Below are 70051 nucleotides of genomic sequence, written 5' to 3'. Positions count from 1 at the left end.
ATCGGGAAACGATTGGCGGAATCTGGATTCACCCGCCCTACAGAGTTGTGCATGTGCCCCGTCACCCAGGAGGGCCACCCTGGACCCAGAGAGAGAGTGGCCACACGCAGGTCTCAGGAAGCAGGGCCTGGAGTTGGCCTGGGAAGGCCTCCTTCACCGCCCTGGCCCCTCCACAGGGTCCTGGTTCACCGGTCCTGGGATGAGGACCCGGAGCCCCCGGAGCCAGAGCCCGAGGGTGAGAAGGCTGGGGTGGGAGATGTGTGTTCACGGGGCCAGGGCGGTGCTGGGCCACCCAGGGAGGAGCCCCCGGGGGCTGGTGTGGGGCCAGGAGCAGAGATTGAGAGCCCTGGGCTGCGGCCTGCAGGGGGGCAGAGGTCCTGATGTGGGTTCCTGGCCATGGCTTCTCGGGGAGGCTCTGGGGTGAGTTGTGTGTCTGCAAAGGCCCCTGGAGAGGCTGGCGCTGGTGTGCGGTGGGACCATCCCTCTTCTCACCCTGACGCCTTGGAGCCACTGCAACCATCACTCTGTTTCCTTCTCAAGAGTCCGGGGCAGGAGCGGAAGCCGGTGTGGCTCCAGAGCCCGACCCAAGGGCATCGGGGTCCTCGGAGTCTCTGCACTCAGGGGTGGAGTCTGGGGCGACTCCTGCAGGGGCCTGGGAGCCAGCAAGTGACCTGGGACCTGTGCAGGGACAGCAGGCAACTGAGCAGAGTCAGCTGGGTCCTGCTTCTGCTCCCGCTTCTCCTGGTTCCACTGTTCCTGCTTCTGATCCCAACACTGCTCCTGCCATCGCCCTTCTCCCCGCCCCTGCCACTGCCCTTGATCCCACATGGATGTCGGCCAAAAATCAAGGGCTTGAAGACCTATACAGGGTGCTTTTTTTATCTTCTTTTATTTTTTGTTTATTATATTTTATTTCAAATTCATTCTCCAATCCCTGACCCCGACCCCCCACCAAAATGTCTCTTCCTCTTCTCCCTTATCCTTTTTCTCTTCGATTTTTTAGCTGTTATGGTATTCGTTCATTAGTTATAATCTATATTCATCTTCAATAAAATGTTTTATTTATTTTACGTTGTGCAATTCCTGAGCACGGGGTACGCTCACAACGCTGTGAACCTCGCCACAGAATTTTGTTGCAGAATATCTCGATCCCCAAGGGTCACCGTGTACCCAGAGCCCTCACTCCCCATTCGTGCCCCCTCCAGCCCCTGGGAACCCCCAGTTTGCTTTCTCTCCACGTTCTGTTACCTCCTCTGGAGGTTTCCTTCAAGTGGAATCTCACAAGAGATACCTTTGGGTCTGCACCGACTTTTCAGACGGGACAGATTCATTTTTGTACTTTGTGGCCGTTTGAAATAGACTTTTTCTCCATTGACATTGAAATCACAATGGATTAAGGATTAGGTGGGACTATGGAGGCCCCTTCGGTGACAATGGGCACGGTCTCGGGGTGGAGACCCCCGTGCGTGCTGTGACACCACAGCCTGAAGCCAGACAGGACACAGCTGGTCCTCCCGTGGCCCAAACAGAAACCGGGAGATGCAGAAGGTCAGACCTGTGCCCACTCGGGGATGCCCAGAGGAAAGGACCCCACACGGGATGGGTTCAGTGGTCCTCTAGGATCTTAGAGGCTCTCATTCCCTCGAAAACCCCCTGGGAAAGTGTAGCCCTGGCCTAGGAGCCCGAAACCTCCCCCAGCCCCTCTAGGCTCTGCTCACCTGGTGGGTTCCCGGCCAGTCCCTGCCTCTCCTGGCCTCAGTTTCCCGACTGTTCCATGAGCACTTGGAGGAGGAGCTTCACCAGTCCGGCTAGAGTGGCCCCTGGCTCCCACCTTCGGGCAGGATGTGGCGCGGGAGCCTTGTGGGCTGGGAGGTGCTCCCACCAAAGGTCGAGGCAGGTGGAGCCTGCGCAGGTGCACCGGGACCATGGGACTGCGCGCACGGGACCACCTCGCGGCAGGAGCCCACGACACCTGGGGTCGCACGTATCCGATCTCCACCGCCCGCTCAGTGACCCTCATATCCTCTTAGGCCTGGGGCCACAGCCACTCCACCCAGGCAGGGCGGCTGGACGCAGCGGGTATGGAGACCCGGGTTAAGAGGGAAACGAGACAGACCCCCACCCTGCTGACCTGGCCCCCACACTCCACTCCACTGTTCATCCGGGCGCCTGGCTGAGCAGGGGGAGGGGGAGGTGGACACCAGTCTGGGCAGGGAGAGGTCAGGCCGCCTTTCCCTCCTCCCCATCCCCTCCCCGTGCCTTCCTGAGAGCCCCCTCCCCCCACAAGCTCCCCCACTTCGGACACCTTCACCTCCCTGCTTTCATCCCCCACACACCCACCGGACGTGGGAGCCGCCGACCCCATCTTCAAAAAGAGCACCGAGGTCCCAGAAGCTGGCATAGAGCTTGCGTGTCACAGGACTTGACGTGGCCCCACTGTGAGTGTGAGCCCGGGTCGCTCTGACCCGAAGCGTGGGCTTGCTCAGGACCCCGAGGAGGTGACCTCTGAAGCCAGCCTTAGAGATGAGGGTGTTCTGGATGGGAGCCATGGAGCGGGACGGTGGTAGCAGGGGGCTCGAGGGGCAGGGATGGTGGGCTGCCTGGGAGGGGAAAACACTAGGGAGGAGGGAGGGGAACACCCTGGGGAGGGCATCTGGCCCAGTTCACTCGGGGCTCGGATGTCAGGTAAGGAGTCGGGGGTCACCGCGGCTTGCCAGGTGCAGGGGACGTGATCAGGCAGTGTCGTCAGAGCCACGGCATCCTAGATCTGGAGGGAGCTCACAGGCTTGTTATTTGCCCCCAGGCAAGAATGGATTCCCAAGCACCGGCCTGGGAGGATGATGTTGCCTCAGTCTCCTCCTCTGTAGAGCAGAGCAGGTCGTCGCCTCCTCCCGGGGCTGGATTCCACGGCAGGTCCAGAGATGGTCTCCTGTCAGAGGAGTTGTTCAAGTGAGGTCTGTACCTCGGTGGTCTCGGAGAGAGGACCAAGGGACGTTCCCCCTGCCAGCTCGGCGGATGCTCTCGTCCAGGCTGCTGATCCTCACGTCCAGGCCGGCACCGGTGATGCGGTGTCGCCCGCCGGCTGGGGGGACAGGGGCAGTGAGGAGCTGTGCTTTTGGACCCTGAGACACAGAGCTCGTGAGCGCCCAAGGCTGCCCCGGGGCGTGTGGAGGCTGAGGCTGAGCTGACGCCTGATGTCTCTGGGAAGGACCGGGAGGGCAACCTGGGCCCTGGGGACTCTGGGGGGGACTGGGAGGACAACCTGGGCCCTGGGGTCTCCGGGAGGGACTGGGAGGCCAGCGCAGGCCCTGGAGTCTCTGGGAAGGACCGGGAGGACAGCCCGGGCCCTGGGGCCCTGCCTTGTTCCTGCCATGGGAGGGGTCAGTCTGCATCACCCATTTCACAGAGCAGGAGAGTGAGGCCCAGAGAAGGGAGGCAGGTGATTCTGGGCACAGGGCTGGTCAGCAGAGAGCTGGAATACCACCTCCGGAGCCCCCGCCAGCCCAGGCAGGGACCCCCCGAGTTGAGGGTGATCCTTCCCCTTGTCCTTGGCCACTCATTCTTCCCAGACCTTGACGGTGGCCTGTTCCTTTTGGCCACAGATATTGCTGGCCACCAGGAGGGAGTCCAGCTGGTAGGACAGGTCTAACTACAGGACACAGGGACACCTGTGAGCTACCAGGAGCCACCTTGTGGTCTCTGTCCCGGAGCCTGCCCGGCAGCTGGGGTCCAGGTGCCATAGGGGTCAGCACACACCTGGGTCTGGGCTGAGCAGGAGGCCATGACCTCAAGGAGCCTCCACTCGGCCCTCTCCTGGCTCCTGCCCGGTCTCACCACCTGTCCTCCCTGAGGGGCTCCAGGGCCCGGATCCAGGCCCCTGATGGCTGCTCGGGCTCCAGCCGCGGAACATGTAGAGCCTGTGGAGCAGCTGGACCTCTTGGGGCTGGAGGGAGGACCGGCCACCGACGGGGCCTCGGCTGGGGAGGATACGTGCCTCTTGGGGTGAGGAATGGGCTGATACCCGGTCCTGGGGTCACGGCTCATGTATACAAAGGGCTGAAATCACTGAGTGCCCGGGGGATGCCCAGTTAAAGTAGCCCCCTGACACTTGGTTTTCCTGGAGGTGCCCCCTGGCCTCCAGGGGCCTCTTCCCACCCTCTGACTCCACCCAGGGCTGTAGCCAGGCACAGGCTGGACCTCTGTCCAAGGTCCTGCCAGGAAGACAAGCCGGAAGGAGGAAAGGAGAAGGGCAGGGGGAGGACCGACTTCTCCCTGCCCTGAGTCGGCCTCCACTGCTGCCTCCAGGACCCTGGCCCAGCCATGCCCCAGGGTCCATGCACCTGGACCCCGGGGTGGAGTCTGCGGTCCAGGCCAGCTGGGTGGGATGAGTGTAGTCACTGGCCGTCGTGTCCCCAGATGTCCAACCCACCTGGCCTCACACCCTGAGGCTTGCCTGGATGGGGAGGGCATGGTTCTGGGGCTCAGGAAGGTTGGGGTTCCAGAGTAGTTGGCAGAGGTAGGAACATGGGGGACCAGCCAGGTGGGGAGCGATTGGATTCATGCACGTCAGCGTCACCTCTGGATCATCCACAGGTGTTGAGTGCTGGTCCCTGGGCATACCTGGCCATGACACAGACCCGGCTGACCCTGGAGAGGGAGGCCTGTGTACCCGGGGCACCTCCCATCTACCTACCCCCGGGGGCGAGCCTGGGCCAGGGCCACGCTGATGCACTTCCCCGTCTGACCCTCAGGGACAGGGGGGACACTGAGGTCAGGAGAGACAAGGACTGGCCTAGGACAAGTGAGGTGTGCATTGTCCAAGGAGCAGGGCTGGTCTCCAATCCTAGGCCAGCCTCTACCCCCACATGGGGTTCTCCCTGGGAATGAGAGGCCCTGAGATGCTCGGGGGTCCCTATGCACCCCATCCGTGTGAGGCTGTGACCTCTGGGCATCTCCAGAAAGGCACGTGCACACACACACAAACACACACACACACACACACACACACACACACACATATTCTGACTGTCCCACTGGAGACAGTGGGAGGGGTGGGTAATAGGGGGAAAGAAGAGAAAGGCTGGAGGCAGTGGGGCCATGGGGCAGGGACATCAGGATTCCTGGCAATAGCCCGGGACCCAACACATAGGGAGGGAGACATACCGGCTGAGGGTCAGGGGGTCCCCAAGGTGTCCAGGGGGATTGCCAGGAACTAGGGGAGGACGGGGTCTGGGGTCCTGTGTCCACCACGCTGGGCCCCTGGAGCTAGGAAGTGTGGACGGGGCTACAGCACAGAAGGACTCAGCTTCCTCCTCTTAAACTGGGCTGCGTCGACAGTGTCCCAAGGGTCCCACAGGCTCATAGACCACTCTGTGTCCTGGGATCTTCATCCCTGGCCCTCTGTTCTCCCCTCCTGGGAAAATGCTTCCTACTCCCTCAAGGTCCTTCGGAGCGGAGGGCAGCCTGGGGGCCTGGAGGACCGAGGACCTGGGTTTGCAGCTCGTGGCCAAGCAGTGGACCCTGGTGTGGACACTGAGGTCAAGACCCTCCTGTTTGGAGCCTCGGGTCCTCATTAGGAAGTGGTTCCCCAGGGAGAGCCCTGGCTGGGGAGAGGAGGCCTCGTGAGGGACCTGAGCACTGGGCCAGGGGAGGGACACGAGCCACAAGGGAGGCTTCTGAGGGTTGTCACCTGGACCTTGGAGCTCACAGGACCTGCGCCTATGAGACACAAAGAGAGAGACAGAGTCCGAGGCAGAGACAGAGAATGGACCCACGAGAGAGGAATCCAGAAATTCTATGTATCGGCTCAGAAATGACACCCGGTCATCATATTCTAGCCCTTAGAACCTGGTCACATGGGCCGTCCACCCGGGAGGGGAGGGGGTGACAGAGGCACGTAGGACCAGGAATCAGGAAGGCTGGGAGCCACAGTGGGGACCGCCCAGCATGTAGGCCCAGACCATGCACTGGGACCAGAGCCCAAATGCAATGGGGCCCCTGGAGTGCGTGTCCGGTGGGCACAGGGTGTGAACGAGTTCACCTCCACCTTCCCTGGGCCTGGGACCCAGGCAGGAGGGGTGGCTGTGCCTGGACCCGGAGAGGACCGAGGCCCGCGTGAGTGTGTTCCGTGCCAGGCCCACCCCTTCCTCGTCCTTCCACGGCCACGTGTGCCCACGAGCCTCATGGGATAGCAGGCACGGGACGTGTCTACAGGTGTCTCCCTGATGGCGCCCCTACAAGTAGATGCCACAAGGACCCCACTGTGCAGACGGGTGACCGGGGGCCCCGGGAGGCACAATGCAGGGTCCCAGCACTGGTCAGGGGGAAAACCCAGGTCTGAACCCAGCTCTGTGGCCCCAAAGCCGCGGCACCGGCCGCACCAGGCCTCGTGGTGACGTGTCTGGGCTGTGTTGGTGTCACTGTAGGGACAGGGCATGGGGTGGAGGGGAGCCCTTTGCAGCCTGGGAGGGGCTCTTGTAGGAGCAGGAAGCCGGGTAAGGGGACCCCAGGAAGTGACCTCACCTCCCTGGTAACAGACCCCAACAGAACTCGGAACCCGGGTCACCAGGCACCCACGTTCTGGAGACAGCGCCAGACTGGGCTCATTCGTTGGGACACCTTCACCTGACGAACATGTTCTCCTGTTGTATGCCCATGTCCCGCGGCTGCCGGCTCGGGGGAGCCCGTGGCCGCGACGCTTCCCGACCCTGGAGACAGTGGGTCAGGTTGTGCACAGGACGCCTCAGGTCTCTAGCTCGCAGGGACCCAAAGGTAACACAGGAGACCCAGAGACATCCAGTCCAGACCGACACCACTCTGATCTGAACTGTGCGGCCCCACGTCCCCTCCCGTGTGTGTGTGTGTGTGTGTGTGTGTGTGTGTGTGCGCGCGTGGAAGGAGGGGTCGTGTGTGGAGGGCCCACCTGAGCAGGTGCAGGCTGATGAAGGGGTTAGATGCCTGGTGGGCGGGTCAGGCTCACACCCCTGTCAAGGCTGGAGGGCAGGGACAGGTTGTGCTGGGGTGGCCCTCTCGTCCCCAAGGTTCATCTCGAGCCCTGTAGGTGGATGTCACTGTGTCCCAGGCGCAGGGCTGTGCACACTCAGGTCTGTGTCCGATCTGGGAGCAGCGGGGAGGGAGGGCGGAAGGACACTGAGGATGGCTGGGCGGGGCTGTGATGTCTCCGGGCCGTCCGCGGGTCACTCTCTTTACAGAAATCAACCGATGAAATCGGGAAACGATTGGCGGAATCTGGATTCACCCGCCCTACAGAGTTGTGCATGTGCCCCGTCACCCAGGAGGGCCACCCTGGACCCAGAGAGAGAGTGGCCACACGCAGGTCTCAGGAAGCAGGGCCTGGAGTTGGCCTGGGAAGGCCTCCTTCACCGCCCTGGCCCCTCCACAGGGTCCTGGTTCACCGGTCCTGGGATGAGGACCCGGAGCCCCCGGAGCCAGAGCCCGAGGGTGAGAAGGCTGGGGTGGGAGATGTGTGTTCACGGGGCCAGGGCGGTGCTGGGCCACCAAGGGAGGAGCCCCCGGGGGCTGGTGTGGGGCCAGGAGCAGAGATTGAGAGCCCTGGGCTGCGGCCTGCAGGGGGGCAGAGGTCCTGATGTGGGTTCCTGGCCATGGCTTCTCGGGGAGGCTCTGGGGTGAGTTGTGTGTCTGCAAAGGCCCCTGGAGAGGCTGGCGCTGGTTTGCGGTGGGACCATCCCTCTTCTCACTCTGACGCCTTGGAGCCACTGCAACCATCACTCTGTTTCCTTCTCAAGAGTCCGGGGCAGGAGCGGAAGCCGGTGTGGCTCCAGAGCCCGACCCAAGGGCATCGGGGTCCTCGGAGTCTCTGCACTCAGGGGTGGAGTCTGGGGCGACTCCTGCAGGGGCCTGGGAGCCAGCAAGTGACCTGGGACCTGTGCAGGGACAGCAGGCAACTGAGCAGAGTCAGCTGGGTCCTGCTTCTGCTCCCGCTTCTCCTGGTTCCACTGTTCCTGCTTCTGATCCCAACACTGCTCCTGCCATCGCCCTTCTCCCCGCCCCTGCCACTGCCCTTGATCCCACATGGATGTCGGCCAAAAATCAAGGGCTTGAAGACCTATACAGGGTGCTTTTTTTATCTTCTTTTATTTTTTGTTTATTATATTTTATTTCAAATTCATTCTCCAATCCCTGACCCCGACCCCCCACCAAAATGTCTCTTCCTCTTCTCCCTTATCCTTTTTCTCTTCGATTTTTTAGCTGTTATGGTATTCGTTCATTAGTTACAATCTATATTAATCTTCAATAAAATGTTTTATTTAGTTTACGTTGTGCAATTCCTGAGCACGGGGTACGCTCACAACGCTGTGAACCTCGCCACAGAATTTTGTTGCAGAATATCTCGATCCCCAAGGGTCACCGTGTACCCAGAGCCCTCACTCCCCATTCGTCCTCCCGTGGCCCAAACAGAAACCGGGAGATGCAGAAGGTGGGACGGTCACACCACAGAAGGGAGAACATCCCTCACGACCCAGGGCCAGAAAGGTTCACAGGCCTCTGGGCCAAATAATGCGCCAAGGCAAGTGCGTTCCCCGGGATGGAGGCCAGACCTGTCCTAGTCCAAGGGGAGGCGACCCCCACGGGAGCAGGCGTCAGAGGTGCGGGTCGTCCCGGGTAGGGACTCGGGCAAGTGAGACCCCAGGGAGGCAGCGGCGGTCACCTTCAGACGGGCAGGTTTCTGGTCTAGGGAACGGCAGCCCAGATGACAACGTGAGGAAGCTGAGGCCCCAGCCGATCCCCAGCGAGAAGTCCTTGTCCTGCAGGGGACCGGCTGGCCCAGTACTGGGAGAGCCCCCAGAGCCCGGGGTCGGCCCTACCCCAGCCCCATGTGGGGCGCCAGGTAGGTTGGTCAGCTCTGCTCCCTTGAGTTCGGGGTGGGGGGCCCTCAGCAGGTGGTAGGGTTTCCCAGGAAGAGGGACCCCGAGCCCCAGGACGCCAAGATGCACGCCTGCGGGTAGGACAATCCAAAGTCAAGGAGATGGGCTTCCTGACCCAGGTCATCTTACTAGTGACCCAGGCTGTGCTATTAGCCTCGGTGTCCCCATCTGTGACACGGGGATGTAACGGGCCTTCAGATGGGTTGGCGCGTTCCCTGAGAGATGAGGTGGAATCGTGGCCTGGTGCCTGGAGGACATAAAGGGCCACCTGGAAGGCTGTCCCAGAGTCCCCCAGGGCACAGGATTCCGGAAGCCCCTCCTTGGCCCCTGTCCACTGTCCCCCTTCTGGGAACACTCAGCGTTGTTTGCGGAGGAGGTGGAGACGATCCAGGAGGTCAACAGGTCCCACGTGGAGGAAGGTCAGCGCTGGAGGGACAGAAGGACGTGTCCCGTGCCCCCTTCCAGGGCCCGAGCTGTGACGCCCTCTGACCGGACCTCTGACCTGACCCGGTGTGGACCCCGCTTCTATGGTTTCCCTCCCTCCCTCCTTCCGTTCCTCCTTCCCTAATTCAGCTGGGGAACTCAGGTCCCTGCTGTGTGCTGAGCACCATGACCTCTTCAGTGAGCACGACCCTACGGGGTCGCCCGGGTGGCATCTTCCTTTACAGGGTCTGAATCTTCCTGTGCTGTGTCCCGTCTGGCGAGTCTGGGAGGGAGGCCGCTGCACATGTGCCTGCAAGGAAGCACGAGTCCAGAAGGTCCAGACCACCTGCCCCAGGTCCCAGCCTGTGGAGCCTGAACGGCAAGGCGGCCCCAACCCCCACAGTGGATGAGGGAGGCTGGACCTTCGTCCCTCCCAGCCTTCTCCAGAGTGCAAGGCCTTCTCTCCAGCCCAGGGTGAGCCTGCTGGGCACACAGGCCCCTCTGAACATGCCCTCCTTCACATCTGGGTCTGGGCCCCTTGCCCCACCCTCAGCTCCTCTGCCGGATGCAGGGGGAGCCCTGTCCTCTCCCTGGGTCTGCTCCTGGGGTCCCGGCCTGCTGGTCTCAGAAGAGCTTGCAGATTTGCTCCCCGGACCAGCGTGGGAACAGGGACAGAATGGGGGCTGTGGGTCGAGGCCTGGCCTTAGCGAGTGCGGGACGATGGGATTTGGTAAAAGAAGGACCTGCAGGTTCAGCTGGACTCCTGTAGACTGAGCAACCAGACTGCATACCCACTGGTGCCCCCAGAGCGCACAGGACAACACGGAACAGAGGAGCAGAGACCCGGAGGGACAGGCTTGGCCCAGCGCTCACCTGCCCTTACAGTTTCAAACATCACCTATATGGGGGCAGGATTTTGCTGTCCCGAAGGTACCTAAGGCAGAAGCCCTGTGTGGCAAACATGTCATGTCACAGATGGGGACACCTGGGCTAATAGCACAGCTGGGTCACTAGTAAGACGAGCTGGGTCAGGAAGCCCATCTCCTTGACTTTGGATTGTCCTACCCACAGGCGTGCATCTTGGCGTCCTGGGGCTCGGGGTCCCTCCTCCTGGGGGACCCCACCACCCGCCGAGGGCCCCTACCCACTGAATCAGGGGAGCAGAGCTGACCAACCTGCCTGGGGCCCCACATGGGGCTGGGGAAGGGCCGACTCCGGGCTCTGGGGGCTCTCCCAGTACTGGGCCAGCCGGTCCCCTGCAGGACAAGGACTTCTCGCTGGGGATCGGCTGGGGCCTCTGCTTCCTCACGTTGTCACCTGGGCTGGCGGTCCCAAGACCAGAAACCTGCCCGTCTGAAGTAGACCACCGCTGCCTCCCTCGGGTTTCACTTGCCCGAGTCCCTCCCCGGGACGACCCACATCTCTGACGCCTGCTCCCGTGGGGGTCGCCTCCCCTTGGACTGGGACAGGTCTGGCCTCCATCCCCTCCTTCCACGCGCACACACACACACACACACACACACACACAAACACGGGAGGGGACGTGGGGCCGCACAGTTCAGATCAGAGTGGTGTCGGTCTGGACTGGATGTCTCTGGGTCTCCTGTGTTACCTTTGGGTCCCTGCGAGCTAGAGACCTGAGGCGTCCTGTGCACAACCTGACCCACTGTCTCCAGGGTCGGGAAGCGTCGCGGCCACGGGCTCCCCCGAGCCGGCAGCCGCGGGACACGGGCATACAACAGGAGAACATGTTCGTCAGGTGAAGGTGTCCCAACGAATGAGCCCAGTCTGGCGCTGTCTCCAGAACGTGGGTGCCTGGTGACCCGGGTTCCGAGTTCTGTTGGGGTCTGTTACCAGGGAGGTGAGCTCACTTCCTGGGGTCCCCTTACCCGGCTTCCTGCTCCTACAAGAGCCCCTCCCACGCTGCAAAGGGCTCCCCTCCACCCCATGCCCTGCCCCTACAGTGACACCAACACAGCCCAGACACGTCCCCGAGAAGCCTGGTGCAGCCGGGGCCGTGGCTTTGGGGCCACAGAGCTGGGTTCAGACCTGGGTTTTCCCCCTGACCATTGCTGGGACCCTGCACTGTGCCTCCCGGGGCCCCCGGTCACCCGTCTGCACAGTGGGGTCCTTGTGGCATCTACTTGTAGGGGCGCCATCAGGGAGACACCTGTAGACACGTCCCGTGCCCGCTATCCCGTGAGGCTCGTGGGCACACGTGAGTGTGGAAGGATGAGGAAGGGGTGGGCCTGGCACGGAACACACTCACGCGGGCCTGGGTCTGCTCCGGGTCCAGGTACAGCCACCCCTCCTGCCTGGGTCCCAGGCCCGGGGTGAGGTGGAGGTGAAGTCGTTCACAGCCTGTGCCCTCCGGACATGCACTCCAGGGGCCCCATTACATTTAGGCTCAGGTCCCAGAGCCTGGTCTGGGCCTACGTGATGGGTGGTCCCCACTGTGGCTCCCCGCCCTCCCGAATCCTGGTCCCACGTGCTTCTGTCACCCCCTCCCCTCCCGGGTGGACGGCCCGTGTGACCGGGTTCTAAGGGCTAGAATATGATGACCGGGTGTCATTTCTGGGCCGATTCAGGGAATTTCTGGTTTCCTCTCGCGGGTCCATTCTCTGTCTCTGCCTCGGACTCTGTCTCTGTGTGTCTCACGGGAGCAGGGCCTGTGGGCTCCAGGGTCTAGGTGACAACCCTCAGAAGCCTCCCTTGTGGCCCGTGTCCCTCCCCAGGCCCGGTGCTCAGCTCCCTCAGGAGGCCTCCTCGGCCCAGCCAGGGCACTGCCTGGGGAACTACTTCCTAATGAGGGCCCGAGGCTCCATCAAGGAGGGTCTTGACCTCGGTCCCCACACCAGGGGCTGCTGCTCGGCCACGTGCTGCAAACCCAGGTCCTCGGTCCTCCAAGCCCCCAGGCTGCCCTCTGCTCAGAAGGACCTTGAGGGAGTAGGAAGCATTTTCCCAGGAGGGGAGAACAGAGGGCCAGGGATGAAGATCCCAGGACACAGACTCATCTATGAGCCTGTGGGACCCTTGGGACACTGTCGACGCAGCCCAGTTTAGGAGGAGGAAGCTGAGTCCTTCTGTGCTGTAGCCCCGTCCACACTTCCTAGCTCCAGGGGCCCAGCGTGGTGGACACAGGACCCCAGACCCCGTCCTCCCCTACTTCCTGGCAATCCCCCCGGACACCTTGGGGACCCCCTGACCCTCAACCGGCACATCTGCCCTCCCTATGCTGTGGGTCCCGGGCTATTGCCAGCAATCCTGACGTCCCTGCCCCATGGCCCCACTGCCTCCAGCCTTTCTCTTCTTTCCCCCGTATTACCCACCCCCTCCCAGTGTGGACTCCCCTCTGATCTCCAGTGGGACAGTCAGAATATGTGTGTGTGTGTGTGTGTGTGTGCACGCCTTTGTGGAGATGCCCAGAGGTCACAGCCTCACAGGGACAGGGTGGATAGGACCCCCGAGCATCTCAGGGTCTCTCATTCCCAGGGGGAACCCCATGGGGGGTAGAGGCTGGCCTAGGACTGGAGACCAGCCCTGCTCCTTGGACCCTGCACACGTCACTTGTCCTGGGCCAGTCCTTGCCATTCCTCAAGGTCCCTGTGTCCCTGGGGGTCAGACGGGGAAGTGCATCAGTGTGGCCACGGCCCAGGCTCGCCCCCAGGGGTAGGTCGAGGGGAGGTGCCCCAGGTACACAGGCCTCCCTCCACAGGGCCGGATGGGTCGTGCGGAGGCCAGGTGTGGCCAGGGACCCGCACTCAGCACCTGTAGATGATCCAGACGGACCGGTGATGTGCATGAATCCAACCGCTCCCCACCTGGCTGGTCACCCATGTTCCCACCTCTGCCAACTGCTCTGGGAACCAAACCTCTCCTGAGCCTCAGAACCACGCCCACCCCTGCCAGGCAGGCCTCAGGGTGCGAGGCAAGGTGGGTTGGACATCTGGGGACACGACAGCCAGTGACTATACCCACCCCACCCAGCTGGCCTGACCGCAGACTCCACCCCGGGGTCCAGGTGCATGGACCCTGGGGCATGCATGGGCCAGGGCTCCTGGAGGCAGCAGTGGAGGCTGACTCAGGGCAGGGAGAAGTCGGTCCACCCCCTGCCCTTCTCCTTTCCTCCTTCTGCCTTGTCTTCCTGGCAGGACGTTGGACACGGTTCCAGCCTGTGCCTGGCTGCAGCCCTGGGCGGAGTCAGAGGGTGGCAAGCTGCCCGGGGAGGCCGGGGGCCACCTCCAGGATGACCAAGTGTCAGGGAGCTACTGTAACTGGGCATCCCCCAGGCACTCAGTGATTTCAGCCCTTTGTCTACATGAGCCGTGACCCCGGCACCGGGTATCAGCCCATTCCTCACCCCAAGAGGCACGTATCCTCCCCAGCCGAGGCCCCGTCGGTGGCCGGCCCTCCCTCCAGCCCCAAGAGGTCCAGCTGCTCCACAGGCTCTACATCTTTCGCGGCTGGAGCCCGAGCAGCCATCAGGGGCCTGGATCCGGGCCCTGGAGCCCCTCAGGGAGGACAGGTGAGACCGGGCAGGAGCCAGGAGAGGGCAGAGTGGAGTCTCCTTGAGGTCATGGCCTCCTGCTCAGCCCAGACCCTGGTGTGTGCTGACCCCTAGGGCAACTGGGCCCCAGCTGCCGGGCAGGTTCGGGGACAGAGACCACAATGTGGCTCCTGGTAGCTCACAGGTGTCCCTGTGCCCTGTAGCTACACCTGTCCTACCAGCTGGACTAACTCCTGGTCGGCCAGCAATATCTGTGGCCAAAAGGAACAGGCCACCGTCAAGGTCTGGGAAGAATGAGTGGCCAGGCAGAAGGGGAATGCTCGTCCTCGGCTTGGGGGTCCCTGCCGGGCTGGCGGGGGCTCCAGAGGTGGTATTCCAGCTCTCTGCTGACCAGCCCTGTGCCCAGAAACACCTGCCTCCCTTCTCTGGGCCTCACTCTCCTGCTCTGTGAAATGGGTGATGCAGAGCGATCATTCCCATGGCAGGAACAAGGCGGGTACCGGTGACGGATGGAGCACCCGTACAGGACCCGGATCGCAGACCGCAGTGGGGAAGCGGGGAGGGGATGCCAGTGAGGCCCTGCCCCCAAAGCCATCCAGCCTTTCCATGCAGCCACCAGGGCCTGGCATGGCCCCGGGAGCAGTGGCCGACCAGACTCCTGACACAGGTCCCTGTGGCCTTTTTCTCAGCAGTGGGGACCCAGGGGCGGGGACACCCAGGGTGCAGGGGTGCTCGGGGCAGCTCCTCCCTTGGAGGGAAAGAGAACAATGGAGACAGAGAACAATGGAGACGTTCTCTGGGGTCCCCCCAGGCCAGGAGAAATGGGAGGAGCGCTCCCCCAGCCCAGAGAGCTCTTCCCCGTGACTATTTCCCTGGTGGGGGTAGGGGGTCAGCGGGTTATACTGACTGGAGACAGTGACTCTGCACTTGAATATGTGAGCCTCCAAATTCACCATATACACCGAAAGGCGGTTTTATTGAAAACTCAGCATGAATTTGCTTCGGCAACTTATGAGTCTCAATTTGGAGCCCAGTCCCTGCCAGAGTCCCCAGGGCCCGCGCTGTCCTCCCATTCACCCCCAGAGACCCCAGGGCCCAGGCTGTCCTCCCGGTCCCTCCCGGAGACCCCAGGGCCCGGGCTCTCCTCCTGGTCCTTCCCAGGGACATCAGGCGTCAGCTTAGCCTCAGCCTCCACACGCCCCGGGGCAGCATTGGGCGCTCACGAGCTCTGTCTCTCAGGGTCCGCAAGCACAGCTCCTCACTGCCCCTGTTCCCCCAGCCGGCGGACGACACCGCATCACCGGTGCCGGCCTGGACGTGAGGATCACCAGCTTGGACGAGAGCATCCGCCGAGCTGGCAGGGGGAACGTCCCTTGGTCCCCTCTCCGAGACCTCTCCGGGTACAGACCTCACTTGAACAACTCCTCTGACAGGAGACCATCTCTGGACCTGCCGGGGAATCCAGCCCCGGGAGGAGGCGATGGCATGCTCTGCTCTACAGAGGAGGAGACTGAGGCAACATCATCCTCCCAAGCCGGTGCCTGGGAATCCATGCTTGCCTGGGGGCAAATACGAAACCTGCGAGCTCCCTCCACATCTAGGATGCCGTGGCTCTGACCACACTGCCTGATCACGATCCCTGCACCTGGCAAGCTGCGGTGACCCCCGACTCCTTACCTGACATCCGAGCCCCGAGTGAACTGGGCCAGATGCCCTCCCCAGGGTGTTCCCCTCCCTCCTCCCTAGTGTTTTCCCCTCCCAGGCAGCCCACCATCCCTGCCCCTCGAGCCCCCTGCTACCACCGTCCCGCTCTATGGCTCCCATCCAGAACACCCTCATCTCTAAGGCTGGCTTCAGAGATCACCTCCTCGGGGTCCTGAGAAAGCTTGAGGTGGGCAGAGAGAATGGGGGCAAGGCCTTGAAGAGGGTGGTTCCTGGCCCAGACTTTGTGTTTGGGGGTAAACGCCATGCAGACGGGCCTTTGCTGGGCCCGAGGAGTGGACAGGTATGGGGACCCCAGCCGCAGGCACTGCTGTCCCGGTGATGCCACCTCAGGGCGCCCGAGTCCACCTGCCCCTTGGGGAGCACTTGCGACCCTCCGCTCTGCCTGAGGGCTGTGTCCTGCCCCAGAGGCACCTCCTCTCCTGCCAGCCAGGGCCACGTGCCCCAGGGAGCGCGGGTACCCCGACGGCGCTGGGGACACAGCCAGTCTGCTTAGGACACCGTCTCCCAGAAGCCCTGAGCTCCAGGCCGCCACGGTGCTCCCCCTCCTCCTCCGGGCTGCGTGGGCCCAAGTCCTCCTCTGCTCAGGGACCACCCTCTGTCCAGGCTCCACATGCTGGCACTTGGGGCAGGTCGTCTGGACCTTCTGGACTCGTGTTTCCTTGCCGGGAACATGTGCAGAGGCCTCCCTCCCAGACTCGCCAGACGGAACACGGCCAGGAACATGCAGACCGTGCCAAGGTAGATGCCACGTGGGGGACCCCGTTGGGTCGTGCAAACCGATGAGGTCACGGTGGTCGGCACACGGCCGGCACCTGAGATCCCCGGCTGAATTACGGAAGGAGGGAGGGAAGAAGGGAGGGAGTGAAACCACAGAAGCGGGGTCCACACCAGGTCAGGTCAGAGGGCGTCACAGCTCGGGCCCTGGAAGGGGGCACGGGACACGTCCTTCTGTCCCTCCAGCGCTGACCTTCCTCCACGTGGGACCTGTTGACCTCCTGGATCGTCTCCACCTCCTCCGCAAACAGCGCTGCGTGTTCCCAGAAGGGGGACAGCGGGCAGGGGCCAAGGAGGGGCTTCCGGAATCCTGTGCCCTGGGGGACTCTGGGACAGCCTTCCAGGTGGCCCTTTGTGTCCTGCAGGCACCAGGCCACGATTCCACCTCATGTCTCAGAGAATGCGCCAACCCATCTGAAGGCCCGTTACGTCCCCATGTCAAAGATGGGGACACCTGGGCTAATAGCACAGCTGGGTCACTAGTAAGACGAGCTGGGTCAGGAAGCCCATCTCCTTGACTTTGGATTGTCCTACCCGCAGGCGTGCATCTTGGCGTCCTGGGGCTCGGGGTCCCTCCTCCTGGGGGACCCCACCACCCGCCGAGGGCCCCTACCCACTGAATCAGGGGAGCAGAGCTGACCAACCTGCCTGGGGCCCCACATGGGGCTGGGGAAGGGCCGACTCCGGGCTCTGGGGGCTCTCCCAGTACTGGGACAGCCGGTCCCCTGCAGGACAAGGACTTCTCGCTGGGGATCGGCTGGGGCCTCTGCTTCCTCACGTTGTCACCTGGGCTGGTGGTCCCAAGACCAGAAACCTGCCCGTCTGAAGTAGACCACCGCTGCCTCCCTCGGGTTTCACTTGCCCGAGTCCCTCCCCGGGACGACCCACATCTCTGACGCCTGCTCCCGTGGGGGTCGCCTCCCCTTGGACTGGGACAGGTCTGGCCTCCATCCCGGGGAACGCACTGGCTTTGGCGCATTATTTGGCCCAGAGGCCTGTGAACCTTTCTGGCCCTGGGTCGTGAGGGATGCTCTCCCCTCTGTGGTGTGACCGTCCGGCCTTCTGCATCTCCCGGTTTCTGTTTGGGCCATGGGAGGACTAGCCGTGTCCTGTCTGGCTTCAGGCTGTGGTGTCCCAGCACGCACAGGGGTCTCCACCCCGAGACCGTGCCCATTGTCACCGAAGGGGCCTCCTATTCCCACCTAATCCTTAATCCATTGTGATTTCAATATCAAACGAGAAAAAGTCTATTTCAAACGGCCACAAAGTACAAAAATGAATCTGTCCCGTCTGAAAAGTCAGTGCGGACCCAAAGGTATCTCTTACAAGATTCCACTTGAAGGAAACCTCCAGACTAGGTAACGGAACACGGAGAGAAAGCAGACTGGAGGTTCCCAGGGGCTGGAGGGGGCACAAATGGGGAGTGAGGGCTCCGGGTACACGGTGACCCTTGGGGATCGAGATATTCTGCAACAACATTCTGTGGCGAGGTTCACAGCGTTGTGAGCGTACCCCGTGCTCAGGAATTGCACAACGTAAAATAAGTAAAACATTTTATTGAAGATGAATATAGATTATAACTAATGAACAAATACCATAACAGCTAAAAAATCGAAGAGAAAAAGGATAAGGGAGAAGAGGAAGAGACATTTTGGTGGGGGGTCGCAGTCAGGGATTGGAGAATGAATTTAAAATAAAATATAATAAACAAAAAATAAAATAAGATAAAAAAAAGCACCCTGTATAGGTCTTCAACCCCTTGATTTTTGGCCGTCATCCATGTGGGATCAAGGGCAGTGGCAGGGGCGGGGAGAAGGGCGATGGCAGGAGCAGTGTTGGGAGCAAAAGCGGGAACAGTGGAACCGGCAGAAGCGGGACCCAGCTGACTCTGCTCAGGTGCCCGCTGTCCCCGCACAGGTCCCAGGTCACCTGCTGGCTCCCGGGCCCCTGCAGGAGTCGCTCCAGATACCTCGCCTGCCTGCAGAGACGCCGAGGCCCCTGATGCCTTTGGGCGGGGCTCTGGAGCCGACCCAGCTTTTGCTCCTGCACCGGACTCTTGAGAAGAAAACAGAGTGATGGTTGCAGCGGCTCCAAGGCCTCAGGGTGAGAGGAGGGAAGGTCCCTCGCCCCACCCAGGGCCGGCCTCTCCAGGGGCCTTTACAGAGACACAACTCACCCCGGAGCCTCCCCGAGAAGCCGCGGCCAGGAACCCACACGAGGACCTCTGCACCCTGCAGTCCGCAGCCCGGGGCTCTCAGTCCGCTCCTGGCCACACACCAACCCCGGGGGCTCCTCCCAGGGTGGCCCAGCACCCCCCGGGCCCCGTGCACCCCCATCGCCCACCCCCAGCCTTCTCACCCTCGGGCTCTGATTCCGAGGACTCCAAGTACTGGTCCCAGGATCGGTGAACGAAGACCTTACGGCGGGGCCGGGGCGCTGGAGGAGGCCTTCCCAGGCCAACTCCAGGCCCTGCTTCCGGTGACCTGCGTGCGGCCACTCTCTCCACGGGTCCAGGGTGGCCCTCCTGGGCGACGGGGCACACGCACAACTCTGTAGGGCGGGTGAATCCAGATTCCGCCAATCGTTTCCCGATTTCATCGGTTGATTTCTGTAAAGACAGTGACCCGCGGACGGCCCGGAGACATCACAGCCCCGCCCGGGCACCTCGGTGTCCTTCCGCCCTCTCCCCCTGCAGCTCTCAGATCGGACACAGACCTGAGTGTGCACAGACCTGCACCCGGAGCACAGTGACATCCACCTACAGGGCTCGGGATGAACGTTGGGGACAAGAGGGCCACCCCAGCACACCCTGTCCCTCCTAGCCAGCCTTGACCTGGGGTGTGAGCATGACCCACCCACCAGGCATCTGACCCCTTCATCAGCCTGCTTCTGCTCAGGTGGGCCCTCCACACACGACCCCTCCTTCCACACACACACACACACACACACACACACACACACGGGAGGGGACGCGGGGCCGCACAGGTCAGATCAGAGCGGTGTCGGGCTGGACTGGATGTCTCTGGGTCTCCTGTGTTACCTTTGGGTCCCTGCGAGCTAGAGACCTGAGGCGTCCTGTGCACGACCTGACCCACTGTCTCCCAGGTCGGGAAGGGTCGCGGCCACGGGTTCCCCCGAGCCGGCAGCCGCGGGACACGGGCACACAACAGGAGAACATGTTCGTCAGGCAAAGGTGTCCCAACGAATGAGCCCAGTCGGGCGCTGTCTCCAGAACGTGGGTGCCTGGTGACCCGGGTTCCGAGTTCTGTTGGGGTCTGTTACCAGGGAGGTGAGCTCACTTCCTGGGGTCCCCTTACCCGGCTTCCTGCTCCTACAAGAGCCCCTCCCACGCTGCAAAGGGCTCCCCTCCACCCCATGCCCTGCCCCTACAGTGACACCAACACAGCCCAGACACGTCCCCGAGAAGCCTGGTGCAGCCGGGGCCGTGGCTTTGGGGCCACAGAGCTGGGTTCAGACCTGGGTTTTCCCCCTGACCATTGCTGGGACCCTGCACTGTGCCTCCCGGGGCCCCCGGTCACCCGTCTGCACAGTGGGGTCCTTGTGGCATCTACTTGTAGGGGCGCCATCAGGGAGACACCTGTAGACACGTCCCGTGCCCGCTATCCCGTGAGGCTCGTGGGCACACGTGAGTGTGGAAGGATGAGGAAGGGGTGGGCCTGGCACGGAACACACTCACGCGGGCCTGGGTCTGCTCCGGGTCCAGGTACAGCCACCCCTCCTGCCTGGGTCCCAGGCCCGGGGTGAGGTGGAGGTGAAGTCGTTCACAGCCTGTGCCCTCCGGACATGCACTCCAGGGGCCCCATTACATTTGGGCTCAGGTCCCAGAGCCTGGTCTGGGCCTACGTGATGGGTGGTCCCCACTGTGGCTCCCCGCCCTCCCGAATCCTGGTCCCACGTGCTTCTGTCACCCCCTCCCCTCCCGGGTGGACGGCCCGTGTGACCGGGTTCTAAGGGCTAGAATATGATGACCGGGTGTCATTTCTGGGCCGATTCAGGGAATTTCTGGTTTCCTCTCGCGGGTCCATTCTCTGTCTCTGCCTCGGACTCTGTCTCTGTGTGTCTCACGGGAGCAGGGCCTGTGGGCTCCAGGGTCTAGGTGACAACCCTCAGAAGCCTCCCTTGTGGCCCGTGTCCCTCCCCAGGCCCGGTGCTCAGCTCCCTCAGGAGGCCTCCTCGGCCCAGCCAGGGCACTGCCTGGGGAACTACTTCCTAATGAGGGCCCGAGGCTCCATCAAGGAGGGTCTTGACCTCGGTCCCCACACCAGGGGCTGCTGCTCGGCCACGTGCTGCAAACCCAGGTCCTCGGTCCTCCAAGCCCCCAGGCTGCCCTCTGCTCAGAAGGACCTTGAGGGAGTAGGAAGCATTTTCCCAGGAGGGGAGAACAGAGGGCCAGGGATGAAGATCCCAGGACACAGACTCATCTATGAGCCTGTGGGACCCTTGGGACACTGTCGACGCAGCCCAGTTTAGGAGGAGGAAGCTGAGTCCTTCTGTGCTGTAGCCCCGTCCACACTTCCTAGCTCCAGGGGCCCAGCGTGGTGGACACAGGACCCCAGACCCCGTCCTCCCCTAGTTCCTGGCAATCCCCCCCGGACACCTTGGGGACCCCCTGACCCTCAACTGGCACATCTGCCCTCCATATGCTGTGGGTCCCGGTCTATTGCCTGTAATCCTGATGTCCCTGCCCCATGGCCCCACTGCCTCCAGCCTTTCTCTTCTTTCCCCCGTATTACCTACGCCCTCCCAGTGTGGACTCCCCTCTGATCTCCAGTGGGACAGTCAGAATGTGTGTGCGTGTGTGTGTGTGTGTGTGTGTATGTGTGTGTGTGCACGCCTTTCTGGAGATGCCCAGAGGTCACAGCCTCACACGGATGGGGTGCATAGGGACCCCCGAGCATCTCAGGGGCTCTCATTCCCAGGGGGAACTCCATGGGGGGTAGAGGCTGGCCTAGGACTGGAGACCAGCCCTGCTCCTTGGACCCTGAACACCTCACTTGTCCTGGGCCAGTCCTTGCCATTCCTCAGGGTCCCTGTGTCCCTGGGGGTCAGACGGGGAAGTGCATCAGTGTGGCCACGGCCCAGGCTCACCCCCAGGGGTAGGTGGAGTGAAGGTGCCCCAGGTACACAGGCCTCCCTCCACAGTGCCGGATGGGTCGTGCGGAGGCCAGGTGTGGCCAGGGACCCGCACTCAGCACCTGTAGATGATCCAGACGGACCGGTGATGTGCATGAATCCAACCGCTCCCCACCTGGCTGGTCACCCATGTTCCCACCTCTGCCAAATGCTCTGGGAACCAAACCTCTCCTGAGCCTCAGAACCACGCCCGCTCCTGCCAGGCAGGCCTCAGGGTGCGAGGCAAGGTGGGTTGGACATCTGGGGACACGACAGCCAGTGACTCCACCCATCCCACCCTGCTGGCCTGGACCGCATTTTCCACCCCAGGGTCCAGGTGCTTGGACCCTGTGGCATGACTTGGCCAGGGCTCCTGGAGGCAGCAGTAGAGGCCGACTCAGGGCAGGGAGAAGTCGGTCCACCCCCTGCCCTTCTCCTTTCCTCCTTCTGCCTTTTCTTCCTTGCAGGACGTTGGACACGGTTCCAGCCTGTGCCTGGCTGCAGCCCTGGGCGGAGTCAGAGGGTGGCAAGCTGCCCGGGGAGGCCGGGGGCCACCTCCAGGATGACCAAGTGTCAGGGAGCTACTGTAACTGGGCATCCCCCAGGCACTCAGTGATTTCAGCCCTTTGTCTACATGAGGCGTGACCCCGGCACCGGGTATCAGCCCATTCCTCACCCCAAGAGGCACGTATCCTCCCCAGCCGAGGCCCCGTCGGTGGCCGGCCCTCCCTCCAGCCCCAAGAGGTCCAGCTGCTCCACAGGCTCTACATCTTTCGCGGCTGGAGCCCGAGCAGCCATCAGGGGCCTGGATCCGGGCCCTGGAGCCCCTCAGGGAGGACAGGTGAGACCGGGCAGGAGCCAGGAGAGGGCAGAGTGGAGTCTCCTTGAGGTCATGGCCTCCCGCTCAGCCAAGACCCAGGTGTGTGCTGACCCCTATGGCACCTGGACCCCAGCTGCCGGGCAGGCTCCGGGACAGAGACCACAATGTGGCTCCTGGTAGCTCACAGGTGTCCCTGTGTCCTGTAGTTAGACCTGTCCTACCAGCTGGACTCCCTCCTGGTGGCCAGCAATATCTGTGGCCAAAAGGAACAGGCCACCGTCAAGGTCTGGGAAGAATGAGTGGCCAGGCAGAAGGGGAATGCTCGTCCTCGGCTTGGGGGTCCCTGCCGGGCTGGCGGGGGCTCCAGAGGTGGTATTCCAGCTCTCTGCTGACCAGCCCTGTGCCCAGAAACACCTGCCTCCCTTCTCTGGGCCTCACTCTCCTGCTCTGTGAAATGGGTGATGCAGAGCGATCATTCCCATGGCAGGAACAAGGCGGGTACCGGTGACGGATGGAGCACCTGTACAGGACCCGGATCGCAGACCGCAGTGGGGAAGCGGGGAGGGGATGCCAGTGAGGCCCTGCCCCCAAAGCCATCCAGCCTTTCCATGCAGCCTCCAGGGCCTGGCATGGCCCCGGGAGCAGTGGCCGACCAGACTCCTGACACAGGTCCCTGTGGCCTCTTTCTCAGCAGTGGGGACCCAGGGGCGGGGACACCCAGGGTGCAGGGGTGCTCGGGGCAGCTCCTCCCTTGGAGGGAAAGAGAACAATGGAGACAGAGAACAATGGAGACGTTCTCTGGGGTCCCCCCAGGCCAGGAGAAATGGGAGGAGCGCTCCCCCAGCCCAGAGAGCTCTTCCCCGTGACTATTTCCCTGGTGGGGGTAGGGGGTCAGCGGGTTATACTGGCTGTAGACAGTGACTCTGCACTTGAATATGTGAGCCTCCACATTCACCATATACACCGAAAGGCGGTTTTATTGAAAACTCAGCATGAATTTGCTTCAGCAACTTGTGAGTCTCAATTTGGAGCCCAGTCCCTGCCAGAGTCCCCAGGGCCCGTGCTGTCCTCCCAGTCCTTCCCAGAGACCCCAGGGCCCGCGCTGTCCTCCCATTCACCCCCAGAGACCCCAGGGCCCAGGCTGTCCTCCTGGTCCCTCCCGGAGACCCCAGGGCCCAGGCTGTCCTCCCAGTCCCTCCCGGAGACCCCAGGGCCCGGGCTCTCCTCCTGGTCCTTCCCAGGGACATCAGGCATCAGCTTAGCCTCAGCCTCCACATGCCCCGGGGCAGCATTGGGCGCTCACGAGCTCTGTCTCTCAGGGTCCGCAAGCACAGCTCCTCACTGCCCCTGTCCCCCCAGCCGGCGGAGGACACCGCATCACCGGTGCCGGCCTGGACGTGAGGATCAGCAGCTTGGACGAGAGCATCCGCCGAGCTGGCAGGGGGAACGTCCCTTGGTCCCCTCTCCGAGACCTCTCCGGGTACAGACCTCATTTGAACAACTCCTCTGACAGGATACCATCTCTGGACCTGCCGGGGAATCCAGCCCCGGGAGGAGGCGACGACCTGCTCTGCTCTACAGAGGAGGAGACTGAGGCAACATCATCCTCCCAAGCCTGTGCCTGGGAATCCATGCTTGCCTGGGGGCAAATATGTAACCTGCGAGCTCCCTCCAGATCTAGGATGCCATGGCTCTGATGACACTGCCTGGTCACGTCCCCTGCGCCTGGCAAGCTGCGGTGACCCCCGACTCCTTACCTGACATCTGAGCCCCGAGTGAACTGGGCCAGATGCCCTCCCCAGGGTGTTCCCCTCCCCCCTCCCTAGTGTTTTTCTCCCCCAGGGAGCCCGCCATCCCTTTCCCTCGAGCCCCCTGCTACCACCGTCCCGCTCCATGGCTCCCATCCAGAACACCCTCATCTCTAAGTCTGGCTTCAGAGGTCACCTCCTCGGCGTCCTGATAAAGCCCACGCTTCGGTTCAGAGCGACCCGGGCTCACACCCACAGCCGGGCCACGTCAGAGTCCTGTGACACGCAAGCTCTATGCCAGCTTCTGGGACCTCAGTGCTCTTTTTGAAGATGGTGTCGGTGGCTCCAACCTCCTGTGGGTGTGTGGGGGATGAAAGTAGGGAGGTGAAGGTGTCCGAAGTTGGGGAGCTTGTGGGGGGAGGGGCTCTCAGGAAAGCACAGGGAGGGGATGGGGAGGAGGGAAAGGCGGCCTGACCTCTCCCTGCCCACACTGGTGTCCACCTCCCCCTCTCCCTGCTCAGCCAGACGCCCGAATGAATAGTGGAGTGGAGTGTGGGGGCCAGGTCAGCAGGGTGGGGGTCTGTCTCGTTTCCCTCTTGCCCCCGTGTCTCCATACCCGCTGCGTCCAGCCGCCCTGCCTGGGTGGAGTGGCCGTGGCCCCAGGCCTAAGAGGATATGAGGGTCACTGAGCTGGCGGCGGAGATCAGATATGTGCGAGCCCAGGTGTCTGTGGGCTCCTGCCGCGAGGTGGTCCCGTGCGCGCAGTCCCATGGTCCCGGTGCACCTGCGCAGGCTCCACCTGCCTCGACCTTTGCTGGGAGCACCTCCCCGCCCACAAGGCTCCCACGCCACATCCTGCCCGAAGGTGGGAGCCAGGGGCCACTCTAGCCGGACTGGTGAAGCTCCTCCTCCATGGTCTCATGGAACAGTCGGGAAATTGAGGCCAGGAGAGGCAGGGACTGGCCGGGGACCCACCAGGTGAGCAGAGCCTAGAGGGCCTGGGGGAGGTTTCGGGCTCCTAGGCCAGGGCTACACTTTCCCAGGGGGTTTTCGAAGGAATGAGAGCCTCTAAGATCCTGGAGGACCACTGAACCCATCCCATGTGGGGTCCTTTCCTCTGGGCATCCCCGAGTGGGCACAGGTCCACGCAATTGCATGGAAACACAGTCCCCCGCCCCCCAGTAACTAACCACCCGCGTGGGGGTCAAACGATGAGTGGACCCTGGAGGTGACAGGCGGTGGGGGAGAAAAGTGGTGTGGGGCGGGGACATTGTCTCCAGGGAACATGCCCATGAGGGCAGCCACGCCAGGCCGATGGCCAAGGGATCCCCAAATGCCCCCGTGTGTATCACAGGCACCCCCATTCTAGAGAAGCACCCCACTCAGCTCCCGTGGTTGGAGACCTTCGAATGCGCAAAGTGTTCTCATGCTGTGTCCTGATATCTCGAGGCTGTGGTCTCAGGAGAGCCCACAGGGAGAGCCTTTTCCCACTTGCAGACAGTGGGTCCGGTCTCACCCCCGAAGCCTCTGGTCACGTGACGGAGGGACGCAAAGGTGACACCGGGAGGCCCAGGCCTGGCCGGTCTAGCCTGACACGGCCCTGATCCGACTGGTGAGTTGCACGAGCCTCCCTGTGTCTGTGAGTGTGTGTGAGGCTGTGTGTGCTTGTAAGGATGGGACGTGGGGGGAAGTCACCAGAGCAGGAGCAGACTGATGGGAGGGTCATGTCCACACCCCAGGTGAAGGGTGACTGGGAGGGACAGGGTGAATTGTGTAGAGCTACAGGACACAGGGACACATTCTGGTGTCCGTCCCCGAGCCTGGCCGGAAGCTGGGGTCCAGGTGCCCTAGGGGTCGGCACACACCTGGGTCTGGGCTGAGAAGGAGGCCATGACCTCAAGGAGACTCCACTCTGCCCTCTCCAGTGTTCTGTGCCAGGCCCACCCCTTCCTCATCCTTCCACGGCCACGTGTGCCCACGAGCCTCACGGGATAGCAGGCACGGGACGTGTCTACACGTGTCTCCCTGATGGCGCCCCCACAAGTAGATGCCACAAGGACCCCACTGTGCAGATGGGGAGACCGGGGGGCCCCAGGAGGCACGGGGTCTGTGCAGGGTCCCAGCACTGGTCAGGAGGAAAACCCAGGTCTGAACCCCGCTCTGTGGCCCCAAAGCTGTGGCACCGGCCGCCCCAGGCCTATCGGGGACGTGTCTGGGCTGTGTTGGTGTCTCTGTAGGGACAGGGCATGGCGTGGAGTGGAACCCTTTGCAGCCTGGGAGGGGCTCTTGTAGGATTAGGAAGCCTGGTGAGGGGACCCCAGGAAGTGACTTCACCTCCCTGGTCACAGAGCCCAATTGAACTCAGAACCCGGGTCACCAGGCACCCACGTTCTGGAGACAGCGCCCGACTGGGCTCATTCGTTGGGACACCTTTGCCTGACGAACATGTCCTCCTGTTGTGTGCCAGTGTCCCGCGGCTGCAGGCTCAGGGGAGCCCGTGGCTGGGACCCTTCCCGACCCTGGAGACTGTGGGTCAGGTCGTGCACAGGATGCCTCAGGTCTCTAACTCCCAGGGACCCAAAAGTAACAGAGGGAGACCCAGAGACATCCAGTCCAGCCTGACACCGCTCTGATATGACCTGTGCGGCCCCATGTCCCCCCGTGTTTGTGTGTGTGTGTGTGTGTGTGTGTGTGTCTGTGTGGAAGGAGGGGTCGTGTGTGGAGGGCCCACCCGAGCAGGTGCAGGCTGATGAAGGGGTCAGATGCCTGGTGGGCGGGTCAGGCTCACCCTCGGTCAAGTCTGGTTGGGAGGGACAGGGTGTGCTGGGGTGGCCCTCTTGTCCCCGATGTTCATCCCGAGCCTGTAGGTGGATGTCACTGTGTCCCAGGCGCACGTCTATGCACACTCAGGTCTGTGTCCAATCTGGGAGCCACAGGTGGAGAGGGTGGAAGGACACTGAGGATGGCCGGACACGGCTGTGATGTCTCCGGGACGGCCGCGGGTCCCTGTCTTTACAGAAATCAACTGATGAAATCGGGAAACGTCTGGCCGAATCCCATTACACCTGCCCTACAGAGTTATGCGTGTGCCCCGTCGCCCAGGAGGGCCAGCCTGGACCGAGGGAGAGAGTGGCTGCAGGGAGGTCTTGGGAAGCAGAGCCTGGAGATGACCTGGGAAGGCCTCCTTCACCACCCTGGCCCCTCCACAGGGTCCTGGTTTACTGGTCCTGGGATGAGGACCCGGAGCCCCCGGAGCCAGAGCCCGAGGGTGAGAAGGCTGGGGTGGGAGATTTGTGTTCACGGGGCCCGGGCGGTGCTGAGCCATCCAGGGAGGAGCCCCCGGGGGCTGGTGTGGGGCCAGGAGCAGAGACTGAGAGCCCCGGGCTGTGGCCTGCAGGGGGCAATGGTCCTGGTGTGGGTTCCTGGCCGTGGCTTCTCGGGGAGGCTCTGGGGTGAGTTGTGTCTCTGCAAAGGCCCCTGGAGAGGCGGGCGCTGGGTGGATGGGGGACCGTCCCTCCTCTCACCCTGAGGCCTTGGAGCGCTGTAACCATCACTCTGTTTCCTTCTCAAGAGTCCGGGGCAGGAGCAGAAGCCGGTGCGGCTCCAGAGCCCGACCCAAGGGCATCGGGGTCCTCGGCGTCTCTGCAGGCAGGGGTGGAGTCTGGAGCGACTCCTGCAGGGGCCGGAGAGCCAGCAGGTGACCTGGGACCTGTGCGGGGACAGCTGGCACCTGAGCAGAGTCAGCTGGTTCCTGCTTCTGCTCCCGACACTGTTCCTGCCACCGCCCTTGTTCCCGTATGGATTCCGACTACAAATCAAGGGCTCAAAGGCCTTCGAGGGGTGTTTATTGTATTTCGAATTGTTGCTCCAGTCCCAGTCCCTGACCCCTCCACCAGAATGACTCTTCCTCTTCTCCCTTATCCTTTCTCTCCTCTACTTTTTAGGTGGTACATTATTTGTTCATGGTTTGTTTAAAATCCACATTAATCTTCAATAAAAATTTATTTATTTTATGTTGTGCAATTCCTGAGCACGGGGTACGCTCACGATGCTGTGAACCACGCCATAGAATTTTGCTGCAGAATATCTCCGTCCCCAAGGGTCACCGTGTACCCGGAGCCCTCACTCCCCATTTGTGCCCCCTCCAGCCCCTGGGAACCCCCAGTCTGTTTTCTCTACGTGTTTTGTTATCTACTCTGGAGGTTTCCTTCAAGTGGAATCTCGACAGAGATACCTTTGGGTCTGCACCGACTTTTCAGACGGGTCAGATTCATTTTTGTACTTTGTGGCCATTTGAAATAGACTTTTTCTCGTTTGATATTGAAGTCACAATGGATTAAGGATTAGGTGGGAATATGGAGGCCCCTTCGGTGACAATGGGCACGGTCTCGGGGTGGAGACCCCTGTGCGTGCTGTGACACCACAGCCTGAAGCCAGACAGGACATGGCGGGTCCTCCCGTGGCCCAAACAGAAACCGGGAGATGCAGAAGGCTGGACGGTCACACCACAGAGGAGAGAGCATCCCTCACGACCCAGGGCCAGAACGGTTCATAGGCCTGTGGGCCAAATAATGCTCCAAATCAGTGCGTTCCCCGGGATGGAGGTCAGACCCGTCCCAGTCCAAGGGGAGGCAGCCCCCATGGGAGCAGGCGTCAGAGATGCGGGGCGTCCTGGGGAGGGACTCGGGCAAGTGAAACCCAAGGGAGGCAGCGGTGGTCACCTTCAGACGGGCAGGATTCTGGTCTACGGACCGGCAGCCCAGGTGACAACGTGAGGAAGCAGAGGCCCCAGCAGATCCCCAGCGAGAACTGTGACCGGCACCCCTCTCTGAGACAACAGAGCGCAGCCCCCAAACACGGCCGCAGACGCGGACCCTCTCCCAGCAGGGCTCATACCAGGACCAGCGAGAAACTCTGGTGCAGCGTGTGGGGTGAGGCGGGAGTGGGGTGTGTGCTCTTCCCGAACCAGCTTTCCACGGGGCTGGGTGCTGGCCACTCAAGTCTCTTCCTCTGCATCCTGTGTCCCCACATCAGAATTTCCAAATCGCCCAGGCCCTGGAACGTGGGCCGTTTCTGAGTTTTCACTCCCAGCTTCCTCAAGGGATCAACCTTGTCAATAAATCTCCCCTTTTTCAGGACACAAGCCGTCAAGTGGAGTTTCTGGGTCAAATTTTATATCATTTGTCAGGTACAAGCCTCGGCTTTCAGCCTCCACGGTCTCCTGGGCCACTGAGAGCCTTGCTTGGGAAAACGGGGTGCAGAGCCCCAGAGACTATGATCTCCAGGAGGGATCGGGCAGTCGAGCTCTGAGTGGAGTGACCAGGGTACCTGGGGTGACCGGCCTAGCAGGGACCGTCCTGTCCCCGGCCCCATACCGGCCCCCACGACGGTGGCGGTTGAGGAAGGCGCGGACACTCGTATGGGTACTTCCCGCTCTGGCTCGAACGGGGGCTCTAATCCCGGAACTGGCCCCAGGGCTGAAGCTGTAGCTGGCCCCATGTCTGCAGCTGGGGCAAGAGACGGTGCTGGACCTGGCTCCAGCTCTACGGAAGGTGCTAGAACCGCAAGCACCTCCAGAGAGGACCCAGACCTGCTTCTGCAGCCGGATATAGCTCTGGAGCTGAAGCTAGAGCTTCTGCTGTAGACTCTGGCTCTGGCTCCCGAGTGGGTGCTGAAGCGGCTTCAGCTTTGGCCCTGGAACTGCAGCTGGCCTTGCAGCCAGTGCGAGCCACACAGCTGGTGTCAGAGTCCCCGGGGGGATCCAATTCTGGAACCACTGCGGGAGCTGTCCATGGTGCTGGAGCTGCTTTGGTTCGGAGCTGGCTCTCTTCGTGGCTGCTATGCTGGACCTGGTGCTGTGGGCCCTGCTTGCATCGCCGGTCCTGGATCTGGCCCTCCGGCTGGTGGCGAAACCGGCAGGGGAGCTGGTTGGAGCCCCGGCGTTGGCTCCACCTGCGGAACCGGTGTCCAGGCGGATGCCGACTCCAGAGCCGGCGCTGGAGCGGACACGGGCTCCGGACAGGAGGGGGTGATGGAGCCGGTGCCAGAGCAGGACGTGGCTGGGATGTCAGCGCCGGAGCTGGTTCTTTGTCCGGAGATGGCATCGGCTCTGCTTTTACCACTGGTGCCCCAGGCAGCTTTTGCTCTGGAGTTGGCGCAGCAGCCGGCACTTGCGGGGGCTTCTGCTCCAGACCCGGTATGAGAACTGTTGCTGTCGCAGGCTCTGGCTCTGAACTCGGTCCTGACTCTAGTTCTGGAGCCGATGCTGGAGCCGATGCTGGAGCCGATGCTGGAGCTGGCTCTTCCTTGCAACCTGGCACTGGCTCTACATGGGGCTCGAGCAGCTTCTCACTCTAAAGTGGGCACCGGAGCGACCACCGGGTCTGACACAGCAGTTGGCAAGAGAGTGGCCACCGTCTCTGGAGGCAGTGCTACAGCAGGCATCGAGTCAGGGCTGGCTGGTGGGAGAACACCGACCCTGACCTTGGACCTGGCACCGGAGCTAAAGCTGGAGTGGCCTCGATCTCGGCAGTTGAGTCAGTGCCGGACCTGGAGTTGACTCGAGCTGGCAAGTGGCTTGACCTCGGGCTCTGGAGCCGGTTCTGGCTCTTGTTCTGAGCTGGTGACAGAACCAGCTGTGCCAGTGGCTCAGACGCAGAGGCCGGGGCTCAGACTGACTCTGGGTCTGGAGCTTCAACGGGAGCTGGCTGGCTCTGCAGGTCTCTCAAGCTCTTGAGCCAGTGCCGGAGCTGGCTCTAGGGCGGGATCTGGCGCTGAGGCCACTTCCGGTGCTGATGCTGGCTCTGGAGATGGTTCCAGCCCTAGAGATGCCTGTAGCTCTAGTCGTGCTGCCGGAAGCGATGAGGACTAGGTCTAGTTCACTCCTGCCTTGTCCGTTGCTCTGGAATGTACGTCGGTCCGACCCAGACTCCAGAGCTGGCTGGTGCCGGACCTGGCAAGTCGGTTGACGACAGAGCTGCCTCTGTCTCTGCAGCCGGTGATACCGCGGGTGCCTGTGCTGGTTCCAGCCCTTCCGCTGGTCCTGGAGCCGGTGCTGGACCTGGCTGTGGTTCCTGGGCTCTCACGTGAGCTGATGTTAGAACAACAGCTCTGGACTTGACACTGGATCAGGTGAGAGAGCCGGCCCGTGCTCCGTAGCTGCCGCTCTGTCTACTGCTGGGTTTGTGCCGGAGAGGGCTCTAACTCCGGATTCGGTACCAAAGAGCTGGCCCTGAAGGCGGTGCGAGCTTTGCAGCCGGGGGTTGAGCCGGCACTGGTGCCGCAAGAGGACGAAAATTGGCCACGTGAGCGCCTTCCCACCTGCCTTTGCAAAACCAGAAAACGTTCCAGCGCCGCGCAGAGAAGCCCCAGCCCGAGGATCCACCCCAGGGCGTCTTCCTCACCTGTAGACCGTATGCGTGAACATCAAATACCTTTCTTTTCTTCCCTTCCTTGTCCTCTTATCGTGTAACATAAGATGCATTAATAACGGCTCACTTCACATCATACGATGTAAGTCATGGGATATCAAAGACAAGCGTGGACGTCCCCTGAGAGCTCAGCATCCTCCTCGGAGAGAGGATTCGTATGGTTTGAACTGTACGTGGGACAGCTGTGCTACGTTAGGAGGGAGGATGTCTTTCTCACTGTCTTTATTTGGAGCTTAACCTGGAGAACCTCAACTACCACAGCGCTAAACTGCCTTCCCGTTCCCACTTTAAGAGTCTCTGTCACTTGCGGGCCTTAGAGACCGAGCGCCACGTAGCGTGCAAAGTGCCTCCCCGGTCCAGGCCTCGTGCTGCGTACTGGGCTCGGCGGGCACCTCCTGGGAATGTTGAGAAGTGCGTGGCTGATGCTTTCCTGCTTTCCTGGCTGAGGACACAGGTGACCCCCCAAGCCCTCTTACCCGGAAGAGGCCACAGTGTGGGCTCAACCTGCCGCTCGTGAGACCGGCCAGACACACCGTCAGCACCCAGACTCCCGGAAGAGAAAAGCGGGCCTCCCGACGCGAGGCCTCAGAAAACAAGCCAGAAATGGTCTTTTCGGAACGTGGACTTCCAGAAAGGAAGTCAGTACAGAAGATGCTGTATTCCCTCTGACATGCGTCTCGGGCAAGCAGGGGATTTTGCCTCCTGGTCATTACCCGTTAGGACACATGCTTGACATGCTCTGTTTCCTGTATAGTCGTCTCCTTTAATACTGAATATTCTCACTCTACAGTCAGGACAGAGAAGAGGAAATTATGGCATACGCATGCCAGAGGCAGCCACCACCTGGAAGATTATCATTCCTATTTTGATTTCTAGTTGTCCCTTGTGGGGCGTGCCCTCTGAACGGGCCCACCCCCAGGCACACAGTGGCCCGAACGAGGCTAACCAGGACCAAAGCGCTCCCATCCGGATCCTGATGAGCTTCCAGAGAAGTTCTGTGTGTTTGTATGAGGGAGAAAGACAGAAGAAGAGGGAAAGCAACACGACTTCGTGGTTTTCAAGCTGCTGTCAAATCCGATCGCCACTGAGTACAGAAAACGCTTGACAGAATCCAACACCATTTCGTGATACGAACGCTCAAAGCAGAAACAGAACGGAACTTCCTGAGCGCTCCTACAGGCCACCTGCGAACAAGCCACAGCTCCTGTCACCCTGAACGGAGAAAAGACTGGAAGCCTTGTCCCTGAGTTCAGGAGCCAGACGGACGAGGCCCAAGCCCCGGCAGCAGCCCACGCTGTCCTAGAGGTCTCGGCCGTGTCGACGAGGCAAGAAAGGGGGATAACAGACATCTAGATTGGGGGGAATGAAGGAAAGCCGTCTCTAGTTGCAAATAACATGACTGTGTACATGGGAAATCGTACAGAATACACAGAAAAGCTTCTAGAGGTAATAAAATAGTTCAGCAAGGCTGCAGGATACAAACACAGTACCAAGAAAGAAATTGTACGAGACAGTAAACTGGTGCAGCCGATGCATGGAAGCTCCTCAAGACATCGAAAAAAGAAACACCACGTAACATGACAATTCCACTTTCGGGTATTTACAGGAAGAAAACGAAACACTCACGCCAAAAGATATCTTACCCCCGCACCCAGCATTACTTACAGAGTCAAGACGTGGAAGGAACCCAAGCGTCCACGTGGATGGACGGAAAAAGAAGATGTGGGAGTGTGCGCACACAGACACGTACATATCACAGAATACTAGTCAGTCATAAACAAGGAGGAAATCCATTTGTGACAACACAGACGAGGATATTATGCTAAGTGAAATAAGTCCGACAGAGAAAAACAAATATCATATCTCCTTTGAAAGTGGGATCTTAAAAACAGAGCTCAAAGAACTCACAGATAGAGCGATCACACCGCCGGTTGCCAGAGGCAGGGGCTAAGGGATGAGCGAACCGGGGAAGGTGGTCGAAAGGTACAATCTGCCGGTGATAAAAGAAATAAGTCTAGGGACGTGATGTGCAGCGTGGTCACTATAGTTAATACCGCATTGCACGTGTGGAAACTGCCAAGGGGTAAATGTGAAAAGTCTCTGTAACAAGAAAACATGTGCAACCACGTGTGCAGATGGACGTTAACAGGACCTGCTGTGTGACCACTCGGCCATACACACAGCTACCCAATCATCGAGGTATATACGGAACTGACTGAATGCCACACATCAGTGAAACAAAATCAGGGGCGCCCGGGGGGCCCAGTCGGTTAAGCGGCCGACTTGAGCTCAGCTCATGATCTCACAGTTCGTGGGTTCAAGCCCCGCATCGGGCTCTGTGCTGATGACTCAGAGCTGGAGCTGCTTCGGATTCCCTGTCTCCCTCTCTCTCTGCCCCTCCCCCACTTGCACTCTTTCTCTCTCTCTCTGAAAAAGAAACACTACAAGTAGGTGAACTGAAAGACAGCATCACGAAAGCTAGAAGGCACCCTACTGAATGGGACAATGAATGGGCTAAGGACATATATCCTAAGAGACTTGCATGTGGAATGCATATTAAATCTTACAACTCAATAGGAAGAAACTGCGCATCCAATTTAAAAATGGGAAATGCAGGGGCGCCTGGGTGGCTCAGTCGGTTGAGCGTCTGACTTCGGCCCAGTTCGTGATCTCACAGCTCGTGAGTTCGAGCCCCGCGTCGGGCTCTGTGCTGACCGCTCAGAGCCTGGAGCCTGCTTCTGCTTCTGTGTCTCCCTCTCTCTCTGCCCTTAACCCACTCACATTCTGTCTCTCTCAATAATAAATAAACTTTAAAAAAAAATTTAAAAAAATGGGAAATGTAGCTGAGGAGACATTTCTCGAGAAACGATAAACAAGTGACCAACAATGTTCCACATCGTTTTTAGGATGGAAATCCAATCAAGGCCACAATGAGATACAAGTTCACATCCACCAGGACGGCTGTCATTAAAAAGATAGATATTAAGAAGTGTTGGCAAGGATGCGTAGACGTTGGGGTCCTCCTCCTTTGCTGGCAGAAATATAAAGTGATGTAGCCCTTTGGGAGACAGTCTGGCCATTTTTCAAAACGTAAACACGGAGTATCCGTATGATCCAGGGATGAAAACCTGTGAAAAGCCTGACCGTGAACATTCACAGCATTGCCACTCACAGTTGCCCAAAGGTAGAAACACCCCCAGTGTCCATCGACTGCTGAGTGGATACAGAACACGGCCTATCTACACCATAAAAATGATTTGAAGAACATTATTAGGCTTGAGCCCGACTGAACTCCCGGTCCATGCCGCACTCATGGTGAACCTTGACAACATCAGCTGCATTAAAGGAGCCTCCGGAAACCAGCACATCTGCGTTATTCTGTGTATAGAAAAGGCCCCACACAGCCTCCCTAGCTACAGCTGGGCACCTGCTACCAGGTCATTACAGGAAAAATGACCTCAGGTGTGCCCCTGCCTCCAGGCGCCCCGAGGGGGTTGAGGGCAGTGGTGGTGGACGGTGCTCCCCTTGGTGCCGAGGATCCGCCCTCTCACCTGCTGGATGATGGGGGTCCCCGATCCTCCATGGAGGGACGGAGGTCTCCAGCCGGTCCCTTCATACACAAACAAGGACAGTGCAAGACAAAGGCCCGGGGACAGGCAAAGGATCCCCGGTCCCCCGGGGCGGCTGGGCAGTCAAAGGGCACCCAACCTGCCCCAGCACCGGAAAGTCCTAAGTGGACTCTGGGCACCGGCTGAGCCCCGTGCAAGGGCTGCAAACTGTGGGCGGGCACGGGTCGCCCTGCAACAGGTTGCGCACACCGAGTGCGCACGACGAGGCCCCACAGCAACAGGAGGAACCCTTCCAACACCACCACGGATGTGCACCATGCTGGACGAGGAGGGGCGGAGTCTCCGGGGCGGGGTGCGCGCTCTCCTGGCTGGGTCCCGGGACACGGCTAAGTGAGGACAGAGGCCCACGAGCTGAGCCCGAGCCTCCCTTCCCCTGCGCCAGGTTGCGTCTCCTCCCCTGCCCTGGTTGGAAGGCCCCAGTCCTGCCCCAGTGTCCCCACCCCTGCCTCTGGCGTCCCCACCCCTTGCCTCCTGCTACCCTCCAGCCCTGCTGAGAGCCCACACTGTCCCCAGACTGGGTGAGCGATGTGGTTCCACCTCAGGCCCTCAGGGACAGTTGGGAAACAAGCCAGGAAAGGCGGGCACTGGCCCAGGGCAGCTGGAGGAAACACCTGTGCGCTCACTCCTCTGTCCCGGCTGTTACTGGCCATGTGAAATTCTGGAACGAAAGGTTGGGCCAGTTTGAGGCGGAATACAAAATGTAGACACTGTGGGGAGGGCTGAGACCCAAGAAACACAGCAGGTTTCCGGGGGAGATGTGCGTCCCCCAACATCCCCGCCCCTGCCAGGCAGCCCTGCCGCCCCAGACCCTGCACGCCAGGCACGGTGTCGCCCGCCGGGGTGCTGGCCGGGGTCCAGCGTCTGCCATGACCCTAATTGTAGAAGATCTTGTTTCAGAAAATCTAGAACAGGGTGTTATGCAGACATCGTGTGTGATACCTTGTTCCAGTTACTGGCATATTTCCTACAGGATGTTAGAAATGAGAAAGAGAACAGTGATGGGCCCGGAGACACCCCATATTCCCACCGCTGACCTCCACCTCCCCTGGCTCCCAGGTGGGTCCTGGGCGTTTGAGTCGGCATCAAACTGGGAACAGGGTGCTTGGCTTTCCGCGGCATCGCCCTCGGACGCCCCGGTGTCGTGGCTCCAGGGACTGACCGGCTAGAGGTCACCTGCTTAGCCCACACGCGTGTCCAGACGGGCAGGCTGCAGGCCCCGGGCGCTTCTCCCTGCCCCTCCGCGTCAGCTCTGTGCTGCCCCTGCCCCTTGCCTGGGGGCTGTTGGACTCCGCTCCAGGCCGGCGGCCACCACGTCCCCAGTCGGAGAGGGAGGGCTGGCGAGAACACCCGCAAGCGACGTATTTCTGGCGTCCGTGCCCGGCTCGAGCGGCACCCGCTCCGGTCAGCTCCATGCGCACACACCCCTCCCGTGCCCTGCTGGATTCTCAGCCCTCAAACTGTGCCGGGTGAGGAATGACACTTCACATCTCGCTGACTCACTGGGACCGTCCCAGAGCCGCACGACGCGGGCCCCGCTGTTTACAGTGACAGATGGGAGCCGCAGCCTCGTGTCCATTCACTCATCCCCGCACGCGTCAGCACCCGTGTCTGTCTGCTGCTGTGTGCAGGCACCCGCACACGATGGTGAAGCCCAGACACCACCCCGCCCTCGAGCTCACAGCCGAAGCGGTGGGACGGCGACCCCCCCCACGGTCAGCAGCTGGGGGCCACAGAGGCAGAGCATCCCCACCCTCCCCAACCTGCAGTGACCCCCGACTCCTGGCCCGACATCCGGCGCCCTGCGTGAGCTGGTCCATACGCCCTCCCCCGTGGGCACCCCTCACCCCACTCCGGCCTCCCTAGGGCCTTCCTCCCCCAGGGAGCCCACGGAGCCCCAGCCCCTCATAGGCCACTGCCGCCACCACCCCTCCCATGGCCCCCACCCAGGACGTCCTCATCTCCAGGCTTGGAGCCTCCTCAGGCTCCGTGCGAGCTCAGGCTTTGGGTCGGATTGTCCGGGGGGCAAACCCACAATAGGGCCATGTCCCAGCCCTGTGACCCACAAGCTCACGTGGTGGGTGTCAGAGCCTCATTTTCTTCGTTGAAAATTGGGTCTGTGACTCCCATCTCAGGAAGGTGAGCAGGGGGCACAGGCGTCACCTGGCTGGGGGAGCCCCAACCCAACATAAGACCTGTGATGGTCAGGGCAGGGCTCCATGAGGGTGAAGACTGAGTCCCTCGTTCCCGTTCACGGCTGGACTTGGTCACTCAGAGCTGAGTGCCCTTGACCCGGGGCCACAGTTCATGTATAAGAAGGGGTGAAGTCAGTGAGCACCCTGGGGAGTCCCTAGCAACTCTAACCACACCCAACACTCAGACATCCCCCGATGTGCCCCCTCCTTCCTGGCCTCCCTCCCAACCCTCTGATCCAGCCAGGGCTGCAGCCAGGGACAGGCTCCCCTTGTGTCCCGGGTCCTGGCAGGAAGACCGTGGGAGGAGGTGGAGAGAAGGAGGGGGAGGCGGGAGGTGACAGGCCGATCCTCTCCTTGCCCATACTTGGTGTCCACCGTCTCCTCCAGGCCCCCTGCCCCGGCCGTGCACCCAGCTGGACCCTGGGGGGAGCGTGGGGTCTGTGACAGCTGGGACGGTATAGGTACATTCGGCGACCCTCGTGTACCCGCGTGTCCAACCCACCCGGCCCTCAAGTCTGCAGCCCACTGGCTGGGGTGAGGCTGATCTGAGGGCTCACAGGATTTGGGGTTACAGGGCAGCGGTCTGGAGGCAGGGCGCACATGGGATCAGTGGCACGGAGTCCCCCGGGGAGGGCACACAGCCGTGCCAGGCCGAGGACACGAGACCCAGCTGCCCTTTGCTAGGGAGGCCTGTGTGCCTGGCACATCTCCTCTCCATCCACCCAGGAGGAGAGCCTGGGCCCTGTGCACGCTGACGTCACTCCACGCCCAACCTCAGGGCCAGGTGGGAGACTGAGGCCAGGGACCGGCCCAGGATACGTGAGGTGGGCAGAGTCCAAGCAGTGGGGGTCTCCATCCTAGGCCAAACTCAGTCGTCCCCTAGGGTTCGCCCTGGGAATGAGACCCCTGAGATCTCGTCGGATCCCTATCAACGCCATACGAGGTGGGGCTGTTATATCTGGATGTCCCCAGACCGTACAGGCAAGCACACGCACACACACACACAGACACACAGACACACACACACACACACACACACACACAAACAGACACACATGCGCACACTGACCACCCGGCAGTGGTTCAAGGGGAGTACACCCTGGAGGGGGGAGGTGACACCGGGGCAAGAAGGGGATTGGAGGCAGCTCTGCCACGGGGCAGGGGCCCCCAGTGGGCTGGCAGCACGACCAGGGCTCATACGTGGGGTGGGAGGACGTGCCAGCCTGATGGCCAGGGGGTTCCAGGGTACCCAGGGGGCTGCCTGGGCTGGGCACTTCCCCGGGGCACCCGGAGAAGACGGGGTTTGGGGTCCTGTGTCCACCACCAGCCTGGAGCTAGAAGGAGACACCCCCCTACTGGGAGCGGGCTAAGGGACAGGCCTCAGCTTACTCCTGTGTAAATTGGGCTGCATAGACGTGGTGTCCCAAGGGTCCCACAGGCTTGTCTGCTGGCCCTGGGCCTCCACCCCTGCCCCAAGATGCTCCTGGTACTGGGAAAATGCTTTCTCCTCCCTCAAGGTCCTTCTGAGTGGAGTGCAGCCTGAGGGCTTGGAGGACCGAGGACCTGGGTGGGCAGCACGTGGCCGAGCAGTGGACCCTGGTGTGGGGACCGAGGTCAAGACCCTCCTTGTCGGAGCCCCGGGGCCTCATTAGGAAGGGCTTCCAGAGGTAGTGCCCTGGCTGGGGTGAGGAAGCCTTAGGAATGAACGGGACACCGGGACGGGAGAGGTGGAACGGGGGACAAGGGAGGCTTCTGAGGTCCTCACTTCGCCCGTGGAGCCCGCTGGTCCTGCCCCTGTGCCCCCCTAGGGCCAGGGAGGGCTGTTGCCTTGACTACATCCAAACAAAGTCTGTGTTTTGTTTTCTGGTTTCCAAGCCTGGGACTGTCATGATGGTGCTGACCACCAGGGGGCAGGCTGTGTCCACTGTGCTCAGTGAAGCCTCTGGAGCGGGAAGGGACGCTCAGGGGTCAATCTGGGCGTCCCCTGCCCCCAACCCAACATGTACCTCTTACTATTAGTCTGCATGTCCACAGCATGAGCTGCTCAGAGGCAGGTAGGGACTCTGAGATCCTCTCTGGACGCATTCAGCTCCTGTGCCTCTCACCCTGAGCAGGCACTGTTTGGCCCGGGGGCTGGAGTTAGAGGTCCCGTGAGGTCCCAGCCCTCCAGGAGCTCACAGCCCAGAGGGGGAGGTGGGTCAAGGCACAAGAGCGAATCCATGTGAAAGGAAAAACCAACACTGTCGGGAAATGAAGCAGGGTGAAGGAGGGCGGCCAGGGGCCCCTGAGTGGGTCTCACAGGCCTCCACGGTGGCCCTGATGCTGGGACCCAGAAGGACAAGAGGAGCCAGTCCCGCACATGTCTGCAAGCAGTGTGCTGTGGGGACAAGCAAAGCTGCAGAGACTCGGAGGCACAGAGGGTTTGTCTGGAGAGGAGCTGAGGAGGAGCCAGTGTGGCCGGAGAGAGCTCGGGAGGGAGGAGGGCGGCCCAGCCCCCAGCCTGGAGGATGGGCTGTTGTCTGTGCTGGGGGACACATTCACCTTCCTTGGACCACCTCACACTTTCTGTACCAGTCTCCCGGCTCGGCTCGGCTGGGAGCCTCAGTCCCACGGTCACCCAGGAGGCCAGGGCTGCAGCCTCAGCTGAGACTCGACTGGGGCAGGGTCCGCCTTCAAGACCGCGACCGGGCACGTGCTCTTGGCAGGATTCGGCTGGGCCTGGGGGGTCTCAGGACTTCTGTGTCTCAGCCCGGACCCTCTGCAGGTTCTTGGCACTGGGCGTCCTGGAGCAGCTCATATTATCTGCTCTTGCTTCGTCAGAGAGAGACACACACACAGACACAGACACTGACACAGAGACAGAGAATGGACCCGGGAGAAAAGGAACCCGGAGACGCCACAGGCTTTCATGAACCACCTTGGAAGCGACACCCATCGTTATATTCTCTCCCTCAGAACCGGTCACACGGGCCTTCCACCGGGGAGGGGAGGGGATGTCACGAGGATACAAGAGGCTGTGTCAGTGAAAGAGGGCACGTGTCAGAGATAGAGACCCCTGTGCGTGCTGTGACGCCACAGTCTGACGCCAGCCAGGACAGGGCTGGTCCTCCCGTGGCCCAATCACAAACTGGGAGATGCAGAAGGCTGGACAGTCACACCACAGAGGGGAGAGCATCCCTCACGACCCAGGGCCAGAACGGTTCACAGGCCTCTGGGCCAAATAATGCGCCAAAGCCAGTGCGTTCCCTGGGATGGAGGCCAGACCCGTCCCAGTCCAAGGGAGGCGGCCCCACGGGAGCAGGCATCAGAGATGCGTGGCGTCCCGGGGAGGGACTCGGGCAAGTGAAACCCAGGGAGGCAGCCCTGGTTGCCTTCAGACGGGCAAATTTCTGCTCTGGGAACCAGCCGCCCAGGTGACAAGGTGAGGAAGCACAGGTCCCCAGAGACAAGTGTGACGGACTCCCGTCTCCGGAAGAGAGATGCCTCAGGCAGAGAGGAGGGACTGGGGACTCCAGTGGGACGCTGCCAGCCTGCCGGGAACCAGCCCCTCCGGCTGCAGGTGCACTCAGGTGGCAGAGGGGACCTGAACGGGACAGCAGTGCGTGGCTGGCCTCGCTTTCCCCATCCAAGGCCAACGTCCTCTGCAGCCCTTGCCACTCCGCCCCTCGTCTCAAAGCAAAGTGGTCTCTTCACTCAGGTTCCCTGGTGCCTGTTCAGGACAAGGATGCCTCCCGGGAAGAAAGAGAAGAACCGACGGGGCTCACCCAGCCCGGGGGCCCTGGCAGACAAGCCAGCACTTGGCCTGTGGGCCACGGCCCTCTCCTGCCCCCACCGGCACCGTCTGCCCTCTGTCCCCTGACCCCCAGCTCCCAGGAGACGAATCCAGCCCGAGGACCGCCTCGGGGCCGGCCTGGGAAGAGCTGGGTGGAAGGACAGGTGAGGGAAGACACAAGGGGTGTTCTCGACTCCCAAATCTGACGACCGAAGTCTGGGAGGCGAGAGGAAGATGGGAGGAAATGCAGGGTGTGCATTTGCACGTCTTCCTAACAGGAGAGGTGAGTGGGTGACCCAGGGACTTGGGCGGAGACCTGACACCTTCAAAGGAGCCGGGAGGAGGATCCGAGAGAACCAGAGCAAACCCACAAAAGCACAGGGGCGGCGGGAGGTGCAGGAGACATACGTGTGTGGGTCCTCCAGGGCCCTCAACCTTCGCTCTGTGTGTGTTTGTGTGTGTGTGTGTGCGTGTGTGTGTGTGTACCGTGGTTAAAAACCTTGGTGAATATGGCTTACGTGTCTTCTTTTTTTTTTGTTTTTTTAATTTTTTTTCCAACGTTTATTTATTTTTGGGACAGAGAAACACGGAGCATGAACAGGGGAGGGGCAAAGAGAGAGGGAGACACAGAATCGGAAACAGGGTCCAGGCTCTGAGCCATCAGCCCAGAGCCCGACGCGGGGCTCGAACTCACGGACCGCGAGATCATGACCTGGCTGAAGTCAGACGCTTAACTGACTGCGTCACCCAGGCGCACCTTACGTGTCTTCTTAAGGTGACGAGGGCCATGGGGACGGCGCTCCCCCTTGCTGGCTGCGGGTGAGAGGCCACACCACCTCCTGGGTGGGGTCCGGGGCTCGCTTCTGGGATCCAGGTGCGTGCACACAGCGGGGAGCAGACAGGGTGCTGAGGGCATGCATGGACGCATCCACAAAGGAACAAGGACAGAAGCGGTTTCTGCTCTGGGCGGTGGGGCAGAGGCTGTTAGGGTCTTGTGCTTGGATTTGGGGAACTGGGGCTGGCAAGGCACAGCTGCTCGGTGACGCCCCCTCAGGACACCCGAGTCCACCTGCCCCTGGGAGAGCACGGGCGACCCTCCGCTCTGCCTGAGGGCTCTGTCTTGTCCCAGGGGCACCTCCTCTTCTGCCAGCCGGGGCCAGCCTGCCACCTGGGAGTGCAGGTACCCCGAATGCCCTGGGACAGGGCCGGTCCGGGTAGGACACCGTCTCCCAGCGGACTTGAGCTCCTGGCCGCCCCGGTGCTCTTCCTCCTCCTGCGGGCTGCGTGAGCTCAAGTCCTCCTCTGCTCAGGGACCACCCTCTGTCCAGGCTCCACACACTGGCACTTGGGGCAGGTCCTCTGGACCTTCTGGATTCGTGCTTCCTTGTCGGGAACGTGGGCAGAGGCCTCCCTCCCAGACTCGCCAGAGGGGACACGGCCAGGAACATTCAGACCGTGCCAAGGAAGATGCCACGTGGGGGACCCCGTTGTGTCGTGCAAACCGATGAGGTCACGGCGGTCGGCACACGGCAGGCACCTGAGATCCCCGGCTGAATTACGGAAGGAGGGAGGGAAGGAGGGAGGGATGGAGGGAGGGAGTGAAACCACAGAAGGGGGGTCCACACCAGGTCAGGTCAGAGGGCGTCACAGCTCGGGCCCTGGAAGGGGGCACGGGACACGTCTTTCTGTCCCTCCAGCGCTGACCTTCCTCCACGTGGGACCTGCTGACCTACTGGATCATCTTCACCTCCTCCGCAAACAACGCTGAGTGTTCCCAGAAGGGGGACAGTGGGCAGGGGCCAAGGAGGGGCTTCCGGAATCCTGTGCCCTGGGGGACTCTGGGACAGCCTTCCAGGTGGCCCTTTGTGTCCTCCAGGCACCAGGCCACGATTCCACCTCATGTCTCAGGGAATGCGCCAACCCATCTGAAGGCCCGTTACGTCCCCATGTCACAGATGGGGACACCGGGGCTCATAGCACACCCTGAGTCACTAGTAAGACAAGCTGGGTCAGGAAGCCCATCTCCTTGACTTTGGATTGTCCTACCCGCAGGCGTGCATCTTGGCGTCCTGGGGCTCGGGGTCCCTACTCCTGGGGGATCCCACACCTGCCAAGGTCCCCTACCCACTGAATCAGGGGAGCAGAGCTGACCAACCTGCCTGAGGCCCCACATGGGGCTGGGGAAGGGCCGACTCCGGGCTCTGGGGGCTCTCCCAGTACTGGGCCAGCCGGTCCCCTGCAGGACAAGGACTTCTCGCTGGGGAACGGCTGGGGCCTCAGCTTCCTCACGTTGTCACCTGGGCTGCCGTTCCCTAGACCAGAAACCTGCCCGTCTGAAGGTGACCATCGCTGCCTCCTTGGGGTCTCACTTGCCCGAGTCCCTCCCCGGGACGACCCGCACCTCTGATGCCTGCTCCCGTGGGGGTCGCCTCCCCTTGGACTGGGACGGGTCTGGCCTCCATCCCGGGGAACGCACTGGCTTTGGCGCATTATTTGGCACAGAGGCCTGTGAACCTTTCTGGCCCTGGGTCGTGAGGGATGTTCTCCCTTCTGTGGTGTGACCGTCCCACCTTCTGCATCTCCCGGTTTCTGTTTGGGCCACGGGAGGACCAGCCGTGTCCTGTCTGGCTTCAGGCTGTGGTGTCACAGCACGCACGGGGGTCTCCACCCCGAGACCGTGCCCATTGTCACCGAAGGGGCCTCCATATTCCCACCTAATCCTTAATCCATTGTGATTTCAATGTCAATGGAGAAAAAGTCTATTTCAAACAGCCACAAAGTACAAAAATGAATCTGTCCCGTCTGAAAAGTCGGTGCAGACCCAAAGGTATCTCTTGTGAGATTCCACTTGAAGGAAACCTCCAGACTAGGTAACGAAACACGGAGAGAAAGCAGGCTGGGGGTTCCCAGGGGCTGGAGGGGGCACGAATGGGGAGTGAGGGCTCTGGGTACACGGTGACCCTTGGGGATCGAGATATTCTGCAACAAAATTCTGTGGCGAGGTTCACAGCGTTGTGAGCGTACCCCGTGCTCAGGAATTGCACAACGTAAAATAAATAAAACATTTTATTGAAGATGAATATAGATTATAACTAATGAACAAATACCATAACAGCTAAAAAATCGAAGAGTAAAAGGAAAAGGGAGAAGAGGAAGAGACATTTTGGTGGGGGGTCGCAGTCAGGGATTGGAGAATGAATTTGAAATAAAATATAATAAACAAAAAATAAAATAAGATAAAAAAAGCACCCTGTATAGGTCTTCAAGCCCTTGTTTTTTGGCCGACATCCATGTGGGATCAAGGGCAGTGGCAGGGGCGGGGAGAAGGGCGATGGCAGGAGCAGTGTTGGGATCACAAGCAGGAACAGTGGAACCAGGAGAAGCGGGAGCAGAAGCAGGACCCAGCTGACTCTGCTCAGTTGCCTGTTGTCCCTGCACAGGTCCCAGGTCACTTGCTGGCTCCCAGGCCCCTGCAGGAGTCGCCCCAGACTCCACCCCTGACTGCAGAGACTCCGAGGACCCCGATGCCCTTGGGTCGGGCTCTGGAGCCGCACCGGCTTCCGCTCCTGCCCCGGACTCTTGAGAAGGAAACAGAGTGATGGTTGCAGTGGCTCCAAGGCGTCAGGGTGAGAAGAGGGATGGTCCCACCTCACACCAGCGCCAGCCTCTCCAGGGGCCTTTGCAGACACACAACTCACCCGAGAGCCTCCCCGAGAAGCCATGGCCAGGAACCCACATCAGGACCTCTGCCTCCCTGCAGGCCGCAGCCCAGGGCTCTCAATCTCTGCTCCTGGCCCCACACCAGCCCCGGGGGCTCCTCCCTGGGTGGCCCAGCACCGCCCTGGTCCCATGAACACACAAGTCCCACCCCCAGCCTTCTCACCCTCGGGCTCTGGCTCCGGGGGCTCCGGGTCCTGATCCCAGGACCCGTGAACCAGGACCCAGTGGGGGACTGGGCGGTGAAGGAGGCCTTCCCAGAACATCTCCAGGCTTATCTTCCCAAGACCTCCCTGCAGCCACTCTCTTCCTCGGTCCAGGGTAGCCCTCCTGGGCGACGGGGCACACGCACAACTCTGTAGGGCAGGTGTATCGGGATTCGGCCAGACATTTCCCGATTTCATCAGTTGATTTCTGTAAAGACAGTGACCCGCGGCCAACCCGGAGACATCACAGCCGTGCCCGGCCATCCTCAGTGTCCTTCCACCCTCTCCACCTGTGGCTCCCAGATCGGACACAGACCTGAGTGTGCACAGCCCTAGGCCTGTGACACAGTGACATCCACCTACAGGGCTCGGGATGAACATTGGGGTCAAGAGGGCCACCCCAGCACACCCTGTCCCTCCCAACCAGCCTTGACCGAGTGTGAGCCTGACCCGCCCACCAAGCATCTGACCCCTTCATCAGCCTGCACCTGCTCGGGTGGACCCTCCACACACGACCCCTCCATCCACACAGACACAGACACACACACACACACACACACACACACACGGGGGGACATGGGGCCGCACAGGTCAGATCAGAGTGGTGTCGGGCTGGACTGGATGTCTCTGGGTCTCCCTGTGTTACCTTTGGGCCCCTACGAGCTAGAGACCTGAGGTGTCCTGTGCACGACCTGACCCACTGTCTCCAGGGTCGGGAAGGGTCGCGGCCACGGGCTCCCCTGAGCCGGCAGCCGTGGGACACGGGCACACAACAGGAGAACATGTTCATTAGGCTAAGGTGTCCCAACGAATGAGCCCAATCGGGCGCTGTGTCCAGAACCTGGGTGCCTGGTGACCCGGGTTCTCAGTTCAATTGGGCTCTGTGACCAGGGAGGTGAGGTCACTTCCTGGGGTCCCCTTACCAGGCTTCCTAATCCTACAAGAGCCACTCCCAGGCTGCAAAGGGTTCCCCTCCACGCCATGCCCTGTCCCTACAGTGACACCAACACAGCCCAAACACGTCCCCGCGAGGCCTGGGGCGGCCGGTGCCACAGCTTTGGGGCCACAGAGTGGGGTTCAGACCTGGGTTTTCCTCCTGACCAGTGCTGGGACCCTGCACAGACCCCGTGCCTCCTGGGGCCCCCCGGTCTCCCCATCTGCACAGTGGGGTCCTTGTGGCATCTACTTGTAGGGGCGCCATCAGGGAGACACGTGTAGACACGTCCCGTGCCTGCTATCCCATGAGGCTCGTGGGCACACGTGGCCGTGGAGGATGAGGAAGGAGTGCGCCTGGCACAGAACACAGGAGAGGGCAGAGTGGAGTCTCCTTGAGGTCATTGTCTCCTGCTCAGCCCAGACCCTGGTGTGTGCCGACCACTAGGGCACCTGGACCCCAGCTGCCGGCCGGGCTCGGGGACGGGCACCAGAATGTGTCCCTGTGTCCTGTAGCCCTACATAACTGACCCTGTTCCTCCCAGTCACCCTTGACCTGGGGTGTGGACATGACCCTCCCATCAGCCTGCTCCTGCTCTGGGTGGCTTCCCCCCACGTCCATCCTTACAAACACACACAGCCTCACACACATTCACAGACACAGGGAGGCTCGTGCAACTCACCAGTCGGATCAGGGCCGTGTCAGGCTAGACCGGCCAAGCCAGGGCCTCCCATGTCACCTTTGAGTCCCTCCGGGCAAGTGACCAGAGGCTTCGGGGGTGAGACCGGACCCACCGTCTGCAAGTGGGAAAAGGCTCTCCCTGTGGGCTCTCCTGAGACCACAGCCTCGAGATATCATGACACAGCATGAGAACACGTTGCGCACTCGAAGGTCTCCAACCACGGGAGCTGAGTGGGGTGCTTCTCTAGAATGGGGGTGCCTGTGATACACACGGGGGCATCTTGGGGATCCCCTGGCCATCGGCCTGGCATGGCTCCACTCATGGGCATGTTCCCTGGAGACAATGTCCCCGCCCCACACCACTTTTCTCCCCCACCGCCTGTCAACTCCAGAGTCCACTCATCCTTTGATACCCACGTGGGTGATTAGTTACTGGGGGCGGGGGACTGTGTTTCCATGCAATTGCGTGGACCTGTGCCCACTCAGGGATGCCCAGAGGAAAGGACCCCACATGGGATGGGTTCAGCGGTCCTCCAGGATCTTAGAGGCTCTCATTCCCTCAAAAACCCCATGGGAAAGTGAAGCCCTGGCCTAGGAGCCCGAAACCTCCCCCAGCCCCTCTAGGCTCTGCTCACCTGGTGGGTTCCCGGCCAGTCCCTGCCTCTCCTAGCCTCAGTTTCCCGACTGTTCCATGAGCGCTTGGAGGAGGAGCTTCACCAGTCCGGCTAGAGTGGCCCCTGGCTCCCACCTTCGGGCAGGATGTGGCGCGGGAGCCTTGTGGGCGGGGAGGTGCTCCCACCAAAGGTCGAGGTAGGTGGATCCCTCGCAGGTGCACCAGGACCATGGGACTGCGCGCACGGGACCACCTCGCGGCAGGAGCCCACGACCCCTGGGGTCGCACGTATCCGATCTCCACTGCCCGTTCAGTGACCCTCATATCCTCTGAGGTCTGGGGCCACGGCCACTCTACCCAGGCAGGGCGGCTGGACGCAGTGGGTATGGAGACACGGGGGCAAGAGGGAAACGAGACAGACCCCCACCCTGCTGACCTGGCCCCCACACTCCACTCCACTATTCATTCGGGCGTCTGGCTGAGCAGGGGGAGGGGGAGGTGGACACCAGTCTGGGCAGGGAGAGGTCAGGCCGCCTTTCCCTCCTCCCCATCCCCTCCCCGTGCCTTCCCGAGACCCCCTCCCCCCACAAGCTCCCCCACTTCAGACACCTTCACCTCCCTGCTTTCATCCCCCACACCCCCACCGGACGTGGGAGCCGCCGACCCCATCTTCAAAAAGAGCACCGAGGGCCCAGAAGCTGGCATAGAGCTTGTGTGTCACAGGACTCTGACGAGGCTCCGCTGTGAGTGTGAGCCCGGGTCGCTCTGACCCGAAGCCTGGGCTTTCGCAGGACCCCGAGGAGGTGACCTCTGAAGCCAGCCTTAGAGATGAGGGTGTTCTGGATGGGAGCCATGGAGCGGGACGGTGGTAGCAGGGGGCTCGAGGGAAAGGGATGGTGGGCTGCCTGGGAGGGGAAAACACTAGGGAGGAGGGAGAGGAACACCCTGGGGAGGGCATCTGGCCCAGTTCACTCGGGGCTCCGGACGTCAGGTAAAGAGTCGGGGGTCACCGCAGCTTGCCAGGTGCAGGGGACGTGATCAGGCAGTGTCGTCAGAGCCACGGCATCCTAGATGTGCAGGTGGCTTGCAGGCTTGGTATTTGCCCCCAGACAAGCATGGATTCCAAGGCACCGGCCTGGGAGGATGATGTTGCCTCAGTGTCGTCCTCTGTAGAGCAGAGCAGGTCGTCGCCTGCTCCCAGGGCTCGATTCCCCGGCAGGTCCACAGATGGTCTCATGTCAGAGGAGTTGTTCAAGTGAGGTCTGTACCTCGGTGGTCTCGGAGAGGGGACCAAGGGACGTTCCCCCTGCCAGCTCGGCGGATGCTCTCGTCCAGGCTGCTGATCCTCACGTCCAGGCCGGCACCGGTGATGCAGTGTCGCCCGCCGGTTGGGGGGACAGGGGCAGTGAGGAGCTGTGCTTGCGGACCCTGAGAGACAGAGCTCGTGAGCGCCCAAGGTTGCCCGGGGGAGCGTGGAGGCTGAGGCTGAGCTGACGCCTGATGTCTCTGGGAAGGACCAGGAGGAGAGCCGGGCCCTGGGGTCTCCGGGAGGGACGGGGAGGACAGTCAGGACCCTGGGGTATCCGGGAGGGAATGGGAGGACAGCCTGGGCCCTGGGGTCTCTGGGGGTGAATGGGAGGACAGCGCGAGCCTTGGGGTCTCTGAGAGGGACTGGGAGGACAGAACGGCCCTGGGGACTCTGGCAGGGACTGGGCTCCGAAGTCAGACTCACAAGTTGCCGAAGCAAGTTCCTGCCGAGTTTTCAATGAAACCGCCCTTCAGTGTATATGGTGAATTTGGGGGCTCACACATTCAAGTGCAGAGTCACTGTCTACAGCCAGTATAACCCGCTGACCCCCTACCCCCGCCAGGGAAATAGTCACGGGGAAGAGCTGTGTGGGCTGGGGGAGCGTTCATCCCATTTCTCCTGGCCTGGGGGACCCCAGAGAACGTCTCCATTGTTCTCTTTCCCTCCAAAGGAGGAGCTGCCCCGAACATCCCTGCACCCTGGGTGTCCCCGCCCCTGGGTCCCCACTGCTGAGAAAGAGGCCACAGGGACCTGTGTCAGGAGTCTGGTCGGCCACCACTCCTGGGGCCATGCCAAGCCCTGGTGGCTGCATGGAAAGGCTGGATGGCTTTGGGGGCAGGGCCTCACTGGCGTCCCCTCCCCGCTTCCCCACTGCGGTCTGCGATCCGGGTCCTGTACGGGTGCTCCATCCGTCACCGGTACCCGCCTTGTTCCTGCCATGGGAGGGATCTCTCTGCATCACCCATTTCACAGAGCAGGAGAGTGAGGCCCAGAGAAGGGAGGCAGGTGTTTCTGGGCACAGGGCTGGTCAGCAGAGAGCTGGAATACCACCTCTGGAGCCCCCGCCAGCCCGGCAGGGACCCCCAAGCCGAGGACGAGCATTCCCCTTCTGCCTGGCCACTCATTCTTCCCAGACCTTGACAGTGGCCTGTTCCTTTTGGCCATGGGTATTGCCTGGCGACCAGGAGGGAGTCCAGCTGGTAGGACAGGTGTAGCTACAGGGCACAGGGACACCTGTGAGCTACCAGGAGCCACATTGTGGTCTCTGTCCCCGATCCTGCCCGGCAGCTGGGGCCCAGATGACCTAGGGGTCGGCACACACCAGAGTCTGGCCTGAGCAGGAGGCCGTGACCTCAAGGAGACTGCACTCTGCCCTCTCCTGGCTCCTGCCTGGTCTCACCTGTCCTCCCTGAGGGGCTCCAGGGCCCGGATCCAGGCCCCTGTTGGCTGCTCTGACTCCAGCCAGGAAAGATGTAGAGCTTGTGGAGCAGCTGGACCTCTTGGGGCTTAAGGGAGGACTGGCCACCGATGGGGCCTCGGCTGGGGAGGATATGTGCCTCTTGGGGTGAGGAATGGGCTGATACCCGGTCCCGGGGTCACGGCTCAGGTATACAAAGGGCTGAAATCACTGAGTGCCTGGGGGATGCCCAGTTACAGTAGCTCCCTGACACTTGGTCATCCTGGAGTTGGCCCCCAGCCTCCCCGGGCAGCTTGCCACCCTCTGACTCCTCACAGGGCTGCAGCCAGGCACAGGCTGGAACCGTGTCCAACGTCTTGCAAGGAAGACAAGGCGGAAGGAGGAAAGGAGAAGGGCAAGGGCGGACCGACTTCTCCCTGCCCTGAGTCGGCCTCCACTGCTGCCTCCAGGAGCCCTGGCCCAGCCATGCCCCAGGGTCCATACACCTGGACCCCGGGGTGGAGTCTGCGGTCCAGGCCAGCTGGGTGGGGTGGGTGTAGTCACTGGCCATCTTGTCCCCAGATGTCCAACCCACCTTGCCTCGCACCCTGAGGTCTGCCTGGCAGGGGCGGGCATGGTTCTGCGACTCAGGAGAGGTTTGGTTCCCAGTGCAGTTGGCAGAGGTGGGAACATGGGTGACCAGCCAGGTGGGGAGCGGTTGGATTCATGCACATCACCGGTCCGTCTGGATCATCTACACGTGCTGAGTGCGGGTCCCTGGCAACACCTGGCCTCCGCACGACCCATCCGGCCCTGTGGAGGGAGGCCTGTGTACCTGGGGCACCTCCCCTCCACCTACCCCTGGGGGCGAGCCTGGGCCGTGGCCACACTGATGCACTTCCCTGTCTGACCCCCAGGGACAGAGGGACCCTGAGGAATGGCAAGGACTGGCCCAGGACAAGTGAGGTGTGCAGGGTCCAAGGAGCAGGGCTGGTCTCCAGTCCTAGGCCAGCCTCTACCCCCCATGGGGTTCCCCCTGGGAATGAGAGCCCCTGAGATGCTCGGGGGTCCCTATCCACCCCGTCGCTGTGAGGCTGTGACCTCTGGGCATCTCCAGAATGGCGCGTGCACACACACACAAACACACACACACACACACACACACACACACACACAAACACACACACATATTCTGACTGTCCCACTGGAGATCAGAAGGGAGTCCACACCGGGAGGGCGTGGGTAATAGGGGGAAAGAAGAGAAAGGCTGGAGGCAGTGGGGCTATGGGGCAGGGACATCAGGATTCCTGGCAATAGCTTGGGACCCACCACATAGGGAGGGCAGATGTGCCGGTTGAGGGTCAGGGGGTCCCCAAGGTGTCCGGGGGGGATTGCCAGGAACTAGGGGAGGACGGGGTCTGGGGTCCTGTGTCCACCACGCTGGGCCCCTGGAGCTAGGAAGTGTGGATGGGGCTACGGCACAGAAGGACTCAGCTTCCTCCTCCTAAACTGGGCTGCGTCGACAGTGTCCCAAGGGTCCCACAGGCTCATAGACCACTCTGTGTCCTGGGATCTTCATCCCTGGCCCTCTGTTCTCCCCTCCTGGGAAAATGCTTCCTACTCCCTCAAGGTCCTTCTGAGCAGAGGGCAGCCTGGGGGCTTGGAGGACCGAGGACCTGGGTTTGCAGCACGTGGCCGAGCAGCAGCCCCTGGTGTGGTGACCGAGGTCAAGACCCTCCTTGATGAAGCCTCGGGCCCTCATTAGGAAGTAGTTACCCAGGCAGTGCCCTGGCTGGGCCAAGGAGGCCTCATGAGGGAGCTGAGCACCGGGCCTGGGGAGGGACACGGGCCACAAGGGAGGCTTCTGAGGGTTGTCCCCAGGACGCTGGAGCCCAGAGGCCCTGCTTCCGTGAGACACACAGAGACAGACAGAGTCCTAGGCAGAGGGGCGCCTGGGTGGCGCAGTCCGTTAAGCGTCTGACTTCGGCCATGTTACGATCTCGCAGTCCGTGAGTTCGAGCCCCGCGTCGGGCTCTGGGCTGATGGCTCAGAGCCTGGAGCCTGTTTCTGATTCTGTGTCTCCCTCTCTCTCTGCACCTTCCCCATTCATGCTCTGTCTCTCTCTGTCCCAAAAATAAAATAAAAAAACGTTGAAAAGAAAATTAAAAAAAAAAAAAAAGAGTCCGAGGCAGAGACAGAGAATGGACCCACGAGAGAGGAAACCAGAAATTCCATGAATCGGCCCAGAAATGACACCCGGTCGTCATATTCTAGCCCTTAGAACCCGGTCACACGGGCCGTCCACCCAGGAGGGGAGGGGGTGACAGAAGCACGTGGGACCAGGAATCGGGAAGGCGGGGAGCCACAGTGGGGACCGCCCATCACGTAGGCCCAGACCAGGCTCTGGGACCTGAGCCCAAATGTAATGGGGCCCCTGGAGTGCATGTCCGGAGGGCACAGGGTGTGAACGAGTTCACCTCCACCTTCCCCCGGGACTGGGACCCAGGCAGGAGGGGTGGCTGTACCTGGACCCGGAGCAGACCCAGGCCCGTGTGAGTGTGTTCCGTGCCAGGCCCACCCCTTCCTCGTCCTTCCACACTCACGTGTGCCCACGAGCCTCATGGGATAGCAGGCACGGGACGTGTCTACAGGTGGCTCCCTGATGGCGCCCCTACAAGTAGATGCCAGAAGGACCCCACTGTGCAGCCGGGTGACCGGGGGCCCCGCGAGGCACAGTGCAGGGTCCCAGCACTGGTCAGGAGCAAAACCCAGGTCTGAACCCAGCTCTGTGGCCCCAAAGCCATGGCCCCGGCCGCACCAGGCTTCTCGGGGACGTGTCTGGGCTGTGTTGGTGTCACTGTAGGGACAGGGCATGGCGTGGAGGGGAGCCCCTTTGCAGCCTGGGAGGGGCTCTTGTAGGAGCAGGAAGTCGGGTAAGGGGACCCCAGGAAGTGACCTCACCTCCCTGGTAACAGACCCCAACAGAACTCGGAACCCGGGTCACCAGGCACTCACGTTCTGGAGACAGCGCCCGACTGGGCTCATTCGTTGGGACACCTTTGCCTGACGAACATGTTCTCCTGTTGTGTGCCCGTGTCCCGCGGCTGCCGGCTCGGGGGAGCCCGTGGCCGCGACCCTTCCCGACCCGGGAGACAGTGGGTCAGGTCGTGCACAGGACGCCTCAGGTCTCTAGCTCGCAGGGACCCAAAGGTAACACAGGAGACCCAGGAACATCCAGTCCAGTCCGAAACCGCTCTGATCTGACCTGTGAAGCCCCACGTCCCCTCCCGTGTGTGTGTGTGTGTGTGTGTGTGTGTGTGTGTGTGTAAGGAGGGTTCGTGTGTGGAGGGCCCACCTGAGCAGGAGCAGACTGATGAAGGGGTCAGATGCCTGGTGGGTGGGTCATGCTCACACCCCAGGTCAAAGCTGGCTAGGAGGAACAGGGTGTGCTGGGGTGGCCTTCTTGTCCCCAACGTTCATCCCGAGCCCTGTAGGTGGATGTCACTGTGCTCCGGGTGCAGGTCTGTGCACACTCAGGTCTGGGTCCGATCTGAGAGCTGCAGGGGGAGAGGGCGGAAGGACACTGAGGTGGCCGGGCGGGGCTGTGATGTCTCCGGGCCGTCCGCGGGTCACTGTCTTTACAGAAATCAACCGATGAAATCGGGAAACGATTGGCGGAATCTGGATTCACCCGCCCTACAGAGTTGTACCTGTGTCCCGTCGCCCAGGAGGGCCACCCTGGACCCGTGGAGAGAGTGGCCGCACGCAGGTCACCGGAAGCAAGGCCTGGAGTTGGCCTGGGAAGTCCTCCTCCAGCGCCCCGGCCCCGCCGTAAGTTCTTCGTTCACCGGTCCTGGGACCAGTATTTGGAGTCCCCGGAGTCAGAGCCCGAGGGTGAGAAGGCTGGGGGTGGGCGATGGGGGTGCACGGGGCCCGGGTGGTGCTGGGCCACCCTGGGAGGAGCCCCCGGGGGCTGGTGTGGAGCCAGGAGCGGACTGAGAGCCCCGGGCTGCGGACTGCAGGGTGCAGAGGTCCTCGTGTGGGTTCCTGGCCGTGGCTTCTCGGGGAGGCTCAGAGGTGAGTTATGTGTCTGCAAAGGCCCCTGCAAAGGCCGGCCGTGGAGTCGCGGAGAAGCAGGTGGAACATCTGGCAGCCACCAGGACCCGGCCCTGCAGGGGGCGGGGCTTGGCTCCAGTGGAAGGTTGGTGACCCGCCCACCGTTCAGTTCTGCAGCCCCCGCTCCCCAAGCCTCATCATTGCTGCTCCGTGAAGCTGCTACTCTTTGCTTTTCGGGGCTGTGACTTGTCTGAACCACGTGAGGTCTGTTTCCTTTGTTGTGTGTGGCCCCTGGAGTCCCTGTGCGGCCAACTCAGGGGTCACTCAGCGCCCGGGGAGATAGGTCGCCCGCGTCTCTAAGTTATAGAGAGGAGGTTCCCACAACCTTGCCCTCGGGTTCGAATAACGTTGGAGCGGCTCAGAGAACTCAGACAAGCCTGTCACCTCCTAGATCGCCCGTGTGTCACACAGGACAGCACTCGGGACCAGCCGGGCGGAAGGGATGGGGAGCACAGGGCAAGGTGCAGCGGAGGCTCGGAGCCCCCCTGCTCTCTGCCCATCATCTGTGCTCCTGACCGATCGGGTCCTTCCTCCCAGCTCATCTCGTAACGCCAGCCAAAGACCCTGAGGGCAGCCAAACTAACCCTCAAGCAACAGGGACGGACGTCCCTGACGTCAGCAAGACACCGCGGGATTGACCCCAAGACAGCGATCGACCCGAACTTCACTGTCCACCTCAAGTACCCACTGACCGTTGTCCTAGATTGTCCTCATGTAAAATCCAAGGAAACAAATAAAACTTCACAAGGGGGTGGCACCTGTCATGATCTCGCAGCTTGTGAGTTCGAGCCCCTCACCAGCCTCTATACTAACAGCTCCAAGCCTGGATCCTGCTTCCGATTCTGTGTCTCCCTCTCTCTGCCCCTCCCCTGCTCACACTCTGTCTCTCCTGTCTCAGAAATAAATAAACATTAAAAAAATTAAAAAAAGAAAGAAAAAGAGAGAGAGAGAGAACCACCACCAGGACTGTCTGCAGCACCTTGAGATGTCAGCCCCCCATCTTCCCAGCACCGGCCTCACCGAAATGGATCCTTTCTTGAGTCACCACCCTTTCCTGTGTCTCTCTGCCCTTGGCTTTTGTCAGCGGTGAGTGGTCGAATCTGGTCTGTTGGGACCCTCGAAGCTAGTGCCCGTGCACACTCGGGCCCCGTGACAGTAACCGAGCATGTCACGCTCTCTGCTATCTCCACGTGTTCACCAGTCGGATGGGCGTTTGGGGAGGCTTCATGACACGGGCACGATTGATTGGATCACTGGTCACTGGGGACCGAACGCCGTCTCCGGCCCCTCTCCCTCCCCAGAGGTGGGGGGAGGGGATGGAAAGTTCCAGCCATGTAATCGCAGGGTTGGCTCCCCCAGCAGCCAGCCTCCCCCCTCAGGTAGAGTCCAAAAGCCACCCATGAACACAGCAAAAGGCAGTGTCACTGTTTTCATCACTCAGGAAATTGGGGAAATCTGTGCCAGAAACAGGGGCGAAGACCAAATATATATTTACCGTGAATCACAGTATCACGGTGTGTATTCAGTGGTGCACAACCGATGCCCAGATCTTTTGCATCTTGCAGAACCGGAACTCTATACCCGGTGGACACCAACTCCCGGTCACCCTCTCCTGCCCAGCTCCCCAAAACCACCCTGCTCCTTCTGCTTCTGTGAGGCCGACCACTCTACATGCCTCATCTCATAGAAATGGAACCATGCAACGTTTGTGTTTTCGTGACTTGCTTAGTTCACTTCGCATCCTGTCCTCAGGGTCACCCACATGGCAGGTGGCAGCAATTCCTTCCCGCTGAAAGCTGGGTGATGTACCAATGCACGTTCCTACCACATTTTGTTCATCCATCACTCACTGGTGGAGGTGGACACTGGGGTGCTCCTGCCTCTTGGCTGCTGGGAATTGTGCTGCTGCAAACTTGGGTGTGCAAATAACTCTTCACAATCCTGCTTTCAATTCTTTGCATGTGTATCCAGAAGTGGAATGGCTGCATCATATGCCGGTTCCATTTTTAATGCTGGAGGAAACACCACACTGCTTTCCAGAGCGGTGGCAGATTTTACTTTCCCACCGACAGGGCATGAGGGTTCTGATTTCTCCACATCCTCACCAATACTGGTTATTTTCTGGTTTTCTCTTTGCTGTTTATAATAGTAGCCCCATCCTAGCCTGATCGGGGTTGGGGGGGAAGTAGACTCAAACTGTTAAAATCAGGAATGAACATGGAGACATCACTACCAACCTTACAGAAATAAAGAGGATTATAAGACGATACCACAAAGAGTTTTCCACCAGCACATCAGACAGCCTAGATAACACGGGTAAATTTCTGGGCGCCTGGGTGGCTCATTCATTAAGACTGACTTCGGCTCAGGTCATGATCTCACAATTCGTGTGTTCAAGTCCCACATCAGGTGAGCTCGAGCCCCACTTCACGTAAAACACAAGTTCCAGTCAGCCCGACTTCTCTCTCTCTCTCTCTCTCTCTCGCTCTAAAAAAAAAAAAAAAAAAAAAAAAAAAGGATCAATTCCTAGAAATATAAACACTACCAAAAACAACTCAAGAATAAATAATAAATCTGAATAGACCTATAGTAAGAGATTGAATCAGGAATCAAAACCCTCCCAACAAAGAAAATCTCGGTGCCAGGATTCACTGCTGGTTAATTCTACCAACCATCTGACAAAGAATTAACACGACTTGTCCCCAAATTCCTCAAAAAGAGAGGAGGGGACACTTCCTAATGCATTCACCATTGTTATCTTCTCCCTGGGGGATATTGTTCTCATGATTTCCTTTAGGTATTTGTGCATATTTGATATCATTGGTTTTAAGTAAGTCTAGAGAGTCTAATGCATGAGCATCCTCAGGAACGGTTTCCGTCAATTGCTTTGTTTTCAACGGTCTACGGGGTCCATGTTCTTGTTTCTTTGCACATCTCAAAAGTGTTTTTTAGTTGGGGTGCCCGGGTGGCTCAGTTGGTTAAGCATCCGACTTCAGCTCAGGTCACGATCTCATGATTTGTGAGTTTTGGCCCCGCATCAGGCTCTCTGCCGTCAGCACAGAGCCCACGTAGGATCCTCTGTCCCCCTCTCTCTCTGCCCCCCCATTCATTCTTTCTCTACCTCAAAATAAATAAATAAACTTTTTGTAAAAAGTGTTTTGGGGGAGGCACCTGGGTGGCTCAGTCGATTAAGCGTCTGACTTCAGCTCAGGTCATGATCTCATGGTTTGTGGCTTCGGGCCCCATGTCGGGCTCTGTGCTGACAGCTGGAGCCTGGAGCCTGCTTTGGATTCTGTGTCTCCCTCTCTCTCTGCCCCTCCTTACTTGTGCTCTGTCTCTGTCTCTGTCTCTCTGTCTCTCAAATAAACATTAAAAAAATTTTAAATGTTTTTTGTTGAAAATTGACATTTTGAATAGTATAATGTACAACTCAAATATCAGTCTTCCCCTCCAGGGTTTCCTGGCACAGCTCGCAGTAGTTGCTACTGTAGTGACTTTTCTGAACTAATTGTGTAAAATCTGTATTCCTTGTCGTGTGTGCTCACCGAAGTGTCTGTTCTGTGAATGTGGTGCTCATTGGGCAGACATTTCCTTAAACACCTGGAACCACCGCCCCCCCCAAAAGAAGAAAACAACCTCCAGTAGTTACAGATGGGGAGGAGATGGTCTGCAAAGATCAGGATACACCTTCCACGCCACCCAGGCTGTTTACAACTCTGCCTTGACCTTTCCTTCCTAATTGCAGAGTCTGACAGTCACCAGAGGGGAGAGCCGGGGCCCTTCTCAGGTCTTTCTTGAACATGCACCCAGCCCATGCACGCAAGCGTCCTAGAGGCTCAGGAATAATGGGCCAGAGGTTCTAGGTCCTTATTCCCTAAAGCTCCTCACCACTCGGCCTTTCTTCCAGTTGTTCTGCCCAGTTCAGCCATTGCCTTAGGCAGCCGAGACTAACATATGCCTTGAAATGTTTTGAACATTTAGTGCCCTCTGGTAGCCACCTCACCACTGGGAGAGTTGGTGGCCAGCAAGAAGTCACAGATGACACCAAGGGTCTGGACCTAGTGTTTCTCTCCTGACATGGGGACACCTTCGGGAGGAGCAGATACCTGACACGGACGGGTGGGCAGGGGAGGCCCGAGGCCCCCAGGCATCTGGACTGAACGGTTCGGTTCAGATGGGGTGGGATCGGTGAGGCCCAAGGGACGGGGCCCTGGGGTCCTTCAGGCTGAGGAGGAAGATGAGGGGAGCACAGGGGACTGAGGAGGCTCAGGTTAGACAAGACAGAGCTGAGCAACTCCTCTGGGGGAAAAGTGGGTCAGGTCCAGGCTCACGGGGACCGACCTTGAGGCCACTGTGCTACGGGAAATAAGCCAGTCCCTAAAGCACCGATATTGGAGGACCCCGCTCATGACGGACCGAGAACAGCCAGATTCAGAGGGGTGGGAGGAGCAGTGGGTGCCGGGCCTGGGGAGGGGAATGGGTGTGGGAGGGTTAGGGTCTAGTGGGCAGACACAGAGTTTGGGGTGATGAAAAAGTCGTGAAGATGGATGGAGGGGACGGTTGCAGAACAGTGAATGTACCTATTGCCACTGAATTGTACACCTGAACATGGTTAACATTATCAAGGTTATAGGGGCGCCTGGGGGGCTCAGTCGGTTGAGCGTCCAACTTCGGCTCACGGTTCGTGGGTTCGAGCCCCGCGTCGGGCTCTGTGCTGACGGCTCGGAGCCTGGAGCCTGCTTCGGATGCTGTGTCTCCCTCTGTCTCTGCCCCTCCGCACTAGCTCATGGTCTCTCTCTCTCTCTCAAAAATAAATAAACCTTAAAAAAATAAAACAATAAATAGAAAAGCATCCAACATAAAATTGGAGGTGTTTATAGCAGCAAGTGACATGGAAATTGTAACAGTTGGCCAACGTCACGGAGAAATAGCAGTGGCAACACGGACCGCCCTGTGCTTGATGTGAGAAGGGAGACGCAAGGCGGAGAGACTGCAGCACTCACCCTGGCCGGGGCCTCGAGGAAGCGCACAAGGCAGGTTTGCGGGACAAGCCGCAATACCCGTCATCCGCCAGAAACATTTTAGTGGCAGTGACAGGGCAAGCGCGACACCCACAACACCGCAGGGACTGAGGGAGGCCAGGGGGTGGGGGGGCAGTCCTGCCCCAGCGGGCGGCGGGCTGTGCCCAGGCTGCCGGGAAGCCAGGCGCCAGCCAAGGGGGTCCTGATCCGGCCTCACCTTCATGTCCTGCCCGCGGCTGCAAGCGACCTTTCAACGCTGACCAGGAACCTGAAGAGCAAGGGGTCTTGCTGGAGCCGTGCCCCCCGGCAGGCCCCCGGTCAGGCCTAACTGTGCCCGTGCCCGATGCGGGCGGCGCCGGGCCTCGGCCATGTCCCGCGACCAGACAGAGAAAGGGAGCAGCGACAGGCCATGTGCTCTGACGGCTGGGGTCAGGGTGGCACCCCTGACGGACACTAGGCCAGCCCGTCATCAGTCCCGGATGACCCGGTGACTCTTGGGCATGGTCACATACCTCAGCTTCTTCATGACGGCGGGCCAGCCCAGCCGTTGTTCGTCCCACAGGTACTCGGGGGACAGCACCTTGGTGGGCTTGTGGTCCAGCAGGTACCTGTTCAGGTGGCTCTCGTCGTGCCACACGGCCTCGATGCCGTGCGCCCGGTCGACCACCATGGCCTGGTGACAGGCCGATGTGAGCCGCAGAACCTTGCCACCGACCCCCCGAAAAAGCCTCCCGCGTAGTAAAACTCGCCCTCGTCCCTGGGGACGTGCGCCTGGGACTGCGGCCGGCGCTCGTAGGTGAAGTCCTCGCGGGCCACCCCGTAGAAGCCGGGGTGCAGGGTGCCGAAGAGCGGGGACAGGATCTCCACGCCCACGTGGTCGCGGAACCTCATGTCCACGTCCACGCACACCAGATAGGCCACCTCGTGGAGGAAGCGCCTCCGGGAATAGTTGCTGATCATCTCCATGCGGAGCATGCACACGTCCTGCCAGCGCAAGTAGCTCCGGACCTCCAGGACCACCACCTGCCTCCCTTCCCCGAGGGGCACGCGGGGCACATCCCCCGGCCGGTCGGTGAACACGTAGTAGGTGACCTTGTGTCCCACCATGAAGTGCTTCTCTGCCGTCTGCAGGAACAGCTCCAGGAAGGCCACGTATCTACAGGGACAGGGGACAGGGCAGGAGGAGGGTCGCTGCCAGAGGCTGGCGGCAGGAGCCCAAAGCCGGGGGCCGCGGACCTGTGCGCATTATTGAGGAGGCAGACCCTGGGCTGCTTAAGGAACAGCCGCTGTCCTGGCCTGTCCTACGCGAGTCTGCCCGCGGCGCCTCCCTACCCTCTGCCCTGGGGGATGGGGGACCATCAGCGCCCCATCTTACAAAGGGGAGCGAGCCTGAGGCGGAGGAGGCTGGTAACCCCTGCAGCCATGAGTCAGCATGCTGGAGCCAGCAGCGCACCCCCGTGCCGAGCTCCCCTGGCAGACCCCCTCCACCCGCAGGACCCGCCCCTGGCAAATCCCCTGAAGGTTCCCACCTGCTGTGAGGGAGTCGAGACCCTTCGGGCACAGCTCTGGTCAACGTGCCCTCGCAGACTTCGGAGAAACTGCAGGGCCGCCCACCTGCACCTCTTGGCTCAGTGGTCGGTCCCTGGCCCCCCAGGACTGTGTTTGCCCCTGCAGGGCCCTCCCTTGAAGGCTACTGGGCCCTCAGTCAACGGTGGGTATTCCGAGAAGGTGTCACCCCCCCATCTCCCCCAGATCAGGACTCAGGCCCAGCATGTGGCAAGGGGAGGCTAAAGAGGGCTCCTGAAGGAAGAGGGGGCTTGCTCGGGCCCCAGCACTGAACCGAGCATGTAAGTTTCCGGGTCCAGGTCTGTATCTCCCCAACCCCAAGAGGTTGGAAGTCTTCTCCAACCGCCTCCCATGGCTGGTCCCTCTTTGAGGGGGCTCACTGCTCCCCACCCTGCACACAGCAGCTCCCCCATCATCGGGCAAGTGCGGTGAGCCCCTCGGTGACAGTTTTTTGAGCAGGCCCTAAGGCTACTTCCCGGTGCTTGGCCCAGAAACCCCTCCCACAGGGAAGGTGGGCACTCCGTTTCAATAGGGGACATGCACACACACACACACACACACACACAAACACACACACACACACACACACACTCACACACACACACCCCTGCCCAGCCACCAGTCAGGTCACCAGGGGCAGTCCAGACCCAGCCGATGTGATCGTGGGTTCACAGCTCGACTCGGGGAGTCTGGTTTCCTCTGAGGACATGCCCACCACATGCCCACCCCCTGGGGACTGCACTCGGAGCCCAGAGGGGACACACGCGGACAGCCAGCGCATGCGCAGCAGGCAGTGCTGCGTCAGAGCTACTGGCACTGGCCGAGGACCCTGGGCAGTGAAGCTTCTGGTTGGTGATTTCAGCCACTTGTCTCCAGCGACTGGAGTAGGATTCTGAGGCGACCCTGTGCCCTTCTTACTCCCTGCACTTGGGGCCAAGACCCGGGAAAGAGGTTGCAAAGGCCTCAGGGCCATTCTCTGAGGTCTCGGGTGAACTCTGCAGAGGGAGGAAGCCCCACCTGTCCACACGCGGGCCCAGCACCTACGAGCTTTCACTTCCTCATGGCGATCCCGAGAGAGGATCCTGTCGTCAACCCCACTTTCCAGAGGCTCAGAGAGACCACGCCACTTACCTGCGGCTGCCCAGCTCATTCAGCGGAAGTCACCTGTCCCTGGGGTCCCAGAGCCTCACTGGTCAGCTCCCTCACAGGAGCCTGGGGTCTGGCACCGAGTGCTGTGCCTGACCTGGCTGTCCCCCCTCCATGACCGTCACCCATAAGGGAGCACACAGGAGCCCAGCTCCACAGGCACTGGCTTCCTACCCGTCCAAGGAAGCACACAGCCTCCTCCCTTCTGCTACTGTGGCCGGAGGAGGGCTCCCCTGCCACCTGGATGTTGGGGTGCTCTGCTCCTTCCTTGACTCAGCAGAGGAGCAACCTGGGGTCATTGGTGGGTCTGGAGCTGCCTTCCTGGGTGACGTGCAGCCTTCGGAAAGAGAGCCAGGTGGTGTCCACTCACTAAGCCCGAGAAGACTGCTGAACACGTGGACCTTCACATTAACCCCTAGGAGGACAGGCTGGGTCCCCACCTGCCGTGTGCTGAACACACAGCCAGACCTGATGTCCTCGGTCTCTCCTGCATCCCGGTCCCCACCCTCTATCATCCCATCTACTTACTTTTTTTTTTAAATGTTTATTTATTTTTGAGACACAGAGAGAGACAGAGCATGAGCAGAGGAGGGGCAGAGAGAGAGACAGAGACACCGAATCCCGAGCAGGCTCAGCCTCTGAACTGTCGGCACAGAGCCCGATGTGGTCGGGCTTGAACTCACGGACCGCGAGATTCTGCCCTGAGCTGAGGCCGATGCTGAAAAGACTGGGCCACCCAGGCGCCCCGTCACCTACTTACTTTTTGATCGCAAACACCGTTAGTCCGGTGGTGGTGTTCCGGAGCCGGAACTGCTCATTCAGGATGTCAATGTTGAAAGTCCCTTCCCAGATGATGGGGGCCAGCCAAGGGGTGAGGACAAGGACATCTTTCCTACTGCAGCACAAGTGAGCCACCCTGTGTCAGTAGCATGACAGTGAACACACGGAGGGCCCTGGTGCATCACCACCCCCACCCGGGACCCCACCCCACCCACCCAGCCTGTACCCCATCAGGGACCCACAGGGCTGACCCTCCTTCCAGAAGGCCTTCACATGTGCAAGAAACAAATGACATGGAAATCAAAACTCAGACTCGTGCAAATCACTCACAGCCCTTAGCGAACACTGGACCCTGCTGGACCTCAGCGTGGGAGCTGGGATTTGCCGGCGAGGGGGCAGGGGCCGTCCTCCAGGAAGGAGGAGGCGCCCCTTGGGCATTCTTTGGTGGAGAGAGAAAGGACGGAGAATAATTGGTGGGCTCCAAATTCAGACTCAGAAGCTGCCGAAGCAAGTTCCCGCCGAGTTTTCAGTGAAACCGCCTTTTAGTGTGTATGGTGAGTTTGGGGAGGTGTTCAGCAAGTTAGTGACGAAGGTGTTAGCACCTTGAGCTGGGGGTAAACCATCCTGAGGTAAAACAACATGATGGGAGTGAGTCTGCAGGAAGATGGAGACCAGACATGTCCCAGTCCATGGGAGCAGGCGTCAGAGATGCGGGTCGTCCTGAGGAGGGACTCGGGCAAGTGAAACCCAAGGGAGGCAGCGGTGGTCACCTTCAGACGGACAGGTTTCTGGTCTGGGGACTGGCAGCCCAGGTGACAACGTGAGGAAGCAGAGGCCCCAGCGGATCCCCAGCGAGAAGTGTGACCGGCACCCCTCTCTGAGACAACAGAGCGCAGCCCCCATCCACGGCCGCAGGCGCGGACCCTCCCCCAGCAGGGCTCATACCAGGACCAGCAGAGAAACTCTGGTGCAGCGTGTGGGGTGAGGCGGGCGTGGGGTGTGTGCTCTTCCCGAACCAGCTTTCCCCGGGGCTGGGTGCTGGCCACTCAAGTCTCTTCCTCTGCATCCTGTGTCCCCACATCAGAATTTCCAAATCGCCCAGGCCCTGGAACGTGGGCCGTTTCTGAGTTTTCACTCCCAGCTTCCTCAAGGGATCAACCATGTGCATAAATCTCTCCTTTTTCAGGACACAAGCCGTCAAGTGGAGTTTCTGGGTCAAATTTTATATCATTTGTCAGGTACAAGCCTCGGCTTTCAGCCTCCACGGTCTCCTGGGCCACTGAGAGCCTTGCTTGGGAAAACGGGGGTGCAGAGCCCCGGGACTATGATCTCCAGGAGGGATCGGGCAGGCGAGCTCTGAGTGGAGTGACCAGGGTACCTGGGGTGACCGGCCTAGCAGGGACCGTCCTGACCCCGGCCCCATACCGGCCCCCACGACGGTGGCGGTTGAGGAAGGCGCAGACACTCGTATGGGTAGTTCCCGCTCTGGCTCGAACGGGGGCTCTACTCCCGGAACTGGCCCCAGGGCTGAAGCTGGAGCTGGCCCCAGCTCTGCAGCTGGGGCAAGAGACGGTGCTGGACCTGGCTCCAGCTCTAGGGAAGGTGCTAGAACCGCAGGCACCTCCAGAGAGGACCCAGACCTGCTTCTGCAGCCGGATATAGCTCTGGAGCTGAAGCTAGAGCTTCTGCTGTAGACTCTGGCTCTGGCTCCCGAGTGGGTGCTGAAGCGGCTTCAGCTTTGGCCCTGGAACTGCAGCTGGCCTTGCAGCCAGTGCGAGCGACACAGCTGGTGCCAGAGTCCCCGGGGGGATCCAATTCTGGAACCGCTGCGGGAGCTGTCCATGGTGCTGGAGCTGCTCTGGTTCGGAGCTGGCTCTCCTCGCGGCTGCTATGCTGGACCCGGTGCCGGGGGCCCTGCTTGCATCGCCGGTCCTGGATGTGGCCCTCCGGCTGGTGGCGAAACCGGCGGGGTCGCTGGTCGGAGCCCCGGCGTTGGCTCCACCTGCGGAACCGGTGTCCGGGCGGATGCCGACTCCAGAGCCGGCGCTGGAGCGGACATGGGCTCCGGCACAGGAGGGGGTGATGGAGCCAGTGCCAGAGCAGGACGTGGCTGGGATGTCGGTGCCGGAGCTGGTTCTTTGTCCGGAGGTGGCATCGGCTCTGCGTCTACCACTGGTGCCCCAGGCAGCTTTCGCTCTGGAGTTGGCGCAGCAGCCGGCACTTGTGGGGCTTCTGCTCCGGACCCGGTATGAGAACTGTTGCTGTCGCAGGCTCTGGCTCTGAACTCGGTCCTGACTCTAGTTCTGGAGCCGATGCTGGAGCCGATGCTGGAGCCGATGCTGGAGCTGGCTCTTCCTTGCAACCTGGCACTGGCGCTACATGGGGCTCGAGCAGCTTCTCACTCTAAAGTGGGCACCGGAGCGACCACCGGGTCTGACACAGCAGTTGGCAAGAGAGCGGCCACCGTCTCTGGAGGCAGCGCTACAGCCGGCATCGAGCCAGGGCTGGCTGGTGGGAGAACTCCGACCCTGACCTTGGACCTGGCACCGGAGCCAAAGCTGGAGTGGCCTCGATCTCGGCAGTTGAATCAGTGCCGGACCTGGAGTTGACTCGAGCTGGGAAGTGGCTTGACCCCGGGCACTGGAGCCGGTTCTGGCTCTGGTTCTGAGCTGGTGACAGAACCAGCTGTGCCAGTGGCTCAGACGCAGAGGCCGGGGCTCAGACTGACTCTGGATCTGGAGCTTCAACGGGAGCTGGCTGGCTCTGCAGGTCTCTCAAGCTCTTGAGCCGGTGCCGGAGCTGACTCTAGAGCGGGATCTGGCGCTGAGGCCACTTCCGGTGCTGACGCTGGCTCTGGAGACGGTTCCAGCCCTAGAGATGCCTGTAGCTCTAGTCGTGCTGCCGGAAGCGATGAGGACCAGGTCTACTTCACTCCTGCCTTGTCCGTTGCTCTGGAATGTACGTCGGTCCGACCCAGACTCCAGAGCTGGCTGGTGCCGGACCTGGCAAGTCGGTTGACGACAGAGCTGCCTCTGTCTCTGCAGCCGGTGATACCGCGGGTGCCTGTGCTGGTTCCAGCCCTTCCGCTGGTCCTGGAGCCGGTGCTGGAGCTGGCTGTGGTTCCGGGGCTCTCACGTGAGCTGATGTTAGAACAACAGCTCTGGACTTGACACTGGATCAGGTGGGAGAGCCGGCCTGCGCTCCGTAGCTGCCGCTCTGTCTGCTGCTGGGCTTGTGCCGGAGAGGGCTCTAACTCCGGATTCGGTACCAAAGAGCTGGCCCTGAAGGCGGTGCGAGCTTTGGAGCCGGGGGCTAGCCGGCACCGTGGTCGGCACTGGTGCCGCAAGAGGACGAAAATTGGCCACGTGAGCTCCTTCCCACGTGCCTTTGCAAAACCAGAAAACGTTCCAGCGCCGCGCAGAGAAGCCCCAGCCCGAGGATCCACCCCAGGGCGTCTTCCTCACCTGTAGACCGTATGCGTGAACATCAAATACCTTTCTTTTCTTCCCTTCCTTGTCTTCTTATCGTGTAACATAAGATGCATTAATAACGGCTCACTTCACATCATAGGATGTAAGTCACGGGATATCAAAGACAAGCATGGACGTCCCCTGAGAGCTCAGCATCCTCCTCGGGGAGAGGATTCATATGGTTTGAACTGTACGTGGGACAGCTGTGCTACGTTAGGAGGGAGGATGACTTTCTCACTGTCTTTATTTGGAGCTTAACCTGGAACCTCAACTACCACAGCAATAAACTGCCTTCCCGTTCCCACTTTAAGAGTCTCTGTCACTTGCGGGCCTTAGAGACCGAGCGCCACGTAGCGTAGCGTGCAAAGTGCCTCCCCGGTCCAGGCCTCGCGCTGCGTACTGGGCTCTGCGGGCACCCCCTGGGAATGCCGAGAAGTGCGTGGCTGATGCTTTCCTGGCTGAGGACACAGGTGACCCCCCAAGCCCTCTTACCTGGAAGAGGCCACATTGTGGGCTCAACCTGCCGCTCGTGACACCGGCCAGAAACACCGTCAGCACCCAGACTCCCGGAAGAGAAAAGCGGGCCTCCCGACGCGAGGCCTCAGAAAACAAGCCAGAAATGGTCTTTTCAGAACGTGGACTTCCACAAAGGAAGTCAGTACAGAAGATGCTGTATTCCCTCTGACATGCGTCTCGGGTGAGCAGGGATTTTTGCCTCCTGGTCATTGCCCGTTAGGACACATGCTTGACATGCTCTGTTTCCTGTACAGTCGTCTCCTTTAATGCTAAATATTCTCACTCTACAGTAGGGACAGAGAAGAGGAAATCATGGCGTACGCATGCCAGAGGCAGCCACCACCTGGAAGATTATCATTCCTATTTTGATTTCTAGTTGTCCCTTGTGGGGCGTGACATCTGAACGGGCCCACCCCCAGGCACACAGCGGCCCGAACGAGGCTAACCAGGACCAAAGCGCTCCCATCCGGATCCTGATGAGCTTCCAGAGAAGTTCTGTGTGTTTGTGTGAGGGAGAAAGACAGAAGAAGAGGGAAAGCGACACGACTTTGTGGTTTTCAAGCTGCTGTCAAATCCGATCGCCACTGAGTACAGAAAACGCGTGACAGAATCCAACACCATTTCGTGATACGAACGCTCAAAGCAGAAACAGAAGGGAACTTCCTGAGCGCTCCTACAGGCCACCTGCGAACAAGCCACAGCTCCTGTCACCCAGAACAGAGAAAAGACTGGAAGCCTTGGCCCTGAGGTCAGGAGCAAGACGGACGAGGCCCAAGCCCCGGCTGCAGCCCACCCTGTCCTGGAGGTCTCGGCCGTGTCGACGAGGCAAGAAAGGGGGATAACAGACATCTAGGTCGGAGGGAATGAAGGAAAGCCGTCTCTACTTGCAAACAACGTGACTGGGTATACAGGAAATCGTACAGAATACACAGAAAAGCTTCCGGAAGTAATAAAATAGTTCAGCAAGGCTGCAGGATACAAGCACAGTACCAAGAAAGAAATTGTACGAGACAGTAAACTGGTGCAGCCGATGCGGAACGCAGCATGGAAGCTCCTCAAGACATCGAAAATAGAAACACCATGTGATCCTGCAATTCCACTTTCGGGTATTTATATGAAGAAAACGAATCACTCACACCAAAAGATATCTTACCCCCGCCCCCCAGCATTACTTACAGAGTCAAGACGTGGAAGGCACCCAAGCGACGGATAAAGAGGAGGTGGGAGTGTGCGCACACAGAAACGTACGTATCATAGAATACCAGTAAGTCATAAACAAGGAGGAAACCCATTTGTGACAACACAGACGAGGATATTATGCTAAGTGAAATAAGTCCGACAGAGAAAAACAAATATCATATCTCCTTTGTAAGTGGGATCTCAAAAACAGAGCTCAAAGAACTCACAGATAGAGCGATCACACCGCCGGTTGCCAGAGGCAGGGGCTAAGGGATGAGTGAACCGGGGAAGGTGGTCAAAAGGTACAATCTGTCGGTGATAAAAGAAATAAGTCTAGGGACGTGATGTGCAGCGTGGTCACTATAGTTAATACCGCATTGCACGTGTGGAAACTGCCAAGGGGTAAATCTGAAAAGTCTCTGTAACAAGAAAAAATGTGCAACCACGTGTGCAGATGGACGTTAACAGGACCTGCTGTGTGATCACTCGGCCATACACACAGCTACCCAATCATCGAGGTATATACAGAACTGACTGCATGCCACGCGTCAGTGAAACAAAATCAGGGGCGCCCGGGGCGCCCAGTCGGTCAAGCGGCCGACTTGAGCTCAGCTCATGATCTCACAGTTCGTGGGTTCAAGCCCCGCATCGGGCTCTGCGCTGATGGCTCAGAGCTGGAGCTGCTTCGGATTCCCTGTCTCCCTCTCTCTCTGCCCCTCCCCCACTTGCACTCTTTCTCTCTCTCTCTGAAAAAGAAACACTACAAGTAGGTGAACTGAAAGACAGCATCACGAAAGCTAGAAGGCACCCTACTGAATGGGACAATGAATCAGCTAAGGACATATATCCTAAGAGACTTGCATGTGGAATGCATATTAAATCTTACAACTCAATAGGAAGAAACTATGCATCCAATTTAAAAATGGAAAATGCAGGGGCGCCTGGGTGGCTCAGTCGGTTGAGCGTCCAACTTCGGCTCAGGTCATGATCTCACAGCTCGTGAGTTCGAGCCCCACGTCGGGCTCTGTGCTGACCGCTCAGAGCCTGGAGCCTGCTTCTGCTTCTGTGTCTCCCTCTCTCTCTGCCCCTAACCCACTCACATTCTGTCTCTGTCTCTCTCAATAATAAATAAAAGTTAAAAAAAATTTTTTTCTAAATGGGAAATGCAGCTGAGGAGACATTTCTCGACAAACGATAAGCAAGTGACCAACAATGTTCCACATCGTTCTTTAGGATGGAAATCCAATCAAGGCCACAATGAGATACAAGTTCACATCCACCAGGACGGCTGTCATTAAAAAGATAGATATTAAGAAGTGTTGGCAAGGATGCGTAGACGTTGGGGTCCTCCTCCTTTGCTGGCAGAAATATAAAGTGATGTAGCCCTTTGGGAGACAGTCTGGCCATTTTTCAAAACGTAAACACGGAGTATCCGTATGATCCAGGGATGAAAACCTGTGAAAAGCCTGACCGTGAACATTCACAGCATTGCCACTCACAGTTGCCCAAAGGTAGAAACACCCCCAGTGTCCATCGACTGCTGAGTGGATACAGAACACGGTCTATCTACACAATAAAAATGATTTGAAGAACATTATTAGGCTTGAGCCCGACTGAACTCCCGGTCCATGCCGCACTCATGGTGAACCTTGACAACATCAGCTGCATTAAAGGAGCCTTCGGAAACCAGCACATCTGCATTATTCTGTGTATAGAAAAGGCCCCACACAGCCTCCCTAGCTACAGCTGGGCACCTGCTACCAGGTCATTACAGGAAAAATGACCTCAGGTGTGCCCCTGCCTCCAGGCGCCCCGAGGGGGTCGAGGGCAGTGGTGGTGGACGGTGCCCCCCTTGGTGCCGAGGATCCGCCCTCTCACCTGCTGGATGACGGGGGTCCCCGATCCTCCATGGAGGGACGGAGGTCTCCAGCCGGTCCCTTCATACACAAACAAGGACAGTGCAAGACAAAGGCCCGGGGACAGGCAAAGGATCCCAGGTCTCCCGGGGCAGCTGGGCAGTCGAAGGGCACCCAGACCTGCCCCGGCACCGGAAAGTCCTAAGTGGACTCTGGGCACCGGCTGAGCCCCGTGCAAGGGCTGCAAACTGTGGGTGGGCACGGGTCGCCCTGCAACAGAGGACAGAGGCCAGCCACCTGAGCCGGAGCCTCCCTTCCCCTGCCCTAGGCGTGCGTCTCCTCCCCTGACCTGGTTGGAGGGCCCCAGTCCTGCCCCAGTGTCCCCACCCCTGCCTCCGGCGTCCCCACCCCCTGCCTCCTGCTACCCTCCAGCCCTGCTGAGAGCCCACACTGCCCCCAGGCTGGGTGAGCGATGTGGTTCCACCT

At 60.5% G+C, this 70051-nt stretch overlaps 2 long non-coding RNA genes and 1 pseudogene across 2 annotated transcripts; 1 reads left to right on the top strand and 2 right to left on the bottom strand.

Moving 5' to 3' along the window:
* Positions 1–44583: 44583 nt before the first annotated feature.
* On the bottom strand, positions 44584–47291 carry LOC123381698. Its single transcript, XR_006589026.1, has 3 exons — positions 46599–47291; positions 44943–45190; positions 44584–44637 (listed from the first exon to the last, which is right to left on the bottom strand). It is a non-coding gene; the product is annotated as an uncharacterized LOC123381698 (long non-coding RNA).
* A 5804-nt stretch (positions 47292–53095) lies between these two features.
* Positions 53096–54793, top strand: LOC123381586. Its single transcript, XR_006588790.1, has 3 exons — positions 53096–53125; positions 53560–53809; positions 54569–54793. It is a non-coding gene; the product is annotated as an uncharacterized LOC123381586 (long non-coding RNA).
* Positions 54794–59410: 4617 nt separating this feature from the next.
* On the bottom strand, positions 59411–63706 carry LOC123381520 (annotated as a pseudogene).
* Positions 63707–70051: the final 6345 nt, after the last annotated feature.

The sequence above is a fragment of the Felis catus genome, chromosome D4 (genome assembly GCF_018350175.1).
Source record: "Felis catus isolate Fca126 chromosome D4, F.catus_Fca126_mat1.0, whole genome shotgun sequence".
Lineage (NCBI taxonomy): Eukaryota > Metazoa > Chordata > Mammalia > Carnivora > Felidae > Felis > Felis catus.
The sequence above is the reverse complement of the archived record's forward strand: the minus strand, read 5'-3'. Positions and strand labels throughout refer to the sequence as shown.